Source organism: Anoplopoma fimbria, chromosome 21, assembly GCF_027596085.1.
Source record: "Anoplopoma fimbria isolate UVic2021 breed Golden Eagle Sablefish chromosome 21, Afim_UVic_2022, whole genome shotgun sequence".
Classification (NCBI taxonomy): Eukaryota; Metazoa; Chordata; class Actinopteri; order Perciformes; family Anoplopomatidae; genus Anoplopoma; species Anoplopoma fimbria.
The window spans coordinates 17438594-17489960 of record NC_072469.1 but is presented as its reverse complement, the minus strand read 5'-3'; the positions used below and the strand labels follow the sequence as shown (position 1 = coordinate 17489960).

Genomic DNA, 51367 nt, shown 5'->3' with positions numbered 1-51367 from the left:
GTGCACAGCTGTGATGTGAAATGTGGAGCATGCAGACAACAACTGAAAATTGCTTTAAAATATACCTTAAGACTAACTTTACCTGTGTTTTATCTTTCTGGTATTTTAGATGTAATTTTCGTCAAAAACTATGCTTATCGCTCACAAAAGATGCTTGGATAACAAGCGTATATGGTTGGCGAGGAAATGAGCTGGCTTTGTCTTAAAACAAAATCAACCAGATGCATTAAACACAGTCTAAAAGCAGGAGACCTCCGACATTAAGGAGGATGTTATAGATCACCTGGAATTCACAAGGCCTCTGCAAACTAAATCCTCTGAGAATCTTCCTCCTCTACGGGTTCCGGCAGTAAAGCTGGTTGTCTAGGTGACAGATTCTGATGGATGACAGGAGTTCTGGCGATCTCATACTGCGTGGCCTAGACAAAGGAAGACAGATTAAACCAATTTAAGAAAGGGTTTTTGAATATCAGAAAGTTAGCAAACTTGAGTGGGGGGAATCCCATAAACAGTTTGATGATAATTATTAAAATATGAGAAATAATAATAATAAGAAGAAGAAGAAAATAATAATAACTTAGTAAAAGTGAACAAACATTGTTTTATTCTTTTACATTCCGTTTTTTGATCTGACACACAAGTCTATAGGACTTTCTAGTGTACAAGACCTTTTCAGTATGTACATCAACTCTGAAAAAAATGTAACCGGGAAAAACTCTGGGAGATAACACATTATGTGACAATACACCATTGATGACAAATGATCTCTCATGAAGGAAATCCTTTATTGACATTAAATCACCAAAAACATGAAGAATTCCTGCAAGTACATCAGTGAAATAACCTTCCTGTATTTCTATATTATATTTAATGTACTGTATGTCATATGAAGCTGACCTGTGTAAAATGTACCCATATGATGGAGGGAGTGTTGTAGCAGCTGCACATGGATGAGAAGCGGTCGGCCCGCAGACATTGCTGAGGGAAGGAGCTGATCTGCTCTGCTAACTGCTGGGCTGCCTCTAAGCTGTGATTTTAACATGACGTAGTGACACACATAAACACATACCGAGCATGATGCACACACAGACAATGCAGCCGCATAACATAGAAAACACATACAGCTTCATGTGTTAATAACCCTTTTTTTCTAATCATATGAAATCAAGTTCCCCAGCCCCTCTCTGCTGCTTCCATACCACTCTGCCTCCTCACCCACATGAAAGCACTGGATAATATCCAGATCAGTCCTATGGAAAAAACTACGTCTCATGATGCCACACTTTGATGCCCTGTGTGTGTGTGTGTGTGTGTGTGTGTGTGTGTGTGTGTGTTGTGCGAGCTGCTACTTCTTCGCTTCCCTCTGATGTTAAACCCGCGCTAAGTGATCATCCCTCAGAGAGGCCAATTAGGCCGAGGCCTGACTGTGGGAAGAGGAACTTCCTAAAAGAATTAAGCTAATCTTTTTCTAACGTATAAGGAGAGAACGGGGGGGGATCAGAGATTCGCACATGGGAAGGCTTTTTCAGGATTTTAAGGATAAGCGAGCGTCATGTATTGAAATGCATGCATAACTTTATCCTCAGACTGCTGCTTGAAGGAGTGAGGAGAGGGAAGTGCTGATGGTGAGTTATGGCTTCAGCGCCGTGTCTTTGGAGCCAAATTAAGAAAACAGATTCACTTTGGTCTGATCTTACCTACAGGACAGTTTCTTTAAAGCTGTGTTTCCTGAATGAAAATAGGTCACAGGTCTGTTTCTCTGTGGTGTCTACATGTCCTCACAGTGAATAACGATTTCTACTTCCCCCCCATGCAGACAAGGGACTTCCAGATATGGACTTCCAGCCATATCTGGTCTTCACATCTCTACCACTCACCATCAAACGTCCTATAATGCTTACTACAATACACTGTAAACACACCATTTACATCAGTGTGTGTGGCATTGGAGTAAATTTATTTTGTCTTTACCTCTAACTTGTCAACTTGTTTTGTGTTGCGAGTAGAAAACTCTGGCTATATTTCACTACCGTAGGGACAAATCCAAAAAAGAAATTGGCAGTGAAGTTTTAGACTGATGAAAATGTAATTGAAAAATGATGTAATAATCAGATCATTTAGATTAGGAAACATAAGATTTAGTAAAAAAGCTTAAGAATCTGACCAAGCAGTACCAGCTCTCAAAACTCAATTTACACTTTTCAAAACGCAATGCGGTGGACTCAGTTTGGTCGGTCTTCATAATGTATTGAGGTGTGATACCCAGCCCTATACACATTGCAGCACTGATTACCACATAATCTACCATAACTCCAATACCTTAGCAATCAGGAACATCTGTTAGCAGTACAGACAAAAGCATCCTGTGCTCCGATTGGTCGTTCAGTCAGAATCAGGATGAGGGCTCCTGACTGACCAATGAGCCGCACTGTGCCTCCATCAATCAGGGGAACTCCTGAAAGAAGACGGGATGAGTGTTCAGTATTAAATATCTGTCTTTGGTACATGATGTATCAGTCAGAAATGTTGGCACAAAGAGACCAGTGCATTTAAACTCATTTATACTAAAGTTTCTCTTACACTGGGTGGTCTTTCTATTATTCGATTAGTTAGTCAGTATTCGTCGTTTATTAATAAAAAAAAAAAGGTAACTATTCTCTTGTTGGAACTTCTTGAATAGGAGCATTGACTGAATGTTTTCGGTTTTACAATGTTGTAAATTGGATATCCTTGGGCTTTGGACAAAACAAGCATTTAAAAGGTGTCTCTAACAAACTTTGAATGGCATTTACTTGATTTTGCATCATATTGTCTGACTGATTAAATCAAAAAGAAAATTGACAGACTGATTGACAACAAAACTAACTATTAGTTGCAGCCCTATGCTGCACTGTTGCTCTATAACATTTGGTAATTCCCGTGCCAGTGCAATATACATCCAGAATGTGAAGGGGGGGTTTTCTAAAATTACCTTTGGACAAAAACTTGGATTACTTAACTGTGAAAGGTGAAAGGAAATGCAGGCCACAGTACAAGAGTATTGAGTTCAGGTCTCTTAAACTGTGTGAAAACAGCCAAAGAAACTCATAATACATAATATATTGCCGGCATTAATCTAGGTTACAGCTGTCGGGGGAACAAAGTTTTGAAACAATTTCACTCCTTAACTGTAACTCTGCTTTCCTTCTTTCAGTCAGAATGTGAAAACTCAAAACTCCTCCTTATGCTCAGTCTCTCTGGACACATTTGCATTATTACTGGGTGTACCACAGAGAAAAAAGGGATAGCAGGGAGAAACAAGAGCAGGGAGAGTACATTGCAAGGTACGGTAAGCTTCTGGCATCTGTCCTAATTTCTAAAGAGCACCAGCTGGAACTGGCATACTTTCTACCGTTGTGCGCTCCCAAGTTCCACGCCACAATCCCGACTCCCTAATTCCTCCAAGTCGCTGATTCTATTTGACCGCCCGTTATTGAGAGCACATGTGTCGGACATGTTTTCATAACCCCAAATCATCATGCTAGCTTTCAGGGTTCTTTTTTTTTTTTCTTCCCCCTCTTTCTCATTCTGTGGGGAGTCGTGGAAATACTGTGATTCTATTGATAGTGTGCAAGCCGCTCTCTCTCTCTCTCCATGCCGTTCAAATAAATGAAAAGGGAATACATGGAATACCAGCGTTAATACACATGCGACCAATCCAGGGGCCTGGTTCGGGTTCAGACAGTCAGCACGTATGGCGATCTGACAGACAGAAGACTGTGATTAGGTGGGGGGGCGGGCATTACGCTGTCTGCAAAATACTAGATTTCACTCAATTTTTCATCCCCCATTACAGGAGTGTATCCTAGTGAAACGTAAATTACAGAGTGTACGGCTGAGCGTCGATGAAATGCAGCAAAAATGACAGCTGAATTCTTTTTTGAATAGCACAGACCCTCGCAGCACAGGTGTGTTTCTGGGTGTGTGAGAGGTTCAAGGTCTTTTCAATATTTACTGAGACAACATCGGAGAGTGTTTTCAGCCAGTTCTGCTCCGTGGAGCTTTGTCTTGCACCACATGTGACTACACACACTAACACGCACAAGGGCATTCCTATAAAAGTGTGTCCGTACAACACACACACATGCGCGCGCACACAAACACACACTCCTTTAGTGCAGTGGTTCCCAACCTTTATTGTCTGATGTGCAGCCACAGCCCTATCAGATCAACTCGGCTCATTTATCAATGACTGTAAGCTATTTAAACCATTTTTGCATTACATTTAGCTATTTTATCAGATTCTACAAATTATATTTAACCCACTTATCCATTACTTTTAGACTCTTCATCCACCTTGCAGGATTTTTGTTTTTCACAATGTATCCATAACTTTTTTTACTTTTTTACAATTTATTAATTACTACTTTCAGCTATTTGAACTGTATCCATTACTTTAAGCTATTTATATATAAAATTGAATTACCCTTAACTATTTTAACCATTTTTAAATACTTTTTTCCATTGTTTTCAGCTATCCAAATTATTGATTATTTTAGCCTACTATTTCGACTATTTTCGACATTTGTCATTACTTTTAGCCATCTATATCATCCATTTCCCTTACTTTTGGCAAATATTTCGTCCATTTTTCCAGAACTATTTTAGTCAACTGTTTAGACGTCGCCATCAAATCCTAATTCACTTTTTATTTTCAAAATTGCATAGCTACTCTACAGTCTTTCTCTATCCTCACTGGTAACTGCAGAATCACTGCTGTAGTCAGACACAGATGGTTGATTAGTGCAAAGAGCTTCTCCATGTCGTGTCCAGCACTATCACCCTTGATTACAGCCAAAGACAGAAAGAGGAAGTAAAAAGAAACGAGAAAGAGACAGGAGGCTGGCCAGAGAACAGTGAGAGGAAGACAGAGCCTGACTCTAAGAGGGCTAGATAAAGAGCCAGGTTGACCTCCAGTCTGTCTGTCTTGTGTGCTTCTGTTGGCACCATCGCTATCAGCAACCGGAAGGATCTCCCTTCTTATCCACGGCACTCGTCTCCAGCACCTCCTGCCCTCACCCTCCTCTCCCCGTCTCTGATGTGTCCTGTTTGCTTGAATTTACACAGACCTGCGCTTTGTGCCACATGAATGGGAGCCCAGAGATTGGAAGCAACTCATTGAAGTCGTTTTAACTCAAAAGGCATGTTTGGCTTGAAAGACGGTGGCTGAGGCGGTGAATGTCGGCTTCTGATCCCCTATTCCAAGTTTCATAGAGGAAAACGTTTGGCAGTGATCCTGATACAAGATAATCAGTCAGCCTCCGCAGAACAAACGTGTGGATTTGTCATTGTTGTTCTTCAGTAATGAGCCACACATTTGGAAAACAGCCCCCTGCTGTCAAAGCAGATAAGCCCTGTGTCAAGACTGTGGCTTGTTATTAACAAGGTTGAACATGAGTCAGCAGAGCCTATTGTTTAATAACTAAATATAATGACTGGTTCTCTTCCTGCATCATAAGGCCATCACAGCTTATCTGACTGACGTGAAGGAGAAGCTTCGGGGAAAGAAGGGACCTTGTATTTTATCTACTTGCTACAGAGTTGGACATAATGTGTCAGCCTGTGACGATAGTGCCACAGTTCAGGTCCCAAGTCTTATTTGAGTCCTCACACACAGTTTCAGTAAGAAACATAGGCCTAAGATCTTTTGGTTTTTAGTATCCTTAATCAGCATTCATGAGAATGTTTTTATAACATTTTTCAATCATTTAAAATATTTTCCATAGAGATTCTTTCAGTCCCATTTAGTTATGAAACAACGCTCTTAACTACTATAACTTGTACTGAAAGGACAGTAAACCAAAATGCATAATGGCCTTTAAAAAATATGACATACCATAATGTCAGCAGTGTTTCCTTTAACTTTGATAAAAATGGTAACAAAATCTTAAGAATTAACATTTGAAAAAAGTTAATCTATGAGTTTTAACTGTAACAACAAACGCTGTTTATCAGGCTTGATTGACTCGATACAAATTTTGGCACATTAGTATACTTAATCATATTTGTCTTAAAATTACAAGCATCATTCAACATGTAAAACAAATGAGGCAGAAGTTATTAAAGAGAGCCCCAATGGCAGCGATTATCCATTACCATGTTGGATCCCTACCAGCTTAAGGACTGCTGCTCTGTAGCTGACCTTTGAACTCCCTGTGGATTTTGGAAGCCCAAACAGAAAAGTCAGATTTTTCTACACGACATTGGTAACAAGTCTGATGGGAGGAGATCACACTCCGCGGGACATCACATCCAACATCTACAGCTACTAATACCCTGAGAACAGAGTGTGAAACACGACACACTGAGGTGTTCTGGTTTGCTGCTGGTGCTGCTGGTATCCTCACCACATCAAAGTGAAACCCACTACAATGGCCTCCCATGAGGGTAATGCGATTAAGTTTGATGTGGATTAACAATTTCCGGACAACTCCAGACTAAAATGGACAGAGAGAGAGAGAAAAGATCAGACCTTCAATCAGAGGCTCCCTTTGAAATATTCACTAGGAATGAAGTTAAGTAGCTGCATTGGGCTGGGTCACACATGACACACAGTTAACTTGATTTCATGTGTTTAACCCACTCAGTTAACACCAGGGCTGTGTATTCTTCAGTTTGCAGAACACCATTATACGAGACCACCAAGGCTGCCAACTGGGCCTTAAACCATGAAAGCATCAGAGGACATGTAGCACCAAAATCTCTGGAAATCACTGATCACATGATCAGATCCTTTCAGGAGACTCAATGTGCCATACTAATATTTTCAACCAAAAACCTCTATATCTATATTGCCATATTGTAACAATTGTAACTATATTGTAGGGTTGTAGGGTTGACTATTGGTGCTTTCACAACATATTTACACAGCGAGATATTTGATAAATAATCATCAGTAATGTGTATATAGTCACTGAGTGGGTAAAGGCAAATGAAAGAAAAAACAAAACTGTCTGGTAAATTCAGAAGATTACATCATTTTACTGTAATGCAGCCTTTAAAACCAGGAAAAGGCAAAATTTAAGACGATATTTAGAATCAATCAATTTATCTCCTAAAAATGTTGACCTTTGCATACAACGGCACTGTCCGTTCACTCTTAATGGAAAAGCCAGTTGGTTTTTAAGCGAGATGATGTAATCACTGAACGATGTCACTCAGTCTCAAACTGACTTTAGCGTGTGTTTGAATTGGCCGCTGTTATGTCAGCTTTGGATGGGTTTGACTTCCATTCAACATGTGGCTTCTTCTTATTCGGAACGCTTCGTCTGTCCCTCGTCCCGGTAAAGACAGGGCTTTAAACTGTGAAGACCATAAAGGCAGGAGACACTGACGTGACTGGTGTGTGTGTGTGTGTGTGTGTGTGTGTGTGTGTGTGTGTGTGTGTGTGTGTGTGTGTGTGTGTGTGTGTGTGTGTTTGAGGGGTCTCTCCATTTGGCGGTCTCCACTTCAAACAGGGAAATCAGAGGAGTACTATCCGACAATCCTGGACAACTTCCATGTTTGCCTGATTTAGTCTCACCATTTAAAGAAAAATCCTTGAATGAAGTTTTACTGAACTATTTTAAGTTTCCTTTTCCGGTGCCAACTCCTTTTTTTTTTTTTTTTTTTTTTTTGCTTTGTGATGTTCCTCTGGGTTAAGGAACCAAAATAACATCAGGGACTTAGGTAAGCGTGGTGGTTTTTCATTCAGCTCTCTCAAAATCCAAACGAGCAGTAGACACTAATACCAGACTCCTGTGACGCAACCATCTCCTCCTTCTCATTTCCTCCTCGGTGAGGCGGAGGGGCCCCAGACAGGAAGCCACAGGTTCGGCAGCCAATCACGTGCCAGAAAGCTGTCAGATCCTTATGGTTGCCATTGGCCCACATCAGAGCAGCGCAGCGAGCCTCTGAGGTTACTTTTTTTTTTCTTACTCCAAAGCCACCAGGGATTCCCTCCGGCTGCTGCCATCTGTGCCCGACCCCAAAATGGTTACAGAATTCAACCATTAAAAGGAAATAATCTGTAAGAAACACAGGATCTTTAAATAAACTGTGCGTCCCACAGAGTGGCGCTACTTTTGATGTAAATGGGAAGGGAAGTTGGGTTTGCAATTGTTTAATATTGGGAAAATGCACTCTTTTTCCACTGTAAAGTCTGTTTTTCTTTCTAAACTTAAAGTCTTATGAGAAATGTCTCAGTGTGGAATGCAGCCCTATGAAATCTTGTTAATGTGTTCACTCACACCAGGATTTAAGCTACACTAACTACAGGCTTGGGAAGGTGAAGATGCTGGTTGTGCAGCGTACAACTACGCAGAGTATGGGTATAAAAATGCTGAAAACCAGCAGTCAGAGTAATAATCACTCTGCTAAACGCACATCTGACAAACCGCAGCGGTTTTAACTAAGCTGGGGGAAACGACGCAAATGTGTTGACAAACAAGCTTGAAGACATGTGGCAATCAAGAAGCAGAGCATTAATTACTGGGAGGAAATGTGCAACTTAATGTGTCCAAACCGCAGTAATGCTCATTTCTGCCTCCCAAACATAGTTTTGAGCTGATGGAAGAGGTTTGAGTGCAAGCATTAGATTCATTTCTCAGACTAAGATTCTTTAATCGGTTGAAAGAAGTTTGTCAGTTTGTGTCCAGAGACACACTGACAATTCTGTGATAAAACTAGAAAGGTGCACTCAGTGCAGATCTCCGCCAGGTGTGTCTGCAATGACCACTGATGTATTGTGTGATTGAATGAATACAACCCATAATTGGCTAACCCCCGTGTCTAGACTGCAAGTGTAACACTCGCACATCTCACACTCCTGTGAAGATGTCTGCATCGCCTCTGTGCTCCGGCTCGGTGTCTCACGGGGATTAACCACGACTTGAAACATTTTCACGTCTATTTTTTTCAACCAAAAGTGTGTAAACTAGAGGTTGATGTCCATTTAAAAGGCATACGATAACTGAGTCTCTGGAAACAGAGAAGCAGCTGAGTGGCGGTGATGCACTCAGCTGTGTTATCACTAGCGGCCCCTAACGGCGGAGGACGTTAGTGAGGCGGCCAATGTTGGAATAAAACAACAAATAAAAGGTGTTTTGAGAAAGTGTGAGTCACCGACAGCATGAAAGGAACTTTGCTGCAGTAGAATTCAAGATTAGGGTGCACACTCACACAAGGACGCACACACACGCACACACACACGTAAGCGATCGTATGATCCTCCTGACGGAGATAATTATAACGTATATATATTATACGTCTTCTCCTGTGTTTGCCTACCCTGATATGCACTTTTATCTTCAAACCTAGTCTTTTCCTGCTTCTGCTTATTTTGTTTCTGGCAGACAGCCAAGACGTTGCTTGAACTTGAACGCGTTATTATTGGCGTGCATGATCATTTCTCTCTGTGACATACGGATTCTAACTTTTGGTGAGACATTCTTCAACAAATACTCTAATTGCACAAATAGATGACAGGCAGAGGAGATATGCAATTGAAACAGTTTGCAACACATGGTAATAAATAGAACCGCTTATCGTTAGTCAGTGCAGATAGTAGCGTTTTAGTACTGTTACCAAAAGGATCATTTTTGGATCGTCACTTCGAAAAATATGCACGTTTTTCACAGAGGATGGTGAATCAGCTGAAACGGATAAATTACACTGCAAAGAAACTCGAGCCTGGCCTGGCACTGAAAACCTGCCACCAGACAGTCTGGGAGGACGGACAGTCAGACAGACAGAAAGACCACGGCACTGCCAGGATGCTCCCCTTTAAATTACAGGCCTGAGATGATAAGCCCTGCATGTTTACACTCTAAATCTAGTACAGCGGGTAAATTATAGTACAACAGTTGTATTTTAAACCCTCCAGCAGCATGGCTAAAGCAATGGCAGCTACAGGAGAGATGCTGCAACGGTCCAACACGAGACACTTTTACTTAGTAAAGCACACAAAGACAGTCAGTATTTGCTCAAAGTGTTTACAGCAGAAGATCCTTAGTACTACTTGTTCTTCTTAAAACTAAATCTGAGTCAGCGGGCAAACCTTGCCAGTAAGCTGCGAGACGCCAAAAAAGGAAAATGTTGTTTATGAGGAAATTGTGTGACATAAATAATATGTAAGCCCTGTTTGGCCCCTGCAGTGGAAACCTGGCAGTGGGTTGCTTCCTCTCCTACTTATCATGACTGCCCAGCAGACTCTGGACATGATGCCAAAAGGGCACGGCCACCGGTGTTATCGCACTACGACTCCGTCCTCGCGCACAAACAAGAGGAGGCTGGGGTGATAACAGGGGACGGGGTAACAAAGTTGAAAAATAGAAACAGTGTCGACTTCCTGGCTTCGGGGCACAAATGATGTATGCGTTAAAGCAAAGAAAAACACAAGGACACTTTCATGGACAGATATAATTAGATGAGCCAATACACAAAGGCAGAGGGAGCAGAAAAACAGAGAAGAAGGGGGGAAGAGAGGTGGAGGTGATAGTAGCAGAGTTATTCCTATTACTAATGCCAGTCGGGATTATATGAGCAATATTCACAGTAGGAGGGAGAAAAGACAACCAATAGTATCACTCATATTACAAGAACAGCAAAAGGAAGTAGTCAAATTAGCCTGAGCCAGTAGCAGCATGAATACTAACAGATGAGTCAAGTGGAGGCCAAGACATCAGTAGTAGCTGAGACTAGTAGCAGGTAGTGATAGTAGTTGTTGAGGTATTAGTCGAGGCAATACCACTAGTAGCACAAGTAGAGATAAGTGTTTAAAGTAGTTGTTAACTGCTAATAAAACTACGAGTGACCATTGAAAGGGTAAAGGATGTTCATTAAGGGGATGCAGACATTGTAGTAACTGTCATAGTTTGAACTTGTGTAGGTGTTACTTGTCATGGTAGTACTGTGTAATAATTGTTTTATTGTTGTACAGAGTAATATTAGCTGAAATAATAGCTGAAGCAGTTGTTGTACTAAAATAGTAGTACTATTAGTAGAAGAAGAGCCTGTAGCTGTAGAGGGTAAAAATGACCTAAGGGACACTGGTTTAAACTCTAGACCAGCAGGATCAACTGGGGTAGAGAAAGTTAACAAGAATAGCCTTCTTCGTTACCACCACTGAGTTGCCCTTGAGCAAGGCCCTAAACCCCCGAACAGAACCAGTCTAGCTGCTCAGTTGCCTTCAGTTTACACTGTAGTTGTATTGGGCAGTTTTTTGAGGTGTGGATATGTGTAGCTGCGTATGTGTCAGCAGGGGGTTACTTAAAAAAGAGCATTCATTGATGCTCTCAGTGAAACTACCTTGAATAAAGGTTCGACAACTTCCAACAGCAAAGGCACTGGTAGCATTTTTAAACAAATACGTAGCACTGCTCTCCACCCACTACCACTACTAGTAGAAGAACAGTACAGCATAGTACAACAGTAACTGTAGTAGCAGTAAAGACAATAAGGAGTTAGACGTCCCAAACCTGCAACAGAGCATCTCTCTCCTCCATCACTCCGACCCTCCAGCTGGAGCAAAGCCACTGACTCAGAAGGAGTACAAATGTAGAATATATCCGCCGTACAGTATATTTGAAGCATCTCTTTAAGAATGTGTACTTTCAATATCTATTCCCTGCCTTTTTACCGCTCTGATTTCCATCGTTTATCTGCTAAAAATATTCTAGATGTCAAACTGTCAAAACAAAAGAGCAACAAATGAGCCAAGTTCTGGCTGTCACTTCACAAATGAAGCCCTGTGTGTTCTGTAACACAGCGCTATAATTTGCTGCACAGGAGGTCCACTCAATCCAGAAGACTTCACATGCACTCCAAACAGACTTTGTGGAGGCTGTGGGTTAAGTAGTTTACAGTACATCATTTATCCCATAATCCTTATTCTTTGTCAGGTGATAGCAGCGTGGTAGAAGCGACAAACAACCTAATTCCCTAAACCGCTTAACCACTTCCTGTCTACCCAAACCATTAAAAATATTCACAATCACTACCAACCACGTCTCCTGGTTTTTATATTTTTGTGGAAACCTTTAGCACTCGTTTAAGATCATAAGGAAATTTAGATATGATCCTCGCTAGCAGACATGCAGCCCAAACAGCGCTCACCATGGGACCGGGACCCTTAGTGACATCTTGCTCCAATTTTAAGGGAGGCCGTGTGATTGGCCAGCTCTTTTGGATCATAACCAGCGCAGAAATTCCCTCCTGGAGGAGACCACAAAATTACAAAGTATGGCAGCTGGAAAGTCAGAGAGGAAGGGAAAATGATGAGGATGAAAAAAAACAAAAAAAAAACAAGTTGAGCTGGAGTCCGAGGGCTGCAATTTTGGATAGCAGCTTCGCTTTGGGCTGGCTGACACATGAATGCTTCTCTTCCCTACAGAGTCCAAATCCAATGCATAGTCACAAATCACGCATGTCCTCACATACACACACATACAGGCAGATACACAATATCCTCATTAATGGAAGACTAACATACTCCAACCACAGCCCCTTCCGTTGGATTCATGTGGTAATTACAACATTACCCAAGAGGCCTACAAACACTATGTCACAGGGTCAGGCAGAGGCTCATAAAATCCTCTTCTCTCTCTCTCTCTCTCTGTAATGTAGCGGTAATGAAAATTATTATAACGAACCCATGTGTGCCAGCAACACCCATCAACCGGGAGCTTTGATTACAGCTGTGGGTCAACGCAGGGCAATTATAGAGAAACAGTGCGTCATGCTGTTTATGGGAGCAGCGATGTGACGGAGCTCCCTAAAGCCCTTTGTCCAACTTAAAGCATTATTTAAACGCTTAGGGATGTTTGTAAGTAAACAAAAGTTTTAAAGACGTAATGCCACCCAAATTGTAAACGGTTTTCACAGGAGCTATGTCTTCTGTAGAAATTGTATGATAGGATCAAAAGTGTGTGGACAGTTGTGTTCGCCCTCAAGTGTCACAGGATAAATCTGAGGTGTGGTGGGAAGATTAACAGGGTAGTAAAGCCGCCAAAGTAAACATGAGGTGATACACAAAATTAAATGAGTTTCAGTCGTTCCTCTAAGTGAAAATGTAGCCACTTCAAGTTTAATAAAACCTTTCATATTAAAAAATGAAATCTGTCTTTCATTAAAATGGACATCCAGAATCACTATGAAGAGTCACAAATAGACATTGCTTCATTGTAAGCCAATAAAGTTGGGAACCCAGGGTTCAAACAAGTGTGTGTTTAATTTTGATGCAGCAGGAGAAGAACCTTTCCTCCATCAACTTGACAAAAGGCATGTAAATAAAAGTCAGTGCAGAAAATGTTCCTCCTGTGACTGCTACACTGTCATTGGATTGGTAGATTAGAGTGGTGCAAAATTCTCAATTATTAAGAATAAATGGAAGAAGCAGCAAATCCTCACATCTTTTAAGTTGTAACCATGAAATGTTTTTGCATACAAAAACGACAAAACGCAATTTAGTTGCCAATAAATTTTCACAATCCACTAATCCTTTCAGCTGTACTTTCAAAAAATATATTTTATAGGCTCTTCATACATTTTGCACACAAAAACTAAACTATAATGTAAAAAGTAATTATTGATTTAAGATGTTGAATAATTATAAGGAAGTAACAAGTACAATGTATCCCTGTGAGATGTAGAAGAGCAGAAGTAGAAAGTGCCATGAAAGGAAAAGACTCAAATAAAGTACAGGTATCTGTGATTTGTACTTCTATACAGTACTTGAGTAAATGTATTTAGTTACATTCCACCACAGAGACCTGACCTCAACTTCGTTCAACATCTTTGTAAAAAAAACTAGGAACATCAACTGTTGTCTCTTCTAAAAGAGATTTTCATGTATTTCTCAAATCTTTTTCTAGAATTTGGAATTAGACCTCGAATAAACAAAGTTAGAAAACAAACAATTTAGTACTGTCCGATGTGTTTTTATGGGACTAGTGACGCTTTACAGACATTAAAAGAGGCATTCCCATCAGTTCAGCTGAACATGTGCCTGGAGTGAGACAGCTACATTGACATCTACACCACAGAAATCCGAATCCCAAAAACTCCAAATATGTGCCAGCGTATTTGAAACCTGCAGAAAGCAATTACTCTTAATTTCACAAGTTAGAATAATAAGAAAAAAAAGTTGACACTGAAAAATGAGAGCTGAGAGAGTGATCGTCGGCGCTAATTTGAACAAAATGGATTCCTTATGTTTTCAGAAGCACTGCAGCCAAACTACAGAGCCTCCCTGCTCGTCATCTCATAACACAGACGGACCGCTAATCACCTCTGAAGGTCAGTCTGCTTGTTATAGCGGAGCAGCAACACAGGACAACCTGCTGACAGGAATGTGTGGCGGGACGATTAAAAGAACATTAAAGACATAGTGGGAATCACAGAAGAGCCACTGCTGCTGGGTCGACCTACTGTGCCACTCATTGCTAGTCCATCTAACGCAAGCTAATTACTCTGAAGCACACGCACTGTTTTCTGTTCACAGCTGAGAGTGGTGGCGCTCTGCAGCCGCCATCTGGAGAGGCTCCAACCTCTGAAGTACCAAACAAAGTATATACTTGTCTCTCTTGAGGCCCACGGTGCACTTTGTACAGCAGACAGGTTGATCCAGGTTGAAGACATTATTTCCACTGAGAGAAGGAGTTCACTCAGCGTGTGCAATGATTATTTTTAGAGGTATTAGGAGCCGTGGCGTGATTCTGGCATCGGGCGGCTGACACAGTGCAGGCCACCTCACAGGTGTGCGAGTGTGTTTTTTCTGCGTGTGTAGTGGTCAGGTCACCTCGGTGTTTTTCGGCTAGATCTAAGGACTCTAAGGACAGAAAGGAGGCTGAAGAGAAGAGCTGAGAAGTTTCAATGATTATCAAATGACTTTCCATAACTGCATTGTTGCTATTCTACAACCAGTTCTTCCCTTCTGGTTTCAGCCCATACCAATTATTATTAAAGGGCCTAAAGAGTCTGTTTCATTAAAACCAGGAAATTAAAAAGTTGTAAAATACATTCTCGGGGGAAAAAAAATGCCTAAAAGTCTCTAAAATGCAGAGACAACTTACTCCAACCAGCAGAGACTTACTGTTCTTGGCAAAGAAATAGGTCCAATATAATACTCTATAAAACCAAAAGGTGTTTTTACACTTGGGCTTTTGTACAAATTAAACAAACAAGATATAGTAATTATTGAGGTTTAGCGGTGCTAGTAAGTAGATTTTGGTACCTTTGCACAGAGATAGTAAAGCCTTTTCCCACCATTTCGGGGTTTTGGGGGATGCTAAGCTAACTGGCTGCTGGTGGTAGTTTCACATTTAAAATGCAGACATCAATCTTCTCGTCTATCTCTCTTCATGAATGCAAAAAAAGCATATTTCCCCAAAAACGATTTATTTTAGGTGTACTGCTCTCAGAATTGAATGATAGTCCAAAACTCGTGTTTAAAGTGTTAAAGAGTCACATATAAAAACAGGAAGAGGAAACAAAGAACCTAGAGGAAAAAGACTGATGCTCAAGATGACTGGTTGGCCTCTATCTAGAGACAAAATTCCTCTACAAGGTGTAAACCAGGTTCAAACTCTGTCGTACTTCAGTAAATATCTGCCTCTGAGCAAGACACTGAACTGAAAAGCTTAATTTACCCCCCATCCATTCTCTTACCATTGTCTCACCTTTCCCATGAGGAGCGCCACGTTGAAGCCCGGGTCACTGTGAAAAGGCCTCCAGCTCTCCAAGCAGACGCCTCGCTGTCTCCTGGTTCACCGCATTACGCACCTTGGGTCGGTTTATCACCACGGCAACCACGGACCCCCTTCGCTCTGTGACCAGAGTCTGTCCCGCAACTAATGACAGAGAATGATAGAGATGCAGAGACTGAAACCAATATGGACCGCAACACTTAGAAAGAGGCCGACCCGGAGACATTGAGTTTAACCTCCGCAGTAGGAGGGATGGAGATGGAATGTAAATCGTTTTTTTATTGGGGACAGACTTCATGACACAAGCGGTGACAGACAGTGAAACAATGAGAAGGTCTGGGTTGAGGTGAGGCCCTTGGCTCTCACTCTGTGTGTTTATAGGAGTGTGTGAGTGAGCCAGGGATTGTGGCTTGAGGTTGCTGCAGGTAGTTGACCTGACATTGTTTAGGGTCATCCCAGGGAATCCAGCAGTCGACCGCAGACCAGAGGCAACTGCATCCAAGAGACAACACCATGGAAAACAAAGCTACTGAGCTCAAACATGCTATTCTAGTGAGAGAAGGGACTGCTAAACAAAAACCAGTGAGGTGAGGCAAGGCAGGATGGGGGAAAAACACCAATTTGTCTCAGGCAGCCCTTTCTACTGTGCTTCACCTCAAACAAATTATCACACAGTTCAGTGTGTGCACTGAGGGGAACCGCGTTTTAACTACCTGTGTGTGTAGGGTTGTTTTGCATTATATTTCATGGTTACACTTAACTCTGAGTCTGAGCAACAACACGCAGTGAGCCAGCAGGTCAACGCAGCTTAAACATTAGCGTCACATTGAGTTGTATTTCATTTTTATGTATTTAAAACATGTTTTTTTTTAATCAACTAAGTGTTTTGATAATTGAGTAAAGTCATTTGTTAAGCATAAATAACTGGTTTCAACTTGGGTCAAAACATGGGTAAGTGGTTGGTAGAGCGCTTGTCCCGTAACCACAAGGTTTTCAGACTTTTTGTATATTCATTAGACTAAATGAATCAATTACAGTAATCTTAAAATGAAAATTATAGAAGCAACCTTAATCAACAATTGTCCTTTTTCATAGCACATGTTTAATATTGAAGGAGAGCTACAGGTGGACAAAAGAACATAAATAATGCCTGCATGACGTTCACTTTATCCTTCAACATGTATGTTGTGAAAAAGGTTCATCTATCACATGATGAATGAAACTGAATTGTTAAAAGCGTTTAGTTTGAGAGCGGACAGGAAAGTTAACTTGTCATATTTTTTTATTATAAAACTGTGCTCACTTGTGTGTTACCTCTGAACCATGATGTCTTGCTTTGATAACCCACAATCCTAACATATATTTGTGTGTGTGTGTGTGATGTCTGTTGTGACATTATGGAAGCCTCTGCTGCCTCCCATAGTCAGTATTAAGTTACTACATGTTTCCACACTTTATTGAGTTTCCAAATGTTTTACTGATAGGTGACTTAGCCCCATAACATTGGTCAAAGTCCGGTTGTTTTAGCGCCATTATACTAACTCGTTTACAACTTAAACTATATATAAATTAAGTTCCAAGTATATTTTATTAATGACATTAAAATGACAAACTTTATGCAGCTTGATAGCTACGTTTTATGCAGGTGCAACACCTTTATGCGCCCCAACAGAAACAAGAGCAGTGCACTCAACGTTCTGGGTCCGGTGTTGGTGCATTGCGGTGGTAAAAACTACCAACGTACAGCAGATGGCGACATTGAGCCACTTTGCAGGTCTACCGTTTCATCTGCAATGCAACGTAGCTCATTGCTCCTATAAATGATGAAAGCAAACTCCACATCAGATTTTCTTTATTTTTTTTATAATAAAAGATTTCTCTTTTGTGATTTTTTTTTTATACACATCTTAAGGCATCATGCACAAAAAATAAGCCATACTAAAGGCATTATGCTTACCCTCTACCGAAAATTTGATGTTCTAAACATTTTATTTTGCAGTTAAAAATAAGTTTGTACAAATATGGCATGTAAGCTGGCATGTCAGTGAATCCCAAAGCAGAACATCACCTGCTTTCACCGTTTTTGTAAACATGGCTTTGAGCAAAATAGGGCTGAGGAAAAGACAAGAGAAAGGGAAAGCATGCGTCAACGTGGGGCTAAATTACCCTGACCAGCATGCAATGCATCTTAAATCATATTTACAATGCATCATTCTTACTCCCAACAGAGTTCTTTTTTTTTTTAATTGTATCAATTAAAGTTAAGACGTTAAAAAGTTTGTTGACAATAACAGACAGACTGACAGACAGAAAGACAGATTGTGTCCAGAATGTTTCCCACCCCCAGCACAGACGTAGTTCAGATTGGTCATCAAACAAAACACTACAAGTTTTTTTTAAATACCTGAAGCATTGTAGTTGTACCTCCAGACAAATACTGTCATCTGGAGGGTATTACAACTCAAAAACTAAAGGTTCCTTCAAGTTATTTGTGTCTATTTTATAAATTTGTGTGAAACAGCCCAACTGGGGCTAAAAATGAGGTTTAAAAAAATCTTGTAGTGTCTACCATGGCAGACATCTGGGAGGTGCCGGTAGCTTTGGCACAGTTGTGTCCAGTTGTGCTCTTTTGTGATGATCTGTGTGCGTTATACTATATTAAAGACCATGGATAGATACTGTTCATATGAAACCTGGATCCAACCATCCTGGTCCGTGTCGTACCGTCTGAACACGTCAGTCAACCTCTGCAAAAGGAGGGAAAAATAGTGAATTGAACTTCCCATTCACTGCTCAAAGTCTCATTGCTCCAAAGTCTCCAATGCAAAATGGATAAACATCTATTCATACAAATTAGGCGTCGTCTTGAAACATCATTGTTTCAAAAGATCATCAGAACATTATCATCATCACATTTCATGCAATTACTACCACAGTTAACAGATATTTAACACAGGGTCACTGAATAGTAGGTGCTTGACTTCTTTACCCAATACTTCTGAGATGCATATATATCAACACAAGATGATATATTCAAATATAGGTCTTAAAAGCTGCTGTTATACTTCTATCCTGGAGTACCTGAAAAGCTGCTTCTGTATTAGTGAAAGGTTAGAGTTACGCTTGGCAGCTTCTATTACAATTGTACGTGTGTGAAATCACTGAAACGGAACATAGAGGCTCAAGTGGAACTTCAAAAAGGGGATTATTAATCTAAAAGGGAGGACTGTAATGCGTTTCTTAAATATGCATAATTAAAACTCCCCTTTGAATCTTATGAATACAAAAGTAGGCTCGTTGTAAAGCAAGTAGTAAACAAAAAGGACTTCCTACACTCATGCACGTGCGTACGTGTGGGGTTGGAAAACTGGATAAATCGTGTTATATACCGTTTATTTCTGATCTAGTGTGAATCTGTTACCTGTAGTACAATGCAGCACTGAATGAAGTCATCGAAGGCGACCTGTCCCTTCCTCTGGCGGTCGAACTTCTCTATCAGCGTGTTGTAGAACTGATCTGATAGACGATAGCCTGAACACACCAGCAAACAAGACATTAGCAATGTACTGGACGGATTTGAATTTATCAGTTAGTCCCCGTAAAGACTGGAACAGAATCCCGAATGGAAATCATGCATAACCAAACAGACTGAACAGTTTTTGTTTTTTTATTGTATTTGCCTAGTTACATTTCTATGAAATCATGTCAGCTTTGTCTGAGACATACATTTTCCCCCTTTCGTTCATTCTGCATTGTAAACGGCAGGCTAGAACTGCATGTCTGTGACGTAAAGCCTATTAAGAATTTGCATGAGCAAAACTAGAAAACTATTCCTTTAATAAACAATTCCCAAAGGCATGCTGATCGATCCAAACACACACAGACTTACTGAAAAGACACCATTTGACCTTTTGACTCGGAGAAAGGACTTTCCTAGAAAGCACTCCACCATTATCACCGACTGTAATAAACAAGGATACTTTGCAGCATACCGAATCCAGTCAGCGCCTGTTTGAGCTCGTTCTTATCGATGAAGCCAGAGTTGTCACGGTCGTAGTTCCTGAAGATGTTCTGCCAGTCGGTGATGTACTTCCACACGCCGGCGAACTCGTTGAAGTTCACCCCGCCTTTATTTTCCCTGTCGAACATGGCTGAAGGGAGAAGGGCAAGAGACATTGTTCACTCTGTCTCATACACATACTGTATATGCACACAGCTCCAGATCAGCATGCAGCTGGGACATGACAGCAAAAATGGTACCACATAAAGTTTTAAAGGGCTGTCGGAGAGCAGAGAAGTATAAACTGTGTCTTGACTTAATCCTGGCTCATAAAAAGAGAAAGAAAACTGCTCCATCACCCCCCACCAATAGTAAACTCCTCACCCCCATGCGGTTCAATCCAATTACCTCCCAACAAAGGGAGTGTTATCACAGGATATGCTTCTTGCTGGGGGACTATTAAACAATGGATTTACTGAGTGTGGAACAGTAGGAAGGGGAGGCCATTGGATTATAGGGAATTATGCTGAGAGTCACACAACAAACAGAAAACAAAGTACACGTGAGACCCGGGGAAAGATATTTTTAACTATTTCTGTCTAAAGTGGAAGCAAGAACAAAACATATTTAGCTACAGTGGGGGAAATAATTATTTGATCCCTTGCCAATTTTGTAAGTTTGCCCACTGACAAAGAAATGAACGATCTATAATTGTTATGGTAGGTTTATTTTAACATTGAGAGACAGAATATCAAAAAAAAAATCCAGAAAATCACATTATATAAAAGTTATAAATTGATTTGCATTTGATTGAGTGAAATAAGTATTTGATCCCCTAACAAAACATGACTCAGTACTTGGTGGAGAAACCGTTGTTGGCAAGCACAGAGGTCAGACGCTTCTTGTAGTTGGTCACCAGGTTTGTGCACATCTCAGGAGGGATTTTGGTCCACTCCTCTTTGCAGATCTTCTCCAAATCCTGAAGGTTTCGAGGCTGTCGCTTGGCAACTCTAAGCTTCAGCTCCCTCCACAGATTTTCTATGGGATTAAGGTCCGGAGACTGGCTAGACCACTCCATGACCTTAATGTGCTTCTTCTTGAGCCACTCCTTTGTTGCCTTGGCCGTATGTTTTGGGTCATTGTCGTGCTGGAAGACCCATCCACGACCCATTTTCAGTGTCCTGGCTGAGGGAAGGAGGTTGTCGCCCAAGATTTCACGGTACATGGCCCCGTCCATCCTCCCCTCGATGCGGTGAAGTCGTCCTGTCCCCTTAGCAGAGAAACACCCCCAAAGCATAATGTTTCCACCTCCATGCTTGATGGTGGGGATGGTGTTCTTGGGGTTATAATCAGCATTTCTCTTCCTCCAAACACGGCGAGTTGAGTTGATGCCAAATAGCTCGAATTTGGTCTCATCTGACCACATTACCTTCTCCCAAGCCTTCTCTGAATCATTCAGGTGTTCATTGGCAGACTTCAGACGGGCCTGTACATGTGCCTTCTTGAGCAGGGGGACCTTGCGGGCGCTGCAGGATTTTAATCCATTACGGCGTAGTGTGTTACCAATGGTTTTCTTGGTGACTGTGGTCCCAGCTGTCTTGAGATCATTAACAAGTTCCTCCCGTGTAGTTCTGGGCTGATCCCTCACCTTTCTCATGATCATCGATACCCCACGAGGCCAGATCTTGCGTGGAGCCCCAGACCGAGGGCGATTGATGGTCATTTTGTGTTTCTTCCATTTCCGAATAATCGCACCAACAGTTGTCTCCTTCTCACCAAGCTGCTTTCCGATGGTCTTGTAGCCCATTCCAGCCTTGTGCAGGTCTACAGTCTTTTCCCTGACGTCCTTAGACAGCTCTTTGGTCTTGCCCATGGTGGAGAAGTTGGAATCTGATTGATTGATTCTGTGGACAGGTGTCTTTTATACAGGTAATGAATTGAGACAGATGTCTTTCATACAGGTAACGAGTTGAGATTCAGAGTACTTTCTTAAAGTGAGAGGACTAATCTAACCGGTCTGTGGGAGCCAGAATTCTTGCTGGTTGGTAGGGGCTCAAATACTTATTTCACTCAATCAAATGCAAATCAATTTATAACTTTTATATAATGTGATTTTCTGGATTATTTCTTTTATATTCTGTCTCTCACTGTTAAAATAAACCTACCATAACAATTATAGATCGTTCATTTCTTTGTCAGTGGGCAAACTTACAAAATCGGCAAGGGATCAAATAATTATTTCCCCCACTGTATATTTGTGTTGAGGTACAGTCTTATATACAATGGTACTATTGAAAAGATGCCAAACTAGTCCTCAACTGCACTGCAGAGTTTAACGTTTTTAACCTCAGCTGTATATTACAACTGTTTCAAGAGTGCAGATCAATATTTGGAGTCTGAGGCAATCGGTAGCTTTCTTTTGAGACCAACTTTCCCATTTCCTGCTGATGCTTCCCCCTCCTTCTGTTATTGATGGCTGCAGGTTTCCACTATAGCAGCAGTTACTGAAGCCAAAGAGGATTTTGTGTTCGCACTCAGATTGCTCAAACCGTAATTAATCTAATCTGGTTGTCATGGAGAGGAGGAGGCAAATAAACAACTCAGCATAGTCTGAGGACAACAAGGGTTTGTGTTTAGGTTAGGCGTGTCGCTGTCAGCTGCTACTTACATATGACGGAGCGCACCGTCACCGGGTTGAAGGGAGTCCATGTGCCTGTGAGACGGAAGAATACCAGTTAAAAACATTCCAGTCCAGTGAGACCAGTGGGGTATTATAGTTTATAATGTTTAAATCATTTATTTAAATTAAAGTTTTCTAGCATTTTAAGACACAGAACATAATGTGATAAAACACCAGATAATGCATCAGTTATGAGGGAATGAAAGCTCATATACAGTCTTATAGTCAGTGCATCTGTCCTGTTAAAGTTGATCGGGTGAAGCAGATGATTATGACAACAAATGTTTTTACTTTTTCTTTATTTCTCATGCAGATTGCCATCTGATTGACACGTTTATCAACTGCATAAATATAAAGTCCCGAAACAGATAGCTTCTCTATTTACAGAATTGTATTTATTTTATTGACAGCTGCTTTCCTCGTGCAAATTTGTTCTCAGTCTTCCATCACAAGAGGCCATGACTGTTTTTACGTTGTTTGAGTAGATTACACAAGGTAGCATGAGGAACACCAAGTTATGCTGCTGCAGCTCGTTTTTGGCAGTTTGTCATAAACTTTCAGGAAATTACGTTTTCACATCGAGAGAAAATGAAGGGAGTCAGGTAACTCATCATGGCAGTAAAGTTGCTGTGGTTGCCAAATTCTTAAATGTGTCATTATCTCAATGGGCTCAATTATGACAGGAAAGGAGACATTTGATCGTGATCAGGAAAGATCGATCCTTTGGTCTTAGCCAGTGCAAAATTGCCTAAATATGATGAGGAATGAGGATGAGGAAAATATGATCTGTCGTCTTTCTACAGTCTGCTTCCTCTTCACTTCCTCCTGTTGTTTTGGTTGATATTTTTTCACTGAAACGCGTAGGCAGATGACGGACAGGGTTCATGTTAACTTCCGTAACGAGCCGATCACACTGCTAATGCAGGAGAGGAGGAATAAAGTTCACCAAAGGTAAAATCACATTCAGGAGGGAGAGGGTGACATGTGAATCTAATGAGCAAGTTCATATGATATTTTTCAAACGAGGAAATAAAATGTTAGTTGAAGTCGTTAAGTGTCTCTAAAGCAGTTGAGTTTTGTGACATTTTATGGCTTCCCCCCCCCCGTCAAACACACAAAATGGTTATTTTTCATCTATAAGACAAACTCTTCAATCTTACGTGAATATACCGGCCATTTATATGTCCAGAAAAAGACTGACTGGGCTTTAGGTCAGCAGGGTGTTTGTACTTTATGGCCCTCTTCACACTCTTAACTGTCAAGATGCTGAGATTTATCAGAGCATCTAAATCCTTGCTGACTCAACATCTCACTTTATTATGGAGAAGCCGGGCAGTTTGAGGACCAGAAATAAAGAGAAGGGTGGGTGGGAGGATGCAGGGAAGAGACGAGATGAGAGAACAAGTAAAAACACAAAAGGAGAAGAAAATGCAATAAGAGGAGAGATGAGCAGATGAGCCAAAGCAATAAAGGAGACAAGGGGAGAGGAGATGGAGCACAAAAACATTTATGGTTTAGTTTCTGTTGCAGTAACCTGAACTCTCTAGTCTACTTCTGCTGACTCCAACAGCAGACCCTGAAACAGCATCTGCAAAATTTCACTTTGAAGCCTTTTCTCACTGAAACTTTGCTTCTAAATGCTTGGTTTTTTTTATTTCCCTCCACAGCTAATCTATGCCAGCAGTAAGCAGGTTTGCAGTTTGAGCCTTAAGAGCTTAGATAAAACTCTTTAAAAGTAAGCTCCTTATTTAAATAAAAAGGTGGTAAGCAAAATAAAATATAAAAATTGTTTTGATTTATTTTCACTGAGATTTTACCATATAAAAAGTCCATTAAAAAGGGTCTGAAAATTAATAATAAAGTGGCAGAAATGGCTTCAGGTCTTCAACACCTCAAGATTTTTGGATGCCGATAAAGATACAGATTTTACTCCAGAGTTTAAAGGAGACATTCGACATTTCCTTCCACTTTGGTTTGCTTTATTGATGGGGGAGGCTGTCTAGGACTGTGGGTAAAACTGTTCTGGGACCAGGCCCAAGGCTCATACTGGACCAGAATCTATATTCTCAAACTAGCTATTGGAGTGGTGATCTTAAAACAACTAACATACAGTATCATAAGCGCATTGATGAGGTACCGAGTTGTTTTTTTAATAAAACAAAAACTCTACAGTATCTAAGGAATGTGTTTCACTAACAAAGGAGTTCTCTCACCAGGATGCAGATTGTTTTGGCATAACTGAGCTAATGAATAGTACAACAATCCAAACGTTTGGTCTGCTCTCTCCACAGTTCTAAATGGCAAAAAAAAACAAGGCTCTTTCTTATGCAATTATTTAGCCAAACTACTTGTGCTGCTCTAGGACTAGCAGTCAATTTCATCACTTTGACCTTTTGTTATTATTATTATTATTTATTTGATGAATTGCCATTACATTTAGACATTCGTGTTTCTCAGAGGATTAATACTGACTTTGGTGATCCTCTGATGTTTACTCTATTTCCATCATGAGGAAGGAACTTTTGTTTTTATTACCATATAACTGTAAAAACTAACGACATTCTCTCGACTGTTTTCGGCCTTTGTTAGGCAAAAATATGCGATCGGAGTATCTTTATGGCAAAACTACATGATCGGAGTATCTCTAAAGTTATTATTGTTCTTTCTTTTTTACTGCTAATCCAATCAGTCACTCCTAAACCGAAACAGGGGTTTTGTGATCCACTGCAACCCCAACACTGATGCAGACATTTCTGCAATAAGCTAATATCAGCTTTTATATACAGGCCTGGCTGCATTATCAGTGTAGCTCTACTCTGCTGATATCTGACCATGGCCAAAATGTTAAAATTTCAAAGATGGCCAGCCTATCGGACAGAAAAGGACAAAGAGAGACATCAGAAATCCTTTTGTAACATCTGAGTAAATGTTGCTCCAGAATTAGAGCCATCAGAGAAATGACCAAAGGCAGAGAGAAGAAGAACAAGCTTTGACCTTTCCAGCCACACTGATCCTTCAGCACACACACGCACACGCACACGCACACGCACACACACTTTTCACACCAGCAGCTAGCTGTGAGGTCACCAATGTTTGCCAGACAGACCGCGACTGCCCAGTGTGAGGTGGCCATATTGGTTGAAATGTTCGTGTGGGTCTGTGTGTGCGCCTGATGGCGAACAGCGACAATAAACCCTCTGTCCAGTCCACACACTGGGCTCTCTCACTGGTGAGCCCAACGGTTGGTGGCGAGATGGAGACAGAGAAGCGGGGAGGAGGGGGGGAGGGAGGGAATATAGGAGGCGAGGAGAGGCAGGCTGGTGGAAAAACAGGGTGAACCGACCGCAGTGTATGCACACGCACACACACACACACACACACACACACACACACACACACACACACACACACACACACACACACACACAACACACACACACACACACACACTTGACAAGCACACTTTAACTTTTAACACACAGACCCCACATTTTCAGCTCTACATCTTTAAGTAGTTTCACAAATTTGAACCAACACACACACAGGCTAAATTCTGTTTTTCGAAGGTAATGGTTTGACTTTGAGATGGAAATGGAAAATAATCACACTTTGCATTAAACATTTAGGCAATATGAAAACGGGGTTGAGGTCATTCTTAAAATCAGCCTTATCATCATCATCACCATCTTGTGTTTCTAGTGCTGAAATTTCTATTTCTTACCGTTCAAATGTTAGTTTTTGGCTATTTTATCAGAGATAAAAAATATAGTACAATTCAGTCACAAATTATTTATAACATCTGAAATAGTTTTGGCCCCAAAACAAGAAGTATTTAATGATTCAAACTTCCATTCAGTCGATTTCCCCACAGTGTTGCATAAAACCATGAAACACCATTAAAAAACGTGGAGTAGTCATCCAAGCTACTTGACTGTGCCCAATCTTTAGTGGCACGCTTCTGCAAATTTCTGAACGGGAGTGTATATACAATATTAAAAACCACCAGGACTGGGCCAAATCATTGCTCATGTGGCATAACCCATTAGATATAGTCATTAGTCAATGGGTCAGTCAGCAAGTTTTGTCTTTGTTTTTTTTGTTATTTTATGCTTTATGCCAGACAATAGTCATGCTGTGAGAAACACAGTCCATCAGGCCGGGCTCAAGGAATCTAGTGACTCATAAACAGCATTAGAAAAAAAATTACAGGATTTTCAAATAAAAAAAAAAAAACACTGGCTAACAGAAATAAAGGCTCAATGCTATCATTTAACTTAACCGCAGTGTAACAGAGTTTTACAAAATGCTACAAATGTAGAAGAGTAAAAGGTAAGAGTCATTGAACAAGCTCCCTGAGTCCTGCCATTCAGCCGACTCTGCAATCTGCGCAGCAAGCCCCATGCTCCCCCAATCGAATCAGCAATTTTAGTGGCTATTACTTCTCCTACACACTTAAATAAATAACTCAAGGAGGAGTATAAATCTGTGTGCGCGGGGGAGCATGACGGCAAGTTGGTATGATGTCTGCTCACTGCTGAGCGAAGGGAGGCCAAAATATTCTATATTTTTAGCAAATGGGCACAGAGACAACACACAACACAGAAACGCGCACACACACACACTTGAGAGGCACACAGCCAATCGGTGTCTCATCGGGGAGGATAGTGTCACACCCAGGACTGATGGAGGGATGGAGAGAGGGAAAAGAGAGGGGGGGAGGGTGGATGGAGAGAAAGAGTTGAAAAAGTGGGACTAAGTAAAGGAGACAAAGAGAGAAGGTTAATGTGAGAGAGGACAAACAGACAGAGGACACAGCAGGCAAGGAGTCGGTGCCATATCCTCCAGAGGAATGTAGGAGATGAAATAAGACAGGAGGGGAGAGGAGAGGAGAGGAGAGGAGAGGAGAGGAGAGAGAGAGGAGAGGAGAGGAGAGGGGAGAGGAGAGATATGTTCCATCAAGTCTCATGTAGTCATGTTATTGTGCTAGTTTCTAAATTAATACAAAAAGAAAGAAGAGTTTGTGACACTAGAAAAAAAGTGAAATCATGTTCAGAGTGAGCATAGAGCCTCAAAGAAGCATCAAAATAGCCTTTAAAAGAGCACCTATGGTTAGAAACAAATGGAAATATCCCAGCCTGTATTAGAGGAACTGTTCAAATGCAGGACGGAAACATGGAAAAGGGAGGCTGACAGATTTAAGTAGTGCAAAAGGACAGGTATTGAAGACAGAGTACTGAAAGGCGAGATAAGAATAGGAGATAAGAGAGAGTACGTGGTTCAGAAACACAAACAGCAGCAGCAAAGCCCCAACCTCCTGGGCCTTGATACTCTCTGCTCCCTTAAGGGAGGGAGGGAAGAGATGAAGGGGGGGGTTGATGGTGTGATGTAAATAACAACAGTATTTGTTGGGTCAGTAGAGCCACGACAGATGGACAGACGGCGGCAGGGTTTGTGGCTTTCGGGAGCAAACTGCAGGACCGGATGCAGCAGTGCAGTGTGTATTCAGCTTCACTGGCTCTGTGTCACATCACAGTGAGCCTAATGAACTGATGGAGACAGGACCGGGAAACCTGCTGTTCACTACACAACACACACGCACACACACACACACACACACACACAGCAAGGTGCACATACATACACACACAACACTGAAAGAACTCACACGTACACGCGAAGTGTGTAAAAACAAAAAGGCAATTTTACTGACCCTTGCAGAGAAAATGAACAGTCACGCATACTTAACATAAACATGTGTGTTCATGCATGTGTGCACAAACATGCATGATGTAATCCACTAGAGAGGAGAGCTATCCGATGGGGTGGTTGGAAATATACACACTCTGATTGTACAGCGTTGTTACAGCGTGAGCGTTAAACTGAACCATCTTGGGCTGAGCACAAACACCGGCTTGCCAAGATTCATTTTGGCGTGCCATCAAGTTACTCAAGGAAATAAGGGTTATTTACCGTCAGAGATGATTGTTTACGGCAGATGAAAAGATCAAAGTTTCCAGAAATGTTCAGTATGTCGTTCTTTGTTTATGCTATATTAGTTGGCGCATTAAAAAATCTGTGCATTTTGCCAACTTCCGTGTATGAACACGGAGTCAGGCAACACCCAAGCATGCTTCACATTCACACACACTCTTTATTTTCATTTTATAAAGGAGAGCAGATATGCCACATTAGCAGGCTGAGATGGACAAAGTAGATTTCAGTTCATTTTTTATCTGATTTATTTTAGCAGAAAAATACACTCTGTGGCAAACAACTGTTAAGGAACTTACAGATTTTGTTCAGCAAAGATTCTTCACAAATGAACACTACTTTAATGTTATTAAGGGTAAATGTAATTGCCAGAAGTAAAAGGCTAATGTTAGGCTATTAATTAACTACATCACGGCCACATGACTTCACATCCACACCACTAAGCTAAAGGCTGACGAGAGTTTGGCGATGTGACGTTCAGTAGTCTCATTGACTGACGCATTTTAAATCGTAGAACAAAAACGTTAAAATCGCTTAAGCTCAGTTAAGCTTGGAAGTCCAAAAAAGCTAACTCATCTCTGGGTTTAAAGGACTCATTCCTGCAGCACTCTATAGTGAACAATCATTAAAAATAATCTTTTTATCCAGCGAGGAGTGTTTTCTGTGCTGTGGATTTGGGGGTTTTTTTCTGATCTGATGTGATGGTTCAAGGACAGAGAATGTTCTATGCTGTAGAGATTGTAAAGCCCTCTGAGGCAAATTTGTGATTTTGGGCTGTACAAATAAATTGAATTGAAATTGAAACACACACACACTCACACTAATCAGTATGCTGAGCGAGAGCCACTGCGCAGCCTGATAACAGCTTCTTTCGCTGCGGCTTCAACACTTCTCCTCTGAAGTGCCCAGAAAAAAAAAAAAAATCAGTTTCTGAAGAGAGTAATCCGTCCAAAAGTCTTTGAAAAGCTGCCTGAGCAGTTCAGCCACACACTTGTCAGGGAACACATTATATTTTAATGAGAAGACAAACATCAACCTGTGCTTCAATTTCTGTTGTGCTCGGAAATATGCGTCTCGTTAATCATTATCGCATTTCAAGCCAGCTGTCTCATTGTGAGGAAGGTCACTATGTTACTCTGCTCGGTCCACGCAAGTGTGAAACTCACTTTACTTGCCAGGATTTGAGCTGAGAAGATGATCAACACTGCTCCCCACACAGTCTTGGAGAATCACAAGTATACATTTTTCTTTCGTTTACAAGGCCCCGGTGAGAAGTCAACCCCATAATCTGTTTGAGTCCTGCTCCTTCTCATCAGTAGCAGCTGTAATTCTCGTGTTATATCCCTGGGTCCTTTTTACATGCCTAGTATTTCCCTTCAGTCTTCAATCTTTCTCAGATGAAATCCCAATCCGCAGCATGGAAAACACTCCTCGCTCGATTACAAGATTTGTTTAGATTGACTGTATTACAGAGAGCTGCAGGAATGAGTCGAAACCCCACTCGTAAATGTTGAACCTTTACGGGTCTTAAAAAGGGCGGTTGCTAACAAAGGGACTGATTAAGAAAACTAGAAGTCATCATGCCAAACAATCGTCCACCTTTAGCTTAGTGGTAGTTACGTAAATTCGTGTGACCGTGGTGTAGTTCCTTTATAGCCAAACGTTAGCTTTTTCGAGGTAACCATGGAGATGCTAACTTCCAAAGTTGGCTTACAAAAATATGTCAACGCTGCAGCACTGTATTCCCCGCCCCCCCCTTGGTTACTGTTGCTACCCTTGTCAAACTTTCAGTTCGCGCACGGTATGTTTTCGGTTAACAATGATAAGGTGGGTAAATTTACTTGAAATTCTTAGTCATTTTTTTAAACAACGGGTCCTTGATTTCAGACACCGGTCAAAAGGTAGAGATCTCACGAGCCAGCCATTCGTGCCATATTTCAAATGATCGTATCGGCTAAAATAAATCAGATCTAAATGAACTGAAATCTACTTTGTCCATCTCCGCCTGGTTACATCGCATATCTTTTTATCGGTGCTTTAAATATGCGTGTGAAAATGAAGAGTGTGAATGTGAAAGGTTTTTGGGTGTTGCCTGATTCCAGGTTCATACACGGAACAAAGAACAACATACTGAACATTTCTGTCACCAGCTTCTTGTTTTTTATCTGGCCTAAACAAACATCTCAGACGGTAAATAACGTTATTTCCTTGAGAAACTTGATGGCACACCAAAATTCCCCTTGGCAGACCGGTGTCTGTGCTCAGCCTAACATAGTTTGTGAGGGAAGAACCTTCACTCTGTGACAAAGCTGTACAATCAGAGTTTGTTTCTGCATTTCTGACCTCTCATACAGAGTAAGAAGGTGGAACCACTGATTCTAGTCCAATACACTTTTTGTAAGTTTTAGCGAACATCTCTTGACGGTCTGCTAGAGGTCTGGTGTTCATTCACAGCTCTAGCTCTGTTAATGGGAAACAAATAAAGCAGCTCCTGTATATAACATATTAAAGGACCTGGATTGGAACCAGGCCGTCCCCACTGATTAGAAACAATTGGAGATCATAAGCTTACATACTTGGACGAGCAAAACGGAGGTTAGATTCATGCTGTTCATTTCTTCAAACATTACGTTTCTGTAATGTTTGGACTGTGACAAGTCCACACCAACGCTTTCAACCAGCAGCCGTTACAGCGTTCAGTGGGCTGTCATCACAGGGACGCTGTGTTTTCTTTGAAGCTGCAATGATAAAAACTTTTCACCTGCTTCCTCTGTTGTCCTGGGACAAAAATAATGCTCCTTTCATTTTCTTTTTTTTCTCTTTTTTTTATTCAGCTCACCTGCCACGCGGGGATGAAAATAAAATCACAATCCATTTTCTGCTTAAGCTTGGCAGTGACTTAAATCAAAGAGTGGCAGAAAGCAGTGGTGTGTAGCGAGGAGATGGGAGGGAGACGGAGGGATCAAAACAATGGAAGATGACAGGGGGAAGAAGAATGAGAGCTTGAAGACAGGAGCGCCAATGGACAGAAATAAGGAGGTACAAGGAGAAAGAAACCAAAAAAAAAGGGAGTGGCAGAACAGACAGACACTGGTGCTTACCATTCGATAAGGCCTGCTGAAGCTCTGAGTCTGATATCACCCCGCTCCGATCCTTGTCAACCCTGGGAGGAGAAAAACACAGATTAGATAGCGCCCGCATTAACCACCTCACACCCCCACCCACTCAGATACACAATAGGAGCGGGTATCAAGGCTCGGCAGATGAAACTTTATCCCCCTGAGCGTGTGTAAGTATTTCAACAGTCCACTGAGAATGAATGGAGATCTGTGATCTGCACACACAAGGCAGCTTGTACGCTTGTAGCTCCCCTGGGACCAGTCAGACAAGAGTGTGTGTGTGTGTGTGTGTGTGTGTGTGTGTGTGTGTGTGTGTGTGTGTGTGTGTGTGTGTGTGTGCGTGCGTGTGTGTGCGTGTGTGTGTGTATTGATCCTGAGACAGCGAAAAGTGAAACTGAATGTTGGCAACGTTGGCAATGTAGAAGTAACTTGAAGTGCTTCCAGCATACAGGTTTAGCTTGCAAGAATGTCACAGTGTAACATGTAAACCAAAAGCAATTACCGTATTTTCCGCACTATAAGGCGCACTTAAAAGCCTTTAATTTTCTCAAAAAACGACAGTGCGCCTTATAATCCGGAGCGCCTTATATATGGATTAATTCTGGTTGTGTTTACTGACCTCGAAGCGGTTTTGTGTGGTACACGGCGCTCTGTCAACATGTTTCAGTACGACTTTGGTAAACTACAAAGCCGCACCGCAGCAGCATCACGGCCACCGTAGTCAGGAGCGTCGCGGAGTAACACATACTGTGCTTCACCATAATATTACAGTGTGTGTGGATAAGGACCCAACATGGCTCCTGTCAAGAGACACGCTTACGACGCGGACTTCAGACTCAAGGCTGTCAGTCACGCAGTAGAACATGGGAATAGAGCAGCTGCGAGAGAATTCAACATTAATGAATCAATGGTAGGAAGTGGAGGAAGTTTGACTGACTGTTTCGCTTAATGCGCCTTATAGTCCGGTGCGCCTTATATATGAAAAAAGATCGAAAATAGACCATTCATTGACAGTGCGCCTTATAATCCAGTGCGCCCTATAGTGCGGAAAATACGGTATATAAAAGAACTTACAGGGCGTGTGGTGACTAAGTGGTTTAGACCGTATAACCACATATAACCATATCTCATAACACATAAAAGGTAAAATGCCTCGAAAAAAAAGTCTCCTCAATATTAAATAATCCAGTAGAATTAATCATGATGTTAAAATAAACATTGATCTCTACACTATCCTTCTGCATGTCAAGGAGCTGGGGTTTATTACTTAGATCATTAGGTACTTAACCAAAGTGACGATCAACAGAAAACGTATCTAGAACATCGATTATCACAACAATGGAAATATTAACTGCAGTCCTCCTAGGGGTTTATGATGTGATAATGATTTTTAATTCTCTGTCAGTATTTAAAGGTAGAACTGAAAAGATATGGAGGTTATGGCAGACATCTAAGAGAGGACACAGGAGGATACGAGTAGGCTGTCAAGTTACTTAGTGACCGGCTATTTCTATGTCCTGGTCCCGTCTTCTCAAAAGGATCATTAAACACCTTATATTAATAAGTGTATTAGATGTTTTTATAACATGTGTTTTTCTTCTAGTAGAGCTTAGAAATACTTTCTGGACATGTCAGTTTTAGAACATACTGGTGGTTTAAAATGAGCAAGCATCCTCAGATAAAAACACACTCATGACAAAGATATCTGAAAGCTGTAACAGCATCTAGTTTCAGTAATTAGATCACAACTAAGCACTTTTCACTTTTGTGCTTACTTTTGTTTTTGATTGTTAAGCCATCTCCCTAAATTACAAGGCAGCTGACAATCTAGCTATAAGGACTCTAGTCTTAAACAGTCAGCCAAGACTCTTCCTCTGAGATACATCAAAACATTAACAGACTGGACTGTGACACACATAACGGGCCTCGCAGTTCTGAAATGTAGCTTAGTCAAACAGCCAGTGACTCAGTTGTTCCTTAGCAACCCTCTTGGCCCAACCTGTTGATACAGAGCACACACAACAGACACAAGCTGAATACCAGCGGAGGAAAAAAAAAAAAAAAGGAGTGAGGGGAGGAGACAGGGAACCCCCCACAGAAAAAAAAAATGGCCCGATCCCAGTTCTGACTCCTTGGGCTGGGTTTCCGCTCCCAGCTGTGACGCTTTATGTGTGGTTTAACCTCCACGTCTGCAGCGTTCATGGCCTTCTACCCGGCTATAAATCTATGTGTACTACTTTACAGTTCCACACCTAAATAAACAAAAACAAACATATGGAGGCCTGCTTGCTCTCCTTGCGAGAAAAATGCTCGCAGCATGTCTCCATAAGGAGAGCTTTGTATCAGTGAAAGGGAGGAGGGGTTGTTGCAGGCAGTGGGGGTACCCAACCTTTACCAAACACTGATAGATTAACTCAAAGAAGTGTGTGTGTACAGAATAACCTCTCCCCTTTCCCCCCCCCATTTTCCTCTTACCAACACACTCGGTCAGCCTCAAGTGAAGCAGACTTTTTTACGTAAAGCGATAGCGTAAAAATGAAAACATCATTAAAGCTCCCTCTTGGCCTGCAGCACAGACAGTTATCCATCTGGCGTGTCCATCTTTACGCTGTCAGAAACAGAACGTGTATGTAAAACAGCAGGATGATACAACATAAAACACCTTGGCTTGGTTATTCTACTCAGATTTTCCCATGTTTCACTGTTTCCTATTTAGCAAACGGGTTTGGAAAATGGCTTGTGGAAGAAAGCTCGCCTCTGCTTTCCACATAAACTATGTCATTGTGGCTCCCAAAACAGGAGGGAAAAAAACTAAAGCTGCATTCAATTTAACAAAACCTTCCAAGAAAATCCTGGTGCAACAGTCAGTTTCCATTACTACTTTTTCTATTTCCAAGTTTTGGGATCATTACTTTCAGTTGTGGATCATGTCATGGGTCTGTTTTAGTGATCACACAAACTTTATACTGTATGTAAAAAGGATTGTCTGTAAATGTCTGTAAAATCTCACTCACTCCTGTGGATTTATTCTATAAATTAACCAAGTTAAGTTCTGATTTATTACCAACGTGTTTGAATATGATTTACAAAATGTTCTGTATTCATCCTGCGGTTGGGGACAGTCAGTGGACGTGTTGTTGTACTTGTATAGCAACATATCTGATGTTGATCTATACTCAAAGGCTGAAGTTGTTCTTAACCCTTGAAGGGCTGGACGGGAACATTTGTGTCACTAGCGTCATTCATTAGAAGGCAGGTATTAATGGAGTGAATGACTTCCACATGAGTCACTTGGTGTCATGTCGTGGAATTGAATGTATTTTCTAAAACAGAGACTTTCCAGCCTACCTTCACCCTTCACTACGCAAAACACATTGAGAACAATTGACTCAATTTCATCTCCTGTCATTACACATTCATGATTAGACGGGATAAAGAGAGTTACATAGTGTGACTTGATCTGAATGAACACACAAAGATAAAGCAACGGTGGGACTTTGTATCATTGATTGTTGATTGTGTGTGTGTGTGTGTGTGTGTGTGTGTGTGTGTGTGTGTGTGTGTGTGTGTGTGTGTGTGTGTGACACAGAGATTGAGAGGCCTGCCGCGTCAACTATGCTCTAATGACTCTGATCACATGACTGAGGGAAATCCAGCACCGCTCTGCCAGATACACACCAGGAGAGAGCAGATGAGGCAGCACAGGGCTCATGTGAGAGATGACCGTGTGGGTTGATGAGAGTCATGTTGTTGTACTTGTATGACGTAAATCACGTGTACACAGTCACGGTGTGTGCTGTTTGTATGAATGTGTAAAGTGTGTCCATCAACCGGATTTCTAGGAGGTTTTGCGCCATCCATTAATAATTCGTTAAGGATGCTCCTAACCTCGCAGTGCGTGCAGCATCTCAATGTTGTGAGAAAGCAAAGCGGCAGAAAAAAAAGGAAAAAAAAGCCTCTGCAGTATTACATAACTCTATAGCATACTATTACCAGGGGCCATACAATATCAAGTATTCCCCCCTCTCTGCCTACTACTATGACCTTCTTAGCTGCTGACACACTTTTGACTCAGGCTATGGAGAACATGATGACTATCAGTGTTTGAAAAACCGCCACTGATACTGTGACATCAGCTCAAGAAGTGATAATACAGTGTAGGGTTGTTATGTTGGACAGAGCTTCCCAATGTATTCATGTCAGCCTCCCATAAATAGACACACTGCGTCATATGGGCTCACAACTGTCAAGAATTTTTTAGGAAACCCCCCATCTTGAGAGGATTTTTTTTTTTTTAACTCTGTGCAAACATGTTGCAGACACTAGCTGGAAGATTACATCCTGAAATATTCTCTTGTAAATCCATCTTTAAATGAGTAATCTTAATTTGAACTGTCTTTTTGCTGGAGGGGGGTGGGGGGGGGGACGACCCAGAACAAAATGGTTCAAGGACTCCTGGAGGTCCCTGGACCCCCAGTTTGTAAACTCTAATTGATGTAGGAGGCAGTTCACAGATTGAACCAGCTGATTGCTTTAGACTTCACTTCTTCAACACAACTAAACGCCGATAATGAAGCTCTGAGACACTGACACACAAGGCTGTGTGACGTGAATAGCTCCAGTGCGGTGGTATTTCCAGGAAGCTCCGCAAACTGTAAGGGTTACCTCAGACCCAACGAGGCACACACCGGACAAGAGCACTGCTTTCAAATGACAAAATAGTGATATTAAAAGATAGAAAAACGGAGTTGTGACTGAAGCCACCCCCAGCCCCGATCTGCTGCTCTCACTGCGGAGCGGAGAGAGAGAGAGACCCGCCTTCCCCACACTCACCTCTGGAAGATAGTCCACAGAAAGCTCTGGTCCGGATTCACGTTGTTCTGCGGCGGAGCTCTGTACGGACTGTGGTACGCCATTTCTTTTTTTTTTTTTTTTTTTTTTTTTTTTTTAAAGGGAATGCTCTGAGAAAAAAAACTGAGCACCTAACACCGTCCAAGGCTGTGTTTCCTCCTGCTGTAGTTTCTCCACTAAGCAGCTTCAGTCAGGCTCCACCACCCCCGACGTCTGCCTGCCTGCCTCCTCTCGCACAGAGGCGTGGCCAATCACTCACCACTTCCCCTCAAGGAGGGTGACGTCACATTTTCCTCTCATTTCCTGGAGTAAAAATAGAAAGTAATGCTTTTTTGGCTAATAAAAAAAAATTCTATTCTTCCAAGCCCAAAGGCAAGATAAGTGCATTTTAGAATAATAAAAATAGTTTTTTTGTTGTTTTTGTTGATTAGATTCAACTTTATTGTCAAGTGCAAGTACTAGTACAACGAAAGGCAGTTTTAGCAGCTAACCAGAAGTGCAAAAGAAGCAGTAAAGGTGCAGTGCAATGTGCTGGATAAATAACAGTATAAATAACAGATAAATAATATATTTTTTAAAAATCTCTGCAATGACTTCCCTCACCTGGAGTGACACAGCAGAATGACACAAATTCCAAGATGTAATCATGTCTCTCATCATGTCTCTCTGTGTTAACTGTTCATCTAGACATTTGTGTCGTCAAAATAATTGTGAGAATTTCCATATCAATATTTTCTTTTCCTGCAAAATATTTAAGACTCATCTTGAACTTGAATGTTGTATTAGTGCATTTTATAAAGCTGATTTGTAGTGGTTAAAGAAGCACAGCATGTTATCATAATACTAATTACAAGTGAAACACAACATTTCAACAAGTATTACTTGGTACAAAAGTATTATCAACACGATGTAGGCCTACTTGAAGTTTCAAAATAAAACGTGTCACTGTGCAGAATGTTCCCTGTAAATAATACATTATTGAATAATGAATATGGATGCATTCAAATAAACGCAGTACTTTAAAGTTGTATTTGGTCGATATGGAGCTAAAGTCAATATTGTATGTTTCTTAGTAGACCTTAGTACTTGAGTAAATGTACTTTCCATCACTGCTAATCATCTACCGTAAGAATAGCAATTGATACAAAACCAGAGGCTTCATATAAGCTCCAAACCCCAACTTTTTAAAGCACTAATACCTCCTAAACATGGATTCTGTAACTTACCTTCGTCCTTGAATGCATCACGGCTGTTTTCTTTGAATGTGATGAAGCTCACAACCTGATTGGTTCATTGCGATTTCGCGCTGGAAATTCGCGGCACAATTTAGCGAACATTTAATATTCTACCATTTTCTTTGTTGAATAAACCCCTAAACCTTTACTCCAAGTAATTGAATAAAATGTTTTACTACCCAAATGTTCTCCAACGCCACTCTGGATGTTTTTCTACAATCTGGTGAGGGATAAGGAGTGTATAGTTATCATTACAAACTAACTTACACGTCAGATTAGCCTGTCAACAAAAGGTTAATTATGAATTGTGTTAATTATAATTCTGTTATTCAGGTTAGCAGCCACCAGAGGAATCAGGGTCACTCGCAGAGACCTCCTCAAAGTCAATGTCAACCGAACATGGTAAGAATGTGGCTTAGCTGTCTGGTTTGTCACTGGCAAATAAGAAAGATAAGCCAGATAAAAGATGGGTTTCATTGTTTTATAATACAGTAGGATCTTGCCAATCTTGTATTATTTGGTAATATATCATTTTTAATTGTAACAGTGTGCTGGGATGCATCTTAAGCAGCTTGTTTTGAAGCAATCTGCAGTCTAGTTTGGTGTAAAGGCACTCTATTATTATTATTATTATTATTATTATTAGGGATCCAGCGTGACTTGTTTAAGAAGAATTACATTACAGTCATTTAGCAGACGCTTTTATCCAAAGCGACTTACAATCAGTAGTATATTACATATCATTCACCCATTCACACACTGATGACAGGCTACCATGCAAGGTGCCACCATCAGACTCTAACTAACATTCATCATCCAGTCCACACCGATGGCAAGCCTTCGGGAGCAACTTGGGGTTAAGTGTCTTGCCCAAGGACACATCGACTGCCGAAGCCGGGTATCGAACCACCGACCCTCTGATTGGAGAACTACCTTGCTCTCCACTACGCCACAGCCGCCCTGAAGAATCACAGTGTAAATGTCTATCTTTGATTTCTTTAAACGTTTATCATTACAGCGGGGACATTTTGGACTATGTGACAGCTCAGGTTCTTCCACCGCAGCCCAACCTGCCAAGGCCTCGGTTCTCTCTCTACCTGTCCTCTCAGCTGCAGTACGGAGTGGTTGTCGTCTACCACAAGCAGTGTGGCTTCCTGCTCGGTGAGGGGAAGACAGGAAGTGGAGCAAGCAAGACTAGAGCGATCAGTCCTAACAATTCTCCAAGCTACCATGTCTGCACACAATATACTGTAACCTTCTGCTTGGGGATAATAGAGACCAAATGGAGGTTTATAACCAACATACTGTCCAATCAGTTACTGTGGCAGAAGTCTAACTTTATAGTATGTAACTGAAGTCACTGCATTGAGTGAGGTAGTAGGATTTAAAACAAGGGAGTGGTTTTCCAGCTGCTTGTTTATACATTTGCAGGAAATGCAGCCAGTCAGCAGTATGAATTTTAGTTTAACAAGAAACATTATTTTCCATTGGGGCGGCTTTCTAAGTGAAGCACAGGTTAAATGTGAAAACACAGCAGGCAAGTTGTCTCTGTCAGTTGGTAAATGTAGATATCTGAGCTCGTTTTGGTGTAAAACCTTAGCAAGTGTTATTGTCAGACATCTTCACAATGCATGTTTCACAAATCACCTTGACGACTCTGATTTAGAAGCCAATAAAGAGCTGATGAATGCAATATCACGAGACACAGCTCAACAGTCTCTGTTCATCTGGTCCTAAATTACAGCCTGACACTGATATTGCATCCGACAGATTCACAACCACGCTGTTGTCATGGTTGATGAAAACAGTGAAATACAATGCATAATGATAAGCAGGAGGAGCAGCCAAGTCTGTTGTCTGCCGTGGCACTGGATTCAGCAACATTTTTTTTCATTTCATCAAGCAGTCAAATAGATTAGAAACCTCCCAAATCTGTGTGAGTACAAAATATGTTTGTGTTGTATTTCATAAGCATGGCATGGAGGAGATTGTCTTCTCAGTTTCATAATATGATATTTTAAAAATATGAATTTTCCACTATTAGTACAGACGGTGCGTGGATTCCAATAAATCCACAGTTAATGCACAAGAAGCTTTTATACACAACCTTGAATAAGACCCATAGTGGGGAAAAAAAACAGTTAATCAGCAGGATGCCTCCTCTTGTGTAGGGGGAAGGCAGAACGGTCACAAGGTCACCTTCCTTACATTTGTCATGTGAGATATTTCAGACCTTGACACCTCTGCTTCTCTTTCTGCAGGAAAAAACTGCCCTTCTTATAAGTGTGTGTCTGTGTGTTTTAACCCATTTTCTGTTTTCCAGAGGAGGTTCAACAGACCATTGACCGTCTTCTGCGCTCTAAAAGATGCATATATATTGACATGGCTGAGTCTGAAAGGTCTGCACACACACTCACACACATTTGATCATGCGCAGTGGACTGTTTTGTATCCTTGGGCGCCTAAAGTTTTAAGCTGTGCAGAGATTGTATGTGTTTAGGGAAGTAAAAGAGCTCAAACGTGTCTGGTGGAATATTTATGAAGGGGATTGTTTTGGGGAATAAAGACTGTGTAAAAAAGAGGTGGTAGTGTTTTTATTGCGTGAGTGACGGACAAATTGAGCTACTTTCAAGCGAACAGCTTTGTAAATGTTTAATAAGCCGTGTTATATAACAGCGGTAATGTATGACTATCGTTTCTGCAGATGCAATCAATCTTACAACATTCTGCACTCTAAAGATGCCGTGTGTAAAATCTAATTCCAGTTCTATTTTAGCATTTTATAAAACCAACAGCGCAGATAAAAGTATGCAAAGTGTTCCATTAGCCTGTACAGCAGTGAATGTGATTGATGATTTAATATTTCGATCAGTAACATCAGTGTTTCTTTCACTCTTTTTCCGGCAGGATGACCTTAAATGTGCCTGACAGCATGTACATGATGGAGGAGGCTGAGGGAGCTCAGGACCCCTTCTTCGGTCTCATGGAACGACACCAGCTGCCCAGCCCTTATAAAATACACCAGGTACAGTAACAGTAACGATACATACACCTGTACAACATGTACCGCATGTGTTGGTGTGAAATATGACTATAAGGGGCGTAATCTAATGTCTCTGTTTCTGTAGCGTAGCACACCAAAACTCAACAAATATCATATTTGACCTGTTCACAGTCACCATCCCAAGGTGACCCGCACTTTATCAGAAATATTTGCCCTATAAACATGGAGCATGCTGAATAGATGTTGTGAACAATTTTTGTCAGGAGTGGCAGTAACTGCTCCAGTGTTAACTATTATAACCTTAGTGGTACTGTAATCATCAACTGACTAACAGCAGGAGTAGTTTGAGCTAATAAACTTTACATAAACTATACATATACCTAACAAACATGACCCAAGGTACTCAATATACATATACTAATAAGTATACAAGACATGTAACTGTACTCATAATACTATACATCTATAACAGTCAATGTCTCGGACAAACTGCCAGAGCAAATATTCCCATGTCTGAAGAGCAGTTAATGAACGAGGCCAGGCCTCTTATGTAGGACCGTTTGTGACTTTGGCTCTTTCGGTAGTGCTTTACCTTTTGATCTCCAAAACAGCGGCAAATTGCTAATAATAGTAAGTAGGTTCATCTGACCACATCCAGCACAGATGCTCAGCTGCTACAAGTGCCTACAAGTTTTCTTACCACCTATCTAAAGGCCGTATACAGTATGGAGCCTCTACACTGTCACAGATTGACCTGATAAGATACGCTCCTGTAATGCTTCTTTTCAGGGCTTTTTTCTCCTATTATATTGTTAATGACACAAAACTCGTTATCTACAATATCCCAGTTTTTTTTATACTCACCGTCATGTCACTGATAAACCATCAACTACTGCAAGTGAGTCACTGTTTCTTAACCTTATGGACACACGTGTAGGTCACTCCCATTCTAACATAGCATATGTTCCATATTCCATGCTATCCACTGTATATAGTCAGAGTAAATCACAGTAGATAACTCTGACTCACTCTGTGTGCTGTAAATCTGGCAGACATGGCTGAACTTTGTCCTCCTTGTAATCTTTCCCCAGTGGAAGTACCATGTGTGACTTAAATTACAGACAGAGCCGATGTCTGAGAATATGAAAATAATTTAATGGGTACTGTCATGGAATTTAAAGCAATCCCTAAACTGGGCTGTGGCTTTCAAATGTAAATTAGTAACTGCTGGGTTTTTTTTAGAGTCAGTTTATATATCAATATTCAAAATATAAGAAAGTGCACCAGGTATCAGACAGACGCAAGGCAAAAGAAGAAAAAGAGAAAACACACTACCTCTGAATCAGTTTGGTCTACAAAGGCCTTACCATACGTTTATGTTATGTGCACAACACGTGTTGGTCATTGAAGAGCACGTTTTTCTTCAGGCTCAGTCAGTTCAAACAATCTAAGAAATGCTCGTTGTCACTATTCTGTCGTGGTCTATAATGTTTGTGTCTATATTTCTAGCAAATGCTGGTCCTTGAGGCGACAGGTTCACAGCACTCCCTGGTGCCCAGTCCCCACAGCACACTCCACATCCATGGTGAGACTGACTGTGTAACATTTGTAGAGACTGCAGCTGAGTCCCATTTATGGTGTGGCTGCACATTTAGGAAACTAAACATGTCATTTCAGGCCTCAACTTAAATGGGACAAAACTTACTTTAATACAATGTTTAGAACTACGTTTCATTCAAGTGTTTTTGTAGGTTTATACACTTTAAATTAACTTACTTTATTAAATACATTAGATTATTCTGATTCTGATTTATGATGAGCTTGAAATGTATCCAGACAAGAGCTTCTAATTATCTTCAGAGGTTTTAGAAATGGGTCAGTTCATTAGCTTAGATTCCCATAAATGGGTTTTTCTTCTAAATTTAAACTTTTGGCACAAAAATGTTGCTATTTCCCCTCCGGTTAGGAAAATTGTGAATAAATGTTCTGTAATAAGCGTAGTAATCTTATCTCCTAGATTTCGTTGTCCTGGCTGCTCAGCTACTCTCACATCCCTCTTGTGCTGCAAACATGCTTGGCTCTTAATTCCTCCCGCTGTGTTGAACCAGGTTTCAGGTCACCTCCAGCTGCCATCTCCCTGACAGAGAAGGAGCAGTTTGTCATCACCGCTGCTGAGGTAAACTCTCCGGAAACATCCCAGTCATCAGTTCTAGTTGCGTCAGGTGTCCTGGTGAATCACTGAGCTGGGATGTGGACCGTGTGCCTACAACAGCTTTTTAGTTCAGGTCTTGGTCACAAGTCATGGCATGTTACATGATGAGAAAGTAGCATTAAAGCAAGTACACATTCCATATTGTCCAGTCTATTTGCATATTTTAAATACATTTTTCTGTCTTATGTTTCTCTCACCACTCAAAAAAGTACATATAATTATGGGAGACGGTATTTTACAAACGTTTTGAAATTCCATCAATTTTCTAAGTTAATGGTGGAGTGGAATGTGGACGTAAAACAGCTGATGCCTAACTGAGTCCTGAATTCACCGCTCAATGTCTACAGTGCTTAAAAGAAGTCAGAGCTGTATTATCTTGGTCATAAAATGCTTCGGTGTTTCACTACAGTAGGTCTGGGTCCAGCGGTACCTCCACACACTACCCTCCTCATTCTGTCACTTGGGGACTTATAATGCTGCTCCTGAAGCGTCATCAGTTGATGAAGTCCATTTTGGCTTGATTGGATATGACTTAACTACATCAGCCTGCACTCACTGTTTGTTAGCAGAGAGATGTGGCTCACATTTCTGTTGTTGTCCTCCTCCCCTCAACTTGTCTGCCCCTTGGGGTTATTTTTGCTCTGCATGCAAAAAGTTTAGTCATTTCTTTATATATATGCTTACCTTATTCATCACTGTGGACACTAAACAGAACAAACCCAATTGCTTAAATTTGTCTTTTCTCCCGTTCTCTTTATTGTTTACTTTGGTCCTCTGCTGATTTTTGTCTGTCTCCGATTGTCACCCCCTTTTTGTAGCAGTATTTTGAGGGAGACGACCTTCCTGAAGCCACAGCCAGAGAGATTGACTTGTTGATGGATCAACCAGACCATTTCCGTAAAGGTGTGTGCTTCTGTCTTTACATTACATTACATTACAGTCATTTAGCAGACGCTTTTATCCAAAGCGACTTACAGTCAGTAGTATATTACATATCATTCACCCATTCACACACTGATGACAGGCTACCATGCAAGGTGCCACCATCAGACTCTAACTAACATTCAACATCCAGTCCACACCGACAAGCCTTCAGGAGCAACTTGGGGTTAAGTGTCTTGCCCAAGGACACATCGACTGCTGAAGCCGGGTATCGAACCACCGACCTTCTGATTGGACATTTACCTTTGTGTGTGATAAGCATTGCATGGGTATCTTTGTGTTTCAGTTGTTTAGTCCAATGTCATATTGAGGGTTTGTACTAAATTCAAGGATTTGGGCAGTCCATCAGTCCCACAGTGTTTTTCTCTCTTGTTACGTGTCTTCAACAGTCAACTAGGTCAAGTTCTTTGTGCTCCGGCTGTAATTGAAAAAAAAAAAGCAATTGTGACTCCGTGAGAGCTTTTGCTGCCAGAAAGAAGAGGTTTATTTCCAGGAGGACTGTTTCAATTCAGAGCAGAATTGAAAGGGAACATCACTTAAAGTTGAGAAAGCCGTGCTTTAACAAAAACGGCCTACTGTCCTTCTACGTCAGCAGCCCATTTGTTTTCGTTCCACATTCACCTCCTGCATTAAAACAGCAGTTAGAGAGTAGATGGGGAATTTGTTACGAATTTTGCTACAACAAGGAAAACAATTAATAACGTGAACCATTTTACTGTGACTAAGCTTTTTATACACATGAGATCCTTTTGGGCGACTTGTGTCCACTTGATCATCTGTTTATTTGTGGTTGTTTAATGTGTCACATTCTGACTCTGTGCTTTATGTACATTATGTGTGTTCAACAGAAGTGAAAGGGCAGCAGACAAACGAGAGCACCAGGGAGCGTGAAGGAGACATGTCCTCTATTGACCAGTGAGTCTTTTGTCTCTTTGATGGTAACTCCTCAGACCTTTGATGACAAAATGATGGAACATGACAAATAAACAGATTAAAACACATGTTGGTCTGTAAGCATTGCGTGTGTGTGTTATTGTGTCCAGGCTGAAGGAGACGGTGCTGGGTGCGGAGCGGGACAGTGTGTGGCTGCTAGACGAGGACTCGGGTCACCCTGTGGAGGCTCCTCAGGCAGCTGTTGCCCTAGAGATGACCCCACTGCGGGTTGCCATGCCAACTCCACCCTCCGGAGCATCGGGGAAAGAGGGAGACACAGAAAGTCCCCATGAAGAGGTGGGAGACGGTTTGTTCAGTAGTTGTAGTTGTGAAAAATGTAAATGAAATAGTGAAATATTTACAGTCTGTGTCTTGAGTGTGAAGAAAAACTAGTACTAATATAATTTCTGTACTCGCACCAAGTTATTTTAAGCAAACAAGTCTCTAAACATGATTTGGAGACACCTTTCCAGAGGCTAACTTTAGTTCCTTTGTTTTACCTTGTCCATAATAGAAAGTATAATCTATAAAATCCAAGTAAGAGTGTCTGTCTACACCCATTATCACCCTAAAAAGGGAAATTCCCAGTATATGTTTATTTACCTGCTGTCCAAATTCTGACATGTGGGAAACATAGAGATGACAGTGGCGAGGCGTTTGCTGTCATAAACTTTAATTTACATTCCACAAAGTGACTCATGAGCAGCTAGTTTGGTTTTGGGAACCAGTTATGGAAAGCACATGTGGACGTGTCAACACATAGAGTCATCATTTCCAGTTTGTGTGATGTCCATCGTGTCTATTTATAGATCCAGAGCTGTAAACATTAAAGCTGTGAGTGTCTCACCCTCTTCCATCAGGTGGTGGCTCCTCCTCTCAGGAAGCCAGGTGGAGGACGCAGGCGTCAGCTGGTCTTTGCGGACCCTCATGTCCAGATATCTGAAAGAGCGATGAAGGAACAGATCGTAAACCCGCTGGCCGAGACACTGGAGCTGGTACAGAAACACACGGAGATTGTTACTAAGTGGATCAACTGACTTAAAATGAAATAATCATATTACTTAAACATTACAGTCATGTAAAGTGAAGTTTGGTTCCCTGAAAGGTTCATCTGCACCACTCTTTTTACACACTGAGCAGAGTTTCTGGACTTATTTAGGCTTTTTCAGTGATCTCACACACACACACACACACACACACACACACACACACACACACACACACACACACACACACACACAGTGCCAGCACATTAAAAAACAGCCCTTTCTCTCCCTCTTAACCACATTTCATGGCTTGATCACACCCTAACAGCGTACCAGAAGCTGCCTATGCAGACACATAAACACACTCTGAGGAGGATCAAGGGTTCACTGGCACTGACCAATTGAATTTCTCAGGCGTTGCCATTCTGTAATCAAAGATTTCCCTTCAAAGTGTCTATTCACCAGGGTGTCCGTTAATTAAACTCCAGCTCTCCACTTCTCCTGCTCTCTGAGCCCACTGGGAGAGTGCTGAGTGATTTTATTTCTCTTTCTGCCTTTCTTTTCCTTCTTCCCTCCCTTCTTCCGTATTTCTTTAATTTCCTTTGAGACACGATCATCAGCTTTCACCCCTACTCTCTCTCTCTCTCTCTCTCTCTCCACTCACTGTGTACTCTGAAAAACACTGTGAAAACAAGCAAAAAGCCTTCGTGAAACTGCAATATCAAGCTAATACTTTGTCCTTCCTCTCAGTCCCAGGTTTTGCTGGACTTGCCCTCCTTGACCAGGCGTGCCAATCCTGTCCAGCTCTTTGCTGCCCCCTGTGGATGTCAGTGCTAAGTGCTACACCTTCCCCCTAGCTGGAAAAAAAGCCTTCTAATGTTTTAAAGAGTTTTAATGTTGTGGTGATGATAAGTCTATAAAAAAAATGTTAATTTCGAAAGTCATTTTAAAATGTAATGTTCTGAAAGATGTGTCTGGCAGGTTGTGCAGTAGATCTGCAAACATTTGGGTGAAGAACTAATAAATGTAAAAACAAAATGCCATGTTAAAGAAAGTTTAATGAATCTCAATGGCTATCAATTTTTTACTTAAAAATGTTCAGGTGACAGACAAACTTGCTGTGCAGTTAGAGAAAAAATGTATTATGCTCAAGGACACATGCCTTTAGCAGAAACTCAACAATGTTCTCTTTAGAGCCTGCAAAGTAAAACTCATCATGAACTTTGAGCATGTTTTATATTCTGCAGCAACCTTGTTGGGCCTTCCGGAACATTTTATTAGCACTTTCAACTGCCTTTGAGTGGCATTGGCATTCCACAAACTCTTTACATCAGCTGTGTCAAAGAAAATACAAAATACTGACCATGACCTTTGACTCCTCCACAGCCCTCCTCCATTCTGACCTCCAGTCTCTGTGGAGACAGTGCGCCTCGCTCACCGCCCAGCCTGGACATGAGGGGGAAAAGAGCGGGGAGGAGGAAGAGGAAGAGGAGTCCCAGCGGGACAGAGAAATACTGAGGACGGAGAGGAAGAGGAGGCAGTCGAGCATGAGGGAGGTGAGTCTGAGTGACGTAGCCTTTTTGTGGAGATCTTTTACGTCCTCGCACCACATTATGATCTAAAGTCAAATAGTACCATCTGTAGGAACAAAAATGGAAACCGTGTCACGGCATACAAAAGACCTGAGAGGATATTTGTGAAACTGTTGGCTATGACGATGAAGGTTAGACAGCTAGCCCGCAGCCGTAGCCTGCCAACTGGAGTGTTCAGTTCAGTGGTGAGACAAATTAGATTATGAACCTCATTTCTATTTCATGAAGCTCTCTCTCTCTCTCTCTCTCTCTATCTCTATCTCTCTTTCTCTCTCAGATATCCAGTGAGTCAGGGCTGCAACCCGCTGAGGGCTCATGTAAGAATCCCTCCTCTCTTTTCTCAGTCACAGTACATCAGTCTTTCAGATCATATTTTTTCAGCACACCATTTGTTTAAAGCTTCCAGCTATTCATTGAGTTCTTCGTGTGTGTGTGTGTGTGTGTGTGTGTGTGTGTGTGTGTGTGTGTGTGTGTGTGTGTGTGTGTGTGTGTGTGTGTGTGTGTGTGTGTGTGTGTGTGTGTGTGTGTGTGTGGTTAAACAGCTGTAGTGGATGCGTTCCTGGACATGTCCAAAGAAGACAAATCCGTAAGCGATGTGATAACTCCCGTCAGCAGATGGTAAGTGTCAGATGGACAGACAGACGGACAGCTAAATGGATAAAGAAATAAAACAGTGTGTGTGTGTGTGTGTGTGTGTGTGTGTGTGTAGGTCTCCACAAGATGAGGCCCAGCGAGGAATGGAGCCCATAGCGGAGGAGAATATTGAGATGCCCGAGGCTCAGACTGACGCGGAGAACAGGGACATGCTGAGGTACTTTATTCAATATACACACTTTACGCACACTCAGGACACAGGAAAGCTCCAGGTTCCAGCATTTTTGTCAAAATCCTCCTGAGACGATGAATGCCTTGAGACACGGCTCAGTGCGTATTTGAATAAAGGTAGCCTGTGGCCATGGAGGGCAGATCAGCTTGTATATATAAAGAGCTATTTTTGTTTTCCATGGCGATGTTGTTTATGTTTGGAAAAACGCCTGTTGCCTCCAGAGTCACAGGTTGACCCATGGCCTACTTCCTTTATTAGACATCTGCTTTGAAATTCAAAACAGAGAGCAACCAGCAGGTCTGATGAAGTTGTGTTCAGGCTTTTTGCTTCATCATCAGTAAAAATGTAGCATTTACAAATCATTCTCATGTCATATCTCTTACTATTTTTAATGGTAAGAACATATTGGAAGCTTCATTTCCTAACATGCCTGTCTTCCAGTTGGATCTCCTCCAGCCTCCAGAGGTTTGGAGAAATCACCTTTGACTCTCTGGTGCCCCCAGAGGCCGACCGGACCACTGCAGCTCACACGCTCTACAAACTGCTGGGTGAGGAAATCAAGAGCTGCTGTTTTCTGTAGACAGCAGATGAGATTTTGGGAATAAAGCAGAAATAACTGTGTTAAAATAACCTAGACAAAATAAATAAATAGAGTAGGGACAGTTCATATATATGCCTAGTGTAGGAGATACCAAACGTAGAGATGTCTGCTTTCTCTCAAATGTATTAGGAGTATATGGTACTCCTTCATGGTATTCCTACATGAAAAGTGATAAATGGCACTACAGCTCAGAGGAAAAATATTGGTATTTTTGATTTTGGGGTTAACTGTCTCTTTAAGGAAGGGAAAAACAGTGGTTCTTTTCATTTGCACATTTGAGAAACGTTTGACAGTTAGAGATGTACTTTAATATATATGTTATTTCATATATATTCAGTCTTTTTGTGTCCTAACTGACCTCAACAGTTACAGTCAGTGAAACATTGTGACGGTGTTAAACTGTTTCTTCTTCAGAGCTGCTGTCTGCTCGACAGGTGACTGTACAACAGACTGAACCCTTCAGTGACATCACCATAAACCTTGCAGCGCTCAGGATGACCGCCTGAACATACACACATACATTTACTCACACTAAAATGCCATAGAGGTAAAGTTAATGTGTTTTTTTTAATTGATGAATATATTGAATGAACTGACCTTTTACAGCTTTTAGCAACACATGAGATTGTGGAAAACAGATCACACCGGTTAAATGTTTTTATATGACTTGTAAATTACTCAGAGGGGTGATTATTGAACTGCATTATATTTGCAAGTGTTTTAACGATTTTTAACCATCTTAATCTGGTTTTAATTTGTTCATATGGTTGTATTTTTAAATATTTATACCCACTGAGTTCATTAGTGTTACCTAATCTAATGTCGGATAGTGTTATTGAAGTTTTTAACATCTGGACGTTTTGTTATACAGTTTGTGTCTTCTGTATGAATTGTATCCTTTATAATGTTATTTAAATTAAGCTTTTTATGCAGTTTGTATGTGTTTTTTAAAATCCCTTTTAATTATTTTAACTTAAACTTTTAATAAAATGTTTTTTAATCTGTGTAAGATTATTCTTTCACACCCTTAACATATTCATGCCTGATAAACTTTCTGTCGATATAATAACATTTCTTATTTATTTTATTTTTTTCTATAGCATAGTATTCTCCAATGTGAACTGTTCCAAGAATCACTGTAGTGTAAATATATTTAACTGTATTTGAGCCCACACTGAATCAAGCTATTATCCTTCTAGATAAATCCCAGAATAATGACACTGAACATGAAGCTTAAAGTTTGTAGTTCTGGACCAAAGAACATGCAGCCAACAAAATCCAAAAAGTTTATTTTAAATATCCTGATCTGAGTTTTGTGGTGCAGTTTGAATGTACAGAAACCACTGAAATGTAACTTATAAGTACATCAGCACTTCCCTGCTTCCAACAGGACCAGATTGTGCCTAGCTGGCAGAAAACTCCTGTCTGACCTCATGCCTCAATACCTCCACACTAATAAAAGTGTTGTGCTTGTTAAACACACTGGGGACTGCTGTGAGTGTATGTGCACACAAGGGTAATGTCATATCCATGTGGCACCTCGCTGTGACTGAGCTGAGGTCAGTGCTGCAGTCACACAACTGAAATCCTGACTCTCATCAACGTAGTAGAATGGTAACTTTGTTGGTGCTACTTGTGATACATTCAGGTTCCGGCGCTGTGCAGGGAAAATGTATTTTTTCACTGCCGTCTAATGTTTTCATTTTTCTATTGCGTTTCTCCTGCTGTTATCTCCTTCATAGGGGCACCACCCCTCATAGTTTAGGGCTAAATGCCTTGCTCAAAAGCAGCTTGATTGTCAGTCACCTCTTGCATAGCCAGCACTTCCACTACTGCAGCATCAATGGCACTGCAGGGCGAAATGTAAGCAGGACTTCTCTGTGTTTACAGACTCTCAGAGGCACACTGGTGGGAGAGCAGAGTCACAGGCTGATTAGTGAGGCCAAAATACCTTTGTGTTATTGGTACCGAACATAAGGCAGGTAATAAAAAAGAACAAAAAAGAAAATATGTTCTTGTATGAAGAGATCCAACAGGTCAATTAATTCGATTTTAAAGCTGCACAACTATAAGCAACATATACAGTACCAGTCAAAAGTTTGGACACACCTTCTCATTCAATGGTTTTTCTTTCTTTTTTTTTTTTCTACATTGTAGATTAATATTGAAGACATCCAAACTATGAAGGAACACATTATGGAATTATGTGGTAAACAAACAAATGCTCAACAAACCAGAATATGTTTTATATTTTAGATTCTTCAAAGTTGTTAAATGAGAAGGTGTGTCCAAACTTTTGACTGGTACTGTACTAACATAACAAACTGTGACCAGACCACACCACTGACATATAAGATAAGATAAGATAATCCTTTATTAGTCACGCAGCGGGGATATGTTCACCTTATACAACCGTTATGGTGAACTGTTGCCTAATTACACATCCAGTAGTCATGTAGCAACATTGGCATTCATTAGCATTCCATCTAGCAAATGTAAGCTTTTTGTAGCTCTGGTTGTAGCCTCTTTAATGAGCAGAAATGTCCAACATGTGCTACCACAACCTGATGCTTAAACAGCCGACCTCCCTTTGGCTCTATACATTCCCCAGCCTTTACATCATCTGTATCGCTCCACACTGCTGACGTAACGAGGATTTATTGTGGCTTCCCA

General features: G+C 41.2%; 2 protein-coding genes across 2 annotated transcripts; one reads left to right on the top strand and one right to left on the bottom strand.

The window, feature by feature from the left end:
* Positions 1-17552: 17552 nt before the first annotated feature.
* Positions 17553-36626, bottom strand: pdcd6 (programmed cell death 6). The gene is made up of 6 exons (XM_054622642.1): positions 36346-36626; positions 31495-31556; positions 22391-22435; positions 19715-19873; positions 19144-19253; positions 17553-18469 (listed from the first exon to the last, which is right to left on the bottom strand). The coding sequence occupies exons 1-6, from the start codon at positions 36426-36428 to the stop codon at positions 18371-18373; spliced, it is 558 nt and encodes a 185-aa protein (XP_054478617.1). The 5' UTR covers positions 36429-36626; the 3' UTR covers positions 17553-18370.
* A 1108-nt stretch (positions 36627-37734) lies between these two features.
* Positions 37735-49502, top strand: rec8b (REC8 meiotic recombination protein b). The gene is made up of 18 exons (XM_054623297.1): positions 37735-37821; positions 37932-38000; positions 38617-38759; positions 39922-39997; positions 40506-40623; positions 42112-42187; positions 42711-42778; positions 43633-43717; positions 44605-44671; positions 44800-44986; positions 45550-45684; positions 46426-46501; positions 47062-47231; positions 47545-47584; positions 47810-47885; positions 47977-48078; positions 48535-48641; positions 49109-49502. Exons 1-18 carry the CDS (start codon positions 37766-37768, stop codon positions 49198-49200), a joined length of 1743 nt encoding a protein of 580 aa, XP_054479272.1. The 5' UTR covers positions 37735-37765; the 3' UTR covers positions 49201-49502.
* Positions 49503-51367: the final 1865 nt, after the last annotated feature.

Coding starts and splice junctions, on each gene's coding strand:
- pdcd6 (XM_054622642.1), bottom strand. CDS start 36,428: ATGGCGTACCACAGTCCGTACAGAGCTCCGCCGCAGAACAACGTGAAT. Junction 31,557..36,345: donor CTGTGGACTATCTTCCAGAG/GTGAGTGTGGGG, acceptor TTCTCCTCCCAG/GGTTGACAAGGATCGGAGCG. Junction 19,254..19,714: donor ACAGGCGCTGACTGGATTCG/GTATGCTGCAAA, acceptor TGGTGTGTTCAG/GCTATCGTCTATCAGATCAG.
- rec8b (XM_054623297.1), top strand. CDS start 37,766: ATGTTTTACTACCCAAATGTTCTCCAACGCCACTCTGGATGTTTTTCT. Junction 38,760..39,921: donor GCAGTGTGGCTTCCTGCTCG/GTGAGGGGAAGA, acceptor TCTGTTTTCCAG/AGGAGGTTCAACAGACCATT. Junction 45,685..46,425: donor TGGCCGAGACACTGGAGCTG/GTACAGAAACAC, acceptor CCTTCCTCTCAG/TCCCAGGTTTTGCTGGACTT.